This window comes from Phyllobates terribilis, unplaced genomic scaffold (assembly GCF_046119375.1).
Source record: "Phyllobates terribilis strain yellow unplaced genomic scaffold, ASM4611937v1 Scaffold_11__3_contigs__length_659146591, whole genome shotgun sequence".
NCBI lineage: Eukaryota > Metazoa > Chordata > Amphibia > Anura > Dendrobatidae > Phyllobates > Phyllobates terribilis.
Genome location: NW_027362771.1, coordinates 94,138,165 through 94,210,253, shown reverse-complemented (window position 1 = coordinate 94,210,253; position 72,089 = coordinate 94,138,165). Strand labels below are relative to the sequence as shown.

At 44.5% G+C, this 72,089-nt stretch overlaps 1 protein-coding gene across 1 annotated transcript; it reads right to left on the bottom strand.

Moving 5' to 3' along the window:
• Nucleotides 1-31,196: 31,196 nt before the first annotated feature.
• Nucleotides 31,197-48,202, bottom strand: LOC141165619 (sulfate transporter-like). The gene is made up of 3 exons (XM_073651350.1): nt 48,109-48,202; nt 43,387-43,968; nt 31,197-35,850 (listed from the first exon to the last, which is right to left on the bottom strand). Exons 1-3 carry the CDS (start codon nt 48,115-48,117, stop codon nt 34,273-34,275), a joined length of 2,169 nt encoding a protein of 722 aa, XP_073507451.1. The 5' UTR covers nt 48,118-48,202; the 3' UTR covers nt 31,197-34,272.
• Between the last annotated feature and the right edge of the window lie 23,887 nt (nt 48,203-72,089).

Sequence of the window (72,089 nt, the reverse complement as noted above, 5' to 3'; positions counted from 1 at the left end):
CGCTGCAAGGCACAGCGATTTATAAAGTAGCTTGGGTAAAGCAGAATAGACCAAATAGGTACCTAAAACTGTCCCTCAGAACAACAGCGTCCTATCCCTAACTGAATTCACAGCAGAGTGAGCTCAAAATGGCGGCGGCGGCTTTTATAGTGCATCATGACATCATTTCAGCAGCCAATCACAGCCATGCCATTAGTTAAGATGCCTAGATGCCTAACAGGATGTGCCCACACTTCTTAGGATCCTCATTGGCTGAATAAAATGAAACTGGCTCATTGCATTATGGGAACTTCCGATTCCGGTATACGATATTGCAAAAGTATCGGAATTAAGTATCAGAATTCCGATACCGCGAATATCGGCCGATACCCGATATTTCAGTATCGGAATGCTCAACCCTAATGGTAACCCCTATTCCCTATCCTGTTATGCATGGTACCCCATCCCTCATCTCTATCCAGTTATGTATGGTACCCCTCATCCTGGTATGCATGGCACCCCATCCCTCATCCTGGTACACATGGTACCCCTCATCCCTATCCTGGTATGCATGGTACCCCATCCCTCATCCCTATATTGGTATGTATGGTACCCCTCATCCTGGTATGCATGGTACCCTCATCCCTATCTTGGTATGTATGGTACCCCCTCATCTCTATCCTGGTATGCATGGTAACCCCTCATCTCTATCCTGGTATGTATGGCCCCTCATCCATATCCTGGTATGCATGGCCCCTCATCCCTATCATGGTATGCATGGTCCCCTCATCCCCAATCCGGGTATGCATGGCACCCCTCATCCCAGTACTGGTATGCATGGCACCCCATCCCTCATGCTGGTATACATGGCCCCTCATACCCAATCATGATATGCATGGCACCCCTCATTACAAATCTGGTATGCATGGCACCCCTCATATCAATCCTGGTATGCATGGCTCCCTCATCCCCAATCCTAGTATGTATAGTACCCCTCATCCCTATCATGGTATGTATGGTACCCCTTATCCCCAATCCTGGTATGTATGGTATCCCTTATCCCTATCCTGGTATGCATGGCACCCCACCCCTCATACTGGTATGCATGGCTCCCCCATCCCCAATCCTGGTATGTAATGTATGCCCCCCTCAGCCTTATCCTGGTATGCATGGCCCCCTCACCCCCATCCTGGAATCCATGGCACTCCTCATGCCCCAATCCTGGTATGCATGGCACCCCATCCCTCATTCTGGTATGTATGGTACCCCTCATCCCTATTCTGTTATGCATGGCACCCCATCCCTCATCCCTATCCTGGTATGTATGGTACCCCTCATCCTGGTATGCATGGCACCCCATCCCTCATCTTGGTACACATGGTACCCCTCATCCCTATCCTGGTATGCATGGTACCCCATCCCTCCCTCATCCCTATCTTGGTATGTATGGTATCCCTCATCCTGGTATGCATGTGACTAGCCCAGGGGGATGGGGACGACTCGGTGCCCGGGCCTTTGCCTGGTCTTGGGGATGTCGCGGTGGTCGGCTCCCGGGCCCGTACCCTGGGGTCAGCTTTTAAAAGGGGATTATTGGTTAACTCTATGAAAGTTCGTGACGCCACCTTTGGTTTCTGGTGAGAATCACCAGCGCTGCGGCAGTCCACTGAGGCCGGTGATAAGGCAGCTCGATGGTATAACTCCCCACAGGTAGAGCTAGGCCTCAGGGCAGCGTACACAGAGGGCGATGCAGGACAGGCGAGACCCAGCCGGGTCAGAGCAAGAACGTGGACGGACATGGTAGTCACTTCAGTAACGTTTACTGATGGAAATTCAGGCACATCCTGGAGCACTGTAGGGTGAAGGGTGCATATCAGGATCCTCCCCAATGAGCGGGTGTAGGGCCTCCTGTTTCTTGCCTCTGCATAGTAAGTTTCTGACCTTCCTGAAGCTAGGCCTAACTTTATCTCTGTCCTGCACCGGCTGACGTTGTGGTAGGGCCTTCTCTTGGAGTGCACGCTCCCAGCTTACGGGGCCTTTGTGTCTCCTGGCTCTGTTACGTATCAGCTCTCTGGTGAACCTGGGACCTGTAGTTCTCCAGGGATTCCGGTTATGCCTTACTGGGTCATAGAGATCCCGGTAAGCTCGGACCCGGTGTCCGGTTTATGTTTCGGGGTGAGCAGGGTAAGCTCCTCTGCCCCCACTGCTACTCACTTTCCACTCGCCTTCGGCCATGCTCGGGCCCTCACTAGGCTACTCACACTAACGGCACCTTGCCCCTCTTCACCGCTCTTATGGCGTTGGCACACCTAAAGCTCACTATTCTGAGCTACAACTGAGTCTGAACTATGCTCCACTGCAGGCTGACCTCGCTCAGGCTTCTCTACTGCAGGAACTCTCTCAACAGACTAATCTGCCAAGCTCCACCTTCCCTATTTATATCCCTAATGGGCTCCCTCTGCTGGTCTGAGGTGAAAGGTGGAGATGTGTGAATGTTTATGGGGGCCTCTTGTGGAGGATTTCATCAATACACCCTTCTAGGATCTGTGGTACCAAGCGCAGCTGGGCGCCACACATGGTACCCTCATCCCTATCCTGGAATGTATGGCCCCTCATCCCCAATCCTGGTATGTATTGCACCCCTCATCCCCAATCCTGGTATGCTTGGCACCCCTCATCCCCAATCCGGGTATGCATGCACCCCTCTTCCCAGTACTGGTATGCATGGCACCCGATCCATCATCCTGGTATACATGGCCCCTCATCCCCAATCATGGTATGGATGACACCCCTCATCCCAAATCTGGCATGCATGGCACCCCTTATATCAATCCTGGTATGCATGGCTCCCTCATCCCCAATCCTGGTATGTATAGTACCCCTCATCCCTATCATGGTATGTATGGTACCCCTCATCCCCAATCCTGGTATGTATGGTATCCCTTATCCCTATCCTGGTATGCATGGCACCCCACCCCTCATACTGGTATGCATGGCTCCCCCATCCCCAATCCTGGTATGTAATGTATGGCCCCCGCAGCCTTATCCTGGTATGCATAGGCCCCTCACCTCCATCCTGGAATCCATGGCACTCCTCATCCCCCAATCCTGGTATTCATGGCACGCCATCCCTCATTCTGGTATGTATGGTACCCCTCATCCCTTTCCTGTTTAGAGATGAGCGGTGTTCGACTCGTACTGTTCGCCAATCTCAAATTCGAGCTGTTTTGGGCGGTGTTCGAGCCGTTAGGCGAACACAAACGATTTGAAAAAAATTTGGCTGTTCGAGGTTATGTTCCATAACTGTTCGTGCACCAAAATCATAACTGGATTTTTTCTCAGTAATGCTGAAAATTAATGTTAATACGCAGTTTGAGTGTACAGCGGGGGGGGGGGGGGCAGGGGATGGATCTCTGCAGGAATAATGAAGATCTCCTTTTTTTTTTCTCTTTCCCGCATTTACAGTGGGGAGGTGCAATCAGTCAGCCTATCAGCAGCGCACACACGGAGCGAAGTGCTTTTTTTCACACAAGCAAGAGCATGTGTCATTGGCAGTGTATGTCACATGTCCTTGCCCTATAAGACCCAGCCATTTTCCCCGTCGCCACCATTTTCTCACTGCTGCAGCTGCGTGTTAGACGGCACCGCTGTTGCTGTGTGTGCTATACTTTCAGTGTTAATTTCAAGCCAATTTTCGCACAAATCTACAGATAGCTTGGGAGTAGGGAATAGTTGTGATTGCAGTCTTTTTAAGGACTAGGTTACATCATTTCATACGACTTTAATTAGGCAGGACTGTGCTCTTAAATAGATAGGTTGGGAGTAAAGACTAATTGTAATTGCAGTCCTTTTCAGGACTAAGTTACATCATTCCTATCCCTTTTTGCCAGGTAGGTCTGTGCCAGTGCTGTGCAAGTTTTTTTCACAGCATTTGGCTAAATCTAGCAAAGAAAATCCTTTTTGGCCTATTGCATAGTGTGTTAGTCAGTGGAGTAGCCTATCTGTGTTGTAAGCTACACCACCTGTGTATAGAATACAATTTTTTTTACTGCACCTAGTGAAGTAAAACCTTTTGGGCATAGCATCATTCTATTAGTCCATCTATACTAACCTCCACCAGGTTGCAAATTCAATATAATTTTTTTCTGCATCTAGCTCTGAAAAAATATTTAGGCTTGTAGCAGTGTGTGGGACTTGTTCTATTAGTCCATCTATACTAACCTCCATCAGGTTGCAAATTCAATCTAATTTTTTTCTGCATCTAGCACTGAAAAAATATTTCGGCTTCTAGCAGTGTGTGGGACTTGTTCTATTAGTCCATCTTTACTAACCTCCATCAGGTTGCAAATTCAATCTAATTTTTTTCTGCATCTAGCTCTGAAAAAATATTTCAGCTTGTAGCAGTGTGTGGGACTTGTTCTATTAGTCCATCTATACTGAACCTCCATCAGGTTGCAAATTCAATATAATTTTTTTCTGCATCTAGCTCTGAAAAAATATTTAGGCTTCTAGCAGTGTGTGGGACTTGTTCTATTAGTCCATCTATACTGACCTCCATCAGGTTGCAAATTCAATCTAATTTTTTTCTGCATCTAGCTCTGAAAAAATATTTTGGCTTCTAGCAGTGTGCGGGACTTGTTCTATTAGTCCATCTATACTAACCTCCATCAGGTTTCAAATTCAATATAATTTTTTTCTGCATCTAGCTCTGAAAAAATATTTAGGCTTCTAGCAGTGTGTGGGACTTGTTCTATTAGTCCATCTATACTCATCTCCATCAGGTTGCAAATTCAATCTAATTTTTTCCTGCATCTAGCTCTGAAAAAATATTTTGGCTTCTAGCAGTGTGCGGGACTTGTTCTATTAGTCCATCTATACTAACCTCCATCAGGTTGCAAATTCAATATAATTTTTTTCTGCATCTAGCGCTGAAAAAATATTTAGGCTTCTAGCAGTGTGTGGGACTTGTTCTATTAGACCATCTATACTGACCTCCATCAGGTTGCAAATTCAATCTAATTTTTTTCTGCATCTAGCTCTGAAAAAATATTTTGGCTTCTAGCAGTGTGCGGGACTTGTTCTATTAGTCCATCTATACTAACCTCCATCAGGTTTCAAATTCAATATAATTTTTTTCTGCATCTAGCTCTGAAAAAATATTTAGGCTTCTAGCAGTGTGTGGGACTTGTTCTATTAGTCCATCTATACTCATCTCCATCAGGTTGCAAATTCAATCTAATTTTTTCCTGCATCTAGCTCTGAAAAAATATTTTGGCTTCTAGCAGTGTGCGGGACTTGTTCTATTAGTCCATCTATACTAACCTCCATCAGGTTGCAAATTCAATCTAATTTTTTTCTGCATCTAGCTCTGAAAAAATATTTTGGCTTCTAGCAGTGTGCGGGACTTGTTCTATTAGTCCATCTATACTAACCTCCATCAGGTTTCAAATTCAATATAATTTTTTTCTGCATCTAGCTCTGAAAAAATATTTAGGCTTCTAGCAGTGTGTGGGACTTGTTCTATTAGTCCATCTATACTCATCTCCATCAGGTTGCAAATTCAATCTAATTTTTTCCTGCATCTAGCTCTGAAAAAATATTTTGGCTTCTAGCAGTGTGCGGGACTTGTTCTATTAGTCCATCTATACTAACCTCCATCAGGTTGCAAATTCAATATAATTTTTTTCTGCATCTAGCTCTGAAAAAATATTTCGGCTTCTAGCAGTGTGTGCGACTTGTTCTATTAGTCCATCTATACTAACCTCCATCAGGTTGCAAATTCAATCTAATTTTTTTCTGCATCTAGCTCTGAAAAAATATTTCGGCTTTTAGCAGTGTGTGGGACTTGTTCTATTAGTCCATCTATACTGACCTCCATCAGGTTGCAAATTCAATCAAATTTTTTTCTGCATCTAGCTCTGAAAAAATATTTCGGCTTCTAGCAGTGTGTGGGACTTGTTCTATTAGTCCAGCTATACTGACCTCCATCAGGTTGCAAATTCAATATAATTTTTTTCTGCATCTGGCTCTGAAAAAATATTTCGGCTTCTAGCAATGTGTGGTACTTGTTCTATTAGTCCATCTATACTGACCTCCATCAGGTTGCAAATTCAATATAATTTTTATCTGCATCTAACCCAGCCAATACTTTTGGCCTAATACCACAGTTTGGCCACTCAGCTCTGCTCGGTTCCCATCCATTGTTTTTTTGTGCAAACAACTCCAGAGTTGTGAATTAGTTAACCACCAAAATGAGTGGAAAAAGGCCTGCTGCTGGTGGAAAGGGGAATAGGCGTGTTGGGAAGGGGAAAAAAGGTTGTGTCCGTGGGGTAGGTGTTAAAGCAACAGTAACATCTGCAGAAGAAAGACCATCTTCCAGCCAAACTGAAATGTCTACTTCTTTTAGCGGACAATGTGATAAGATCCCTTTCTTACGGCCACGCCAATCGCTACAAATACCAGATGAGGCACAAAAACAGCAGGTGCTTCAACGGATATCAAGTGCTCCTTTAAGTGGGCTATCCTCGTTCCCAAACTGTAACTCCTGTTGGTGGAGACAATGAGGTAGACGATGATGAGACTCAAATACCTGATTGGAGCGACAACTTAAGTTTTTTGTCAGGGCAGGAACAGGTTGGCTCTGAGGACGACGGGTGAGATAACACACAGGGTGATGATGATGAGGTTGGAGATCCCACTTACTGTCAACCCACAGTCAGCCAAGAGATGAGGTCAGCAGAGGGGGTGGAGGAGGATGCTAGTGACGACGAGGTCAGGTTGCGCCTTCCTGGACAGAGATGTAGTACTGGAAGCATGTCAACAACTGCATCCTCAAACACAACTCTGCCTCTGACCACAAGTCGTGGTGGCTCTTCAGGTCGCATGGGTGCTAAGCCTTGCATAGCCTGGGCATTTTTTCCGATCGATAAAGATGACCCAACTTGTGTTATCTGTAACATTTGTCAGCAAAAGCTAAGTAGAGGCCAAAAAATACATAGTTTGAGTACTTCATGCATGAACCGGCACATGGACATGAAGCATAAGTTGCAGTGGGAAGCTCACTGTGCTACAATGCGGCCTAGCGGGCCGGGCCAACCACCGTCTGCCCCATCTTGTGCATCCGCGGCCTCTTCATACTCTGTGACTGGGGGGACAGCAGTCACACCTGTTTTGGGACGTAGACCTGCCACCTCTTTACCCGCAACAGCCAGCGTGATTGGCAGGTCATCATTTTCTTTGGAGGTGGTAACACCAACTGGTGTTGAGCGCTGTCCGACATCGATAGCACCACCTTTGGATCAAGGCAACCTAACATGTCCGCCTGCATCTTCCTCACAGACCGGCAGTTTGCTGGGGAAACCCTTCTCGACCCCGTCTAAGCACAACAGCCAGCCCTCGATCCCTCAGATGTGGACAAGTAAAAGACCATTTCCTCCTAGCCATGAGAAGCTAAGAGGTTGAATTTCACCATCTGCAAGCTCTTGGCTACAGAAATGCTTCCTTTCCGCCTGGTGGACACATAGGATTTTTGAGACCTTATGTCCGTCGCAGTGCCCCAGTACCAGATGCCCAGTAGGCACTACTTCTCAAAGAAAGGTGTGCCTGCGCTCCACCAGCATGTCGCACACAACATCACCGCTTCTTTGAGAAACTCTGTGTGTGACAGGGTGCATTTCACCACAGACACTTGGACGAGTAGGAATGGACATGGGCGTTACATGTCGCTGACTGGGCACTGGGTAACTATGGTGACAGCAGGACAAGGGGCTGCTGTCCAAGTCTTGCCGTCCCCACGAGTTGTGCGTCAGTCCTCTTTATCTCAAAGTTCCTCCACTGCTTCTGCCTCCTCAACCTCCTCTCGGTCCTCCACCTGCACCCAAAGCCTGTCTGGTCATGCCACAAGCTTTCTAACTGCGCAGAAGGGATCCTGCACACCTCCTTACTATGCTGGCAGCAGTGCTCAACGTCATCAGGTGGTTTTTATTTTGAAATGTCTGGGAAATGTGAGTCACACAGCTGAGGAGTTGTGGTCAGCTCTGGAGAACCAGTTTCATGAATGGTTGTCTCCACTGGACCTGAAACCAGGGAAGGCCGTGTGCGACAATGCTGCAAACCTGGGTGTGGCCCTTCACCGGGGTAATGTCACACACGTGCCTTGTATGGCTCACGTGTTGAACCTGGTTGTCCAGCAATTTTTAGCCCACTATCCCGGACTAGATGGCCTTCTGCAGAGGGCACGGTCGCTGTGTGCTCTCTTCCGCCGTTCGTATCCCGCAGCTCAGCGACTTATATCTCTACAGAAGTCGTTGGGCCTGCCACTTCACCGGCTAAAATGCGATGTGCCTACCCGGTGGAATTCAACTCTGCACATGTTGCAGCGACTGTGGCAGCACCGACAAGCCCTGGTGCAATACGTTCTGACGTATAGCCTGGGCCAACGAGATCCAGAGGTGGGGCAAATCATGCTGGAGGAGTGGTCTCAGATCAGGGACCTATGCACCCTTCTGCACAGTTTTGAAATGGCGACGAAGATGTTTAGTGCTGACGATGCCATTATCAGCATGACTATTCCGGTGATTTACATGCTGGAGCACATGTTAAACAGAATTCGAAGTCAGGTGGTGGCACAAGAGGAGGTGGAGGAAGTAGAGGAGGAGGAGTTGTATGCGGAAAGGCTAACATCTGCAAGGTCCAGACGGTCGGCAGCACCAAGGCGGCAGGCATGTGAGGGTGGGGGAGATGGTTTTACCAGGGCGCATGGTAGCAGCCAAACTAGTGAGGAAGGTGCAGGAGCCCAGGAAGAAGTGGAGGACGAACTGATGGAAGACTCATCAGATGAGGGAGACCTTGATCACATTTCTGTTGTGCGAGGTTGGGAGGAGAGGACAGAGGAAGGAAGCATGATTGTTACCTCGCCACCAACACAACAGGGACTTGGTGCTCCTGGATGCGCAAGACACATGAGTGCCTTCTTGCTGCACTACCTGCAACATGACCCTCGAATTGTGAGAATTAGAAATAATCCTGACTACTGGGTTGCCACACTGTTAGATCCCCGGTACAAAAGTAAATTTGCAGAAATTATTCCTGCCATAGAAAGTGATGCACGTATGCAGGAGTATCAGCAGAGACTGTTGCAGAATCTTAAATGTGCTTTTCCACAAAACACCAGTGGTGCACGTCGTGAATCTCACAGTTCCAACTTGCCAATCGTGGGACCGTCGAGTGTTCAGCACTCAAACCGTAACAGAAACACAGTATCTGCTGGTAACATCAATTTTGCGGAATCATTTCACCACTTTTTTAGCCCATCCTTTGCAAGGCCACAGGAGACAAGAAGTCTGACACATAGTCAACGCCTAGAGACGATGGTACAGGAGTATCTCCAAGTAAACATTGAAGCCATGACTGTGTCACTAGACCCTTGCTCTTTTTGGGCTTCCAATCTGGATAAATGGCCGGAGCTCACCACTTACGCCTTTGAGATCTTGTCATGCCCTGCAGCCAGCGTTCTGTCTGAACGTGTGTTCTGCACTGCTGGTGGTGTGCTGACAGATAAGCGCACATGGCTCTCCACTGATAATGTAGACAGACTCACGTTCATAAAGATGAACAAATCATGGATCCGAAATGACTTTTCTACCCCTGTGTCATCCTGGGGAGAGTAAAAGCTTGATGATTTGTTAAAATCACCTCATCAACCATTTTAAGCTTTAAAATTACTAATCATGTTTATCTGTATCTTGGCTGGAAAATAATTTGGGCTTTGTAGCAGTGTGCAGTACTGATTCTATTAGGCCATCTATACTAAGCTCCACCAGATTTAAAATGACTAATCATGTTTATCTGTATCTTGGCTGGAAAATAATTTGGGCTTTGTAGCAGTGTGCTGTACTGATTCTATTAGGCCATCTATACTAAGCTTCCACCAGATTTAAAATTAGTAATAATTTTTATCTGCATCTAGCCCGGAAAATAATTTTGGGGCTCCTAGATGCGCAAGACACATGAGTGCCTTCTTATTGCACTACCTGCAACATGACCCTCAGATTGTCAGAATTCGAAGTAATCCTGACTACTGGGTTGCCACACTCTTAGATCCCCCACACTCTTCGATCAACCTTTTCATTTTAATAAAGAACAAAACAATGGTCATTTTTGAAATTATAAGCATTAGCAGGTTATTAGAAACTGAAATCAAACAGTTTTCAACTCAAAACTTTATTCTAGGTGATGTTACATTTTCACATAGGACCCCTTGTTCGAAAGGAGCTTCTGAACTCTCTCGTCCATTGAATTTGTCAGGTTTTGGATGGTTTCTGCTTCAATTGTTTTGCATGAGGACAGAATACCCTCCCAGAGCTGTTGCTTAGATGTGAACTGCCTCCCGCCATCATAGACACTCCTTTTAATGATGCTCCAAAGGTTCTGAATTGGGTAGAGGTCAGGGGAGCATGGGGGTCACACCATAAGTTTGTCCCCTTTTATGCCCATATCAGCCAGAGATGCAGATGTTTTATGTGCAGCATGAGATGGTGCATTATCATGCAGAAAAATGATCTTGCTGTGAAATACACGGTTCTTCTTCTTGAACCATGGCAGGAAGTGCTGTTTGAGAAAATCCACATACATTATGGAGTTCATCTTTAACGCCTTCAGGGATCCTAAAGGGGCCGACAATCTCTCTCCCCATGATTCCAGCCCAAAACATTACTCCACCTCCTCCTTGTTGGCGCTGTAGCCGTGTTTGCGTGGGGTGTCCATCAACCAGCCATCCTCCACTCCTTCCATCTGGACCATCGAGCGCTGCACGGCACTCATCCGTGAACAAAACAGTTTTGAAATCAGTCTTCATGTAATGTTTGGCCCACTGGAGCCGTTTCTGCTTGTGTGAAGTGGATAGAGGAGGTCGACAGGATGGCGTATGCACAGCTGCAAACCTCTGAAGGACCCTGCATCTTGTTGTTCGGGGGACGTTGGAGGCACAAGCAGCTTCAAAAACTTGTCTGCTGCTATGACAAGGCTTTTTTGCCGCTGCTCTTTCAACCTGACGTAATTGCCTGTAGGAAAGAGTCCTCAATTTGCCCTTATCAGCACGCACACGTGTGTACTGTGAATCAGCTACATACTTCTTGATTGCCAAGACACTTCATCCTGATCATCGCACAATGTTGATTGTAGTCATGCCTTGACCTAAACACTCCACAATTTGTTGCTTCTCAGCAGCCGACACATCCTTTTTCTTTCCCATTTTGGCAGAAAATGTAGGCTGCTTAATAATGTGAGAGAGCCTTCTTAAGTAGTCTTGCCTTTCATTGGACACACCTGCCAAACTAATTAGCACAGGTGTCTGCAATTGCATACAGTGATATAAAGAGCCCTGACACACATCACCATCAATGAGTTTAACTGACAAACAAACAAATTCTTCCCTTATCACTCCTAAACACTTTTTGCATAATAATTTGGAACGCAGTGTACATGTGCTTTTCCACAAAACACCAGTGGTTCACGTAGTGAATCTTACAGTTTTAACTTGCCAACCGTGGTCTGTATGGAATTGTTCAATAAAGGGCCCAAAATTAAGATAACATAGATGGGAGAGGTCTCTATGAATAGGAATTCCTAAGTATTTGATACCCTGTGAGGGCCAGGCAAAGGGAAAGTTGGACTGGATGGAATCCTATATGGATTTGGGGAGGGAGACATCGAGGGCCTCAGACTTCGCTGCATTGATTTTAAAATTTTACCATGTAACAAAGTGATCTATTTCAGCCATAACAGCAGGGATGGATATATGTGATTGAGTGATATAGACTAGGACATCATCAGCAAATGCAGAGCACATGTACTCGGTGCCTCCCACCTCAATCCACCTAATATTGGGGTTATGGCGATTTGATGAGAGCAGGTGCTCCGTCACTAGGATGTATAAGAGAGGGGACAGAGGACATCCCTGCCTTGTCCCATTGGTGATTGTGAAAGGTGATGAAAATGTTCTGACGCACCCCCTGGGCCTTGGGACACCCGGAGCCGGACCCTTTTTGGTGTATGCTGGTGGTTGTAGTCTTCGTGGCGGCGACCCGGTTCCGTGGCTCAGGGCGGTCAAACCAGTGGCGGAACTATTTATGTGGTTTTGATGTTTAAATATCCGACTACGCGACCCGTGGATTGTGGTCAGAGTGAACCGCCGCTGCAGGGCAGACCGCTGAGGCTGGTATTGTGGGTGCAGCAGAGCGTAGTATAACTCCACACGGGAGGAGTATAGCCTCAGGGCAGTGTGTGCGGAGGATGGGGCTGATGGTGCAGGGCAGCAGCAGTAACGACACGGAGTCAGTGATGCAGTCCAGGGCCTTTACTCACAGTTCTTATTATCCAGACCACTTCTGCAGGTAATGGCTGCCCACGTCGTACTGTGCTCACCAGGTGAGGGGCTCAGACAACTCCCAGATAACTTTGGAGCGCTTCACAGGACCCCCTTTGTGTGTCCTTTGTCTGACCTTTTTTTACCAACGCTTCTGTCCGGCTGCCTCGGGCCTCCTCTTGGTAAACTTGGCGCCAGTTTCCCTGACCCTATGTGGTGCCTTCCTAGCGGGTGTAGAGAGGGGCTGAGCCACATAAAATGTCACAGCCTCCGGTTTGTAGCTGAGGGTCGTTTCCTGCCTCCACTAGTTTCGGGGACCGGTCTCCCCCTTTGGCCTGACCCCTCCACGCAGGTGGATTCGGGCGTGCGGTGGCGACTCGCCCGTCCGCACCCCTGGGATCCATTCGTTCCTCGTTCCTGGAGCCTTCTCCGCTCCTCTTCCTTCCTTCTCCCTCTTCCAGGCCTGGGCCTCTGTTACTAGGCCCGCTTCCGGAGCATAGCTCATGCAGAGCCCCTGCTCCCTGTCACTTCTGCTCAGACTTCTCTGCCCTGAACTAAGATGGTGCCCACCTTTTATACTCCCTTCTCAATGCACCCAGGAACTGCTTCCTCACTGCTCCTGCACTACAGGGTTCCCCTTCCTCGGAGTTCCCTCCCCCCACTCCAGCCAGGGACAGGGACTGTCATGCCCATCTCAGGGGCATATTGGTCGCCCTGCCCCACGGCAATGTTGCGTAATGCATGCAGGTGTCGGGGTCCTGATCCACACTCCATCCTTACCTGAGAGTGAGATATCACACCTCTGGGTGAGGTGCAATACCTCTGTAGCAACCGAGCCCTCGGGGTGCTACAGTTCCATTTATCTTCAGCCTAGGTGACGTATTGCGATACAGGGCCGTGATTTTGGCTATAAAAGGGTCCCCTAGACCCCTACCCCAAGCTTTTTAAGAGAATAATATATGGCGTGCCAGAAGACTCTATGGAATGCTTTCTCAGCATCCAACGAGAGTATCTAATTACAAATTTTTAACTGCATCTAGCCCAGGAAATACTTTGTGCCAGTACTGATTCTATTAGGCCATCTATACTAAGCTCCACCAGATTTAAAATGACTAATCATGTTTATCTGTATCTTGGCTGGAAAATAATTTGGGCTTTGTAGCAGTGTGCTGTACTGATTCTATTAGGCCATCTATACTAAGCTTCCACCAGATTTAAAATTAGTAATAATTTTTATCTGCATCTAGCCCGGAAAATAATTTTGGGGCTCCTAGATGCGCAAGACACATGAGTGCCTTCTTATTGCACTACCTGCAACATGACCCTCAGATTGTCAGAATTCGAAGTAGTCCTGACTACTGGGTTGCCACACTCTTAGATCCCCCACACTCTTCGATCAACCTTTTCATTTTAATAAAGAACAAAACAATGGTCGTTTTTGAAATTATAAGCATTAGCAGGTTATTAGAAACTGAAATCAAACAGTTTTCAACTCAAAACTTTATTCTAGGTGATGTTACATTTGCACATAGGACCCCTTGTTCGAAAGGAGCTTCTGAACTGTCTTGTCCATTGAATTTGTCAGGTTTTGGATGGTTTCTGCTTCAATTGTTTTGCATGAGGACAGAATACCTTCCCAGAGCTGTTGCTTAGATGTGAACTGCCTCCCGCCATCATAGACACTCCTTTTGATGATGCTCCAGAAGTTCTCAATGGGGTTGAGGTCAGGGGAGCATGGGGGTCACACCATAAGTTTGTCCCCTTTTATGCCCATAGCAGCCAGAGATGCAGATGTGTTATGTGCAGCATGAGACGGTGCATTATCATGCATGAAAATGATCTTGCTGTGGAATACACAGTTCTTTTTCTTGAACCATGGCAGGAAGTGCTGTTTGAGAAACTCCACATACATTACGGAGTTCATCTTTACCCCTTCAGGGATCCTAAAGGGGCCGACAATCTCTCTCCCCATGATTCCAGCCCAAACCATTACTCCACCTCCTCCTTGTTGGCTCCATAGCCGTGTTTGCGTGGGGTGTCAATCAACCAGCCATCCTCCACTCCATCCATCTGGACCATCGAGCGTCGCACGGCACTCATCGGTGAACAAGACAGTTTTGAAGTCAGTCTTCATGTATTGTTTGGCCCACTGGAGCCGTTTCTGCTTGTGTGCAGTGGATAGAGGAGGTCGACAGGATGGCTTACGCACAGCTGCAAACCTCTGAAGGACTCTGCATCTTGTTGTTCTGGGGACGTTGGAGGCACCAGCAGCTTCAAAAACTTGTCTGCTGCTATGACAAGGCTTTTTTGCCGCTGCTCTTTTAACCTGACGTAATTGCCTGTAGGAAAGAGTCCTTAATTTTACCTTATCAGCACGCACAAGTGTGTACTGTGAATCAGCTACATACTTCTTGATTGTGCGATGATCCGGATGAAGTGTCTTGGCAATGTTGATTGTAGTCATGCCTTGACCTAAACACTCCACAATTTGTTGCTTCTCAGCAGCCGACACATCCTTTTTCTTTCCCATTTTGGCAGAAAATGTAGGCTGCTTAATAATGTGGGACAGCCTTCTTAAGTAGTCTTGCCTTTCATTGGACACACCTGCCAAATTAATTAGCACAGCTGTCTGCAATTGCTTACAGTGATATAAAGAGCCCTGACACACATCACCATCAATGAGTTTGACTGACAAACAAACAAATTCTTCCCTTATCACTCCTAAACACTTTTTGCATAATAATTTGAAACACAGTGTACATGTGCTTTTCCACAAAACACCAGTGGTTCACGTAGTGAATCTTACAGTTCTAACTTGCCAACCGTGGTCTGTATGGAGTTGTTCAATAAAGGGCCCAAAATTAAGATAACATAGACGGGAGAGGTGTCTATGAATACGAGTATTTGATACCCTGTGAGGGCCAGGCAAAGGGAAAGTTGCACTGGATGGAATCCTGCATGGATTTGGGGAGGGAGACATCGAGGGCCTCAGACTTCGCTGCATTGATTTTAAAATTTGACCATGTAACAAAGTGATCTATTTCAGCCATAACAGCAGGGATGGATATATGTGATTGAGTGATATAGACTAGGACAACATCAGCAAATGCAGAGCACATGTACTCGGTGCCTCCCACCTCAATCCACCTAATATTGGGGTTATGGCGATTTGATGAGAGCAGGTGCTCCGTCACTAGGATGTATAAGAGAGGGGACAGAGGACATCCCTGCCTTGTCCCATTGGTGATTATGAAAGGTGATGAAAATGTTCTGACGCGCCCCCTGGGCCTTGGGACACCCGGAGCCGGACCCTTTTTGGTGGATGTTGGTGGTTGTAGTCTTCGTGGCGGCGACCCGGTTCCGTGGCTCAGGGCGGTCAAACCAGTGGCGGAACTATTTATGTGGTTTTGATGTTTAAATATCCGACTATGCGACCCGTGGATTGTGGTCAGAGTGAACCGCCGCTGCAGGGCAGACCGCTGAGGCTGGTATTGTGGGTGCAGCAGAGCGTAGTATAACTCCACACGGGAGGAGTATAGCCTCAGGGCAGTGCTACTAGGCAGAAGTGACAGGGAGCAGGGGCTCTGCATGAGCTCTGCTCCGGAGGCGGGCCTAGTAACAGAGGCCCAGGCCTGGAAGAGGGAGAAGGAAGGAAGAGGAGCGGAGAAGGCTCCAGGAACGAGGAATGAAGGGATCCCAGGGGTGCGGACGGGCGAGTCGCCACCGCACGCCCGAATCCACCTGCGTGGAGGGGTCAGGCCAAAGGGGGAGACCGGTCCCCGAACTAGTGGAGGCAGGAAACGACCCTCAGCTAGAAACCGGAGGCTCTGACATTTTATGTGGCGCAGCCCCTCGCTACACCCGCTAGGAAGGCACCACATAGGGTCAGGGAAACTGGCGCCAAGTTTACCAAGAGGAGGCCCGAGGCAGCCGGACAGAAGTGTTGGTAAGAAAGGCCAGACAAAGGACACACAAAGAGGGTCCTGTGAAGTGCTCCAAAGTTATCTGGGAGTTGTCTGAGCCCCTCACCTGGTGAGCACAGTACGACGTGGGCAGCCGTTACCTGCAGACGTGGTCTGGATAATAAGAACTGTGAGTAAAGGCCCTGGACTGCATCACTGACTCCGTGTCATTACTGCTGCTGCCCTGCACCATCACCCCCATCCTCCGCATACACTGCCCTGAGGCTATACTCCTCCCGTGGGGAGTTATGCTACGCTCTGCTGCACCCACAACACCAGCCTCAGCGGTCTGCCCTGTAGCGGCGGTTCACTCTGACCGCAATCCACGGGTGGCGTAGTCAGACATTTAAACATCAAAACCACATAAATAGTTCCGCCACTGGTTTGACCGCCCTGAGCCACGGAACCGGGTCGCCGCCACGAAGACTACAACCACCAGCATACACCAAAAAGGGTCCGGCTCCGGGTGTCCCAAGGCCCAGGGGGTGCGTCAGAACATTTTCATCACCTTTCACAATCACCAATGGGACAAGGCAGGGATGTCCTCTGTCCCCTCTCTTATACATCCTAGTGACGGAGCACCTGCTCTCATCAATTCGCCATAACCCCAATATTAGGTGGATTGAGGTGGGAGGCACCGAGTACAAGTGCTCTCTATTTGCTGATGATGTCCTAATATATATCACTCAATCACATATATCCATCCCTGCTGTTATGGCTGAAATAGATCACTTTGTTACATGGTAAAATTTTAAAATCAATGCAGCGAAGTCTGAGGCCCTCGATGTCTCCCTCCCCAAATCCATATAGGATTCCATCCAGTCCAACTTTCCCTTTGCCTGGCCCTCACAGGGTATCAAATACTTAGGAATTCCTATTCATAGAGACCTCTCCCATCTATGTTATCTTAATTTTGGGCCCTTTATTGAACAATTCCATACAGACCACGGTAGGCAAGTTAGAACTGTAAGATTCACTACGTGAACCACTGGTGTTTTGTGGAAAAGCACATGTACACTGCATTCCAAATTATTATGCAAAAAGTGTTTAGGAGTGATAAGGGAAGAATTTGTTTGTTTGTCAGTTAAACTCATTGATGGTGATGTGTGTCAGGGCTCTTTATATCACTGTAAGCAATTGCAGACACCTGTGCTAATTAGTTTGGCAGGTGTGTCCAATGAAAGGCAAGACTACTTAAGAAGGCTCTCTCACATTATTAAGCAGCCTACATTTTCTGCCAAAATGGGAAAGAAAAAGGATGTGTCGGCTGCTGAGAAGCAACAAATTGTGGAGTGTTTAGGTCAAGGCATGACTACAATCAACATTGTGCGATGATCAGGATGAAGTGTCTTGGCAATCAAGAAGTATGTAGCTGATTCACAGTACACACGTGTGCGTGCTGATAAGGGCAAATTGAGGACTCTTTCCTACAGGCAATTATGTCAGGTTGAAAGAGCAGCGGCAAAAAAGCCTTGTCATAGCAGCAGACAAGTTTTTGAAGCTGCTTGTGCCTCCAACGTCCCCCGAACAACAAGATGCAGGGTCCTTCAGAGGTTTGCAGCTGTGCATACGCCATCCTGTCGACCTCCTCTATCCACTTCACACAAGCAGAAACGGCTCCAGTGGGCCAAACATTACATGAAGACTGATTTCAAAACTGTTTTGTTCACGGATGAGTGCCGTGCAGCGCTCGATGGTCCAGATGGATGGAGTGGAGGATGGCTGGTTGATGGACACCCCATGCAAACACGGCTACAGCGCCAACAAGGAGGAGGTGGAGTAATGTTTTGGGCTGGAATCATGGGGAGAGAGATTGTCGGCCCCTTTAGGATCCCTGAAGGCGCTAAAGATGAACTCCATAATGTATGTGGATTTTCTCAAACAGCACTTCCTGCCATGGTTCAAGAAGAAGAACCGTGTATTTCACAGCAAGATCATTTTTCTGCATGATAATGCACCATCTCATGCTGCACATAAAACATCTGCATCTCTGGCTGATATGGGCATAAAAGGGGACAAACTTATGGTGTGACCCCCATGCTCCCCTGACCTCTACCCCATTCAGAACCTTTGGAGCATCATTAAAAGGAGTGTCTATGATGGCGGGAGGCAGTTCACATCTAAGCAACAGCTCTGGGAGGGTATTCTGTCCTCATGCAAAACAATTGAAGCAGAAACCATCCAAAACCTGACAAATTCAATGGACGAGAGAGTTCAGAAGCTCCTTTCGAACAAGGGGTCCTATGTGAAAATGTAACATCACCTAGAATAAAGTTTTGAGTTGAAAACTGTTTGATTTCAGTTTCTAACAACCTGCTAATGCTTATAATTTCAAAAATGACCATTTTTTTGGTCTTTATTAAAATGAAAAGGTTGATCGAAAAGTTTGGGGGATCTAAGAGTGCGGCAACCCAGTAGTCATGATTACTTCGAATTCTGACAATATGAGGGTCATGCTGCAGGTAGTGCAGCAAGAAGGCACTTATGTGTCTTGCGCATCTCGGAGCCCCAAAATTATTTTCCGGGCTAGATGCAGCTAAAAATTATTTTTAATTTTAAATCTGGTGGAGCTTATTATAGATGGCCTAATAGGATCAGTGCTGCACACTGCTACAAAGCCCAAATTATTTTCCAGTCAAGATACAGATAAACATGATTAGTAATTTGAAAGCTTAAAACGGTTGGTAGGGTGATTTTAACCAATCATCAAGCTTTTACTCTCCCCAGGATGACACAGGGGTAGAAAAGTCGTTTCGGATCCATGATTTGTTCATCTTTATGAACGTGAGTCTGTCTACATTATCAGTGGAGAGCCGCGTGCGCTTATCTGTCAGCACACCACCAGCAGCGCTGAACACACGTTCAGACAGAACGCTGGCTGCGGGGCATGACAAGATCTCCAAGGCGTAAGTGGCTAGCTCCAGCCATTTATCCAGATTGGAAGCCCAAAAAGAGCAAGGGTCCAGTGACACAGTCGTGGCTTCAATGTTTACTTGGAGATACTCCTGTACCATCGTCTCTAGGCGTTGACTATGTGTCAGACTTCTTGTCTCCTGTGGCCTTGCAAAGGATGGGCTAAAAAAGTGGTGAAATGATTCCGCAAAATTGATGTTACCAGCAGATACTGTGGTTCTGTTACGGTTTGAGTGCTGAACACTTGACGGTCCCACGGTTGGCAAGTTGGAACTGTGAGATTCACTACGTGCACCACTGGTGTTTTGTGGAAAAGCACATGTAAGATTCTGCAACAGTCTCTGCTGATACTCCTGCATACGTGCATCCCTTTCTATGGCAGGAATAATTTCGGCGAATTTACTTTTGTACCGGGGATCTAACAGTGTGGCAACCCAGTAGTCAGGATTATTTCTAATTCTCACAATTCGAGGGTCATGTTGCAGGTAGTGCAGCAAGAAGGCACTCATGTGTGTTGCGCATCCAGGAGCACCAAGTCCCTGTTGTGTTGGTGGCGAGGTAACAATCATGCTTCCTTCCTCTGTCCTCTCCCCCCAACCTCGCACAACAGAAATGTGATCAAGGTCTCCCTCATCTGATGAGTCTTCCATAAGTTCGTCCTCCACTTCTTCCTGGGCTCCTGCACCTTCCTCACTAGTTTGGCTGCTACCATGCGCCCTGGTAAAACCATCTCCCCCACCCTCACATGCCTGCCGCCTTGGTGCTGCCGACCGTCTGGACCTTGCAGATGTTAGCCCTTCCGCATACAACTCCTCCTCCTCTACTTCCTCCACCTCCTCTTGTGCCACCACCTGACTCCGAATTCTGTTTAACATGTGCTCCAGCATGTAAATCACCGGAATAGTCATGCTGATAATGGCATCATCAGCACTAAACATCTTCGTCGCCATTTCAAAACTGTGCAGAAGGGTGCATAGGTCCCTGATCTGAGATCACTCCTCCAGCGTGATTTGCCCCACCTCTGGATCTCGTTGGCCCAGGCTATACGTCAGAACGTATTGCACCAGGGCTTGTCGGTGCTGCCACAGTCGCTGCAACATGTGCAGAGTTGAATTCCACCGGGTAGGCACATCGCATTTTAGCCGGTGAAGTGGCAGGCCCAACGACTTCTGTAGAGATGTAAGTCGCTGAGCTGAGACAGCCATTCATGAAATTGGTTCTCCAGAGCTGACCACAACTCCTGAGCTGTGTGACTCACATTTCCGAGACATTTCAAAGTAAAAACCGCCTGATGACGTTGAGCCCTACTGCCAGCATAGTAAGGAGGTGTGCAGGATCCCTTCTGCGCAGTTAGAAAGCTTGTGGCATGACCAGACAGGCTTTGGGTGCAGGTGGAAGACCGAGAGGAGGTTGAGGAGGCAGAAGCAGTGGAGGAACTTTGACATAAAGAGGATTGACGCACAACTCGTGGGGACGGCAAGACTTGGACAGCAGCCCCTTGTCCTGCTGTCACCATAGTTACCCAGTGCCCAGTCAGCGACATGTAACGCCCCTGTCCATGCCTACTCATCCAATTGTCTGTGGTGAAATGCACCCTGTCACACACAGAGTTTCTCAAAGAAGCGGTGATGTTGTGTGCGACATGCTGGTGGAGCTCAGGCACACCTTTCTTTGAGAAGTAGTGCCGACTGGGCATCTGGTACTGGGGCACTGCGACGGACATAAGGTCTCGAAAATCCTCTGTGTCCACCAGGCGGAAAGGCAGCATTTCTGTAGCCAAGAGCTTGCAGATGGTGAAATTCAACCTCTTAGCTTTCTCATGGCTAGGAGGAAATGGTCTTTTACTTGTCCACATCTGAGGGACCGAGGGCTGGCTATTGTGCTTAGACGGGGTTGATAAGGGTGTCCCCGGCAAACTGCCGGTCTGTGAGGAAGATGCAGGCGGACATGTTAGGTTGCCTTGATCCAAAGGTGGTGCTATCGATGTCGGACAGCGCTCAACACCAGCTGGTGTTACCACCTCCAAAGAAAATGATGACCTGCCAATCACGCTGGCTGTTGCGGGTAAAGAGGTGGCAGGTCTGCGCCCCAAAACAGGTGTGACTGCTGTCCCCCCAGTCACAGAGGATGAAGAGGCCGCGGATGCACAAGATATGGCAGACGGTGGTTGGCCCGGCCGGCTAGGCCGCATTGTAGCACACTGAGCTTCCCACTGCAACTTATGCTTCATGTCCATGTGCCGGTTCATGCATGAAGTACTCAAACTATGTATTTTTTGGCCTCTACTTAGCTTTTGCTGACAAATGTTACAGATAACACGAGTTGGGTCATCTTTATCGATCTGAAAAAATGCCCAGGCTATGCAAGGCTTAGCACCCATGCGACCTGAAGAGCCACCACGACTTGTGGTGAGAGGCAGAGTTGTGTTTGAGGATGCAGTTGTTGACGTGCTTCCAGTACTACGTCTCTGTCCAGGAAGGCGCAACCTGACCTCGTCGTCACTAGCATCTTCCTCCACCTCCTCTGCTGACCTCATCTCTTGGCTGACTGTGGGTTGACAGTAAGTGGGATCTCCAACCTCATCATCATCACCCTGTGTGTTATCACACCCGTCGTCCTCAGAGCCAACCTGTTCCTGCCCTGACAAAAAACTAAAGTTGTCGCTCCAATCAGGTATTTGAGTCTTATCATCGTCTTCCTCATTGTCTCCACCAACAGGAGTTACAGTTTGGGTATGAGGGTCTACATTATGGTCAGAACCTTCTGCGTCTGGTCCTGGATCCGACTCATAAAGATTCTGGGCATCAGTGCAGATCATTTCCTCGTCTGGATTCACAGAAGCGCTGGAGTCGACCTCTGATTCCCAGGCTATAGTATGAGTAAACAGCTCTGCAGACTCAACCATCTGTTCTACCTCATACTCAGACGGGCAGCTGGAGATTTGGGAGCTGTGAGGAAGCAAGTGCGATTTGGGTGACACCTTTGAGGACTGGAGTATTTGTGATGTTGAAGTTGATGTGGAGGAGAGCCCACTTAAAGGAGCAATTGATATCCGTTGAAGCACCTGCTGTTTTTGTGCCTCATCTGGAATTTGTAGCGATTGGCGTGGCCGTAAGAAAGGGATCTTATCACATTGTCCACTAAAAGAAGTAGACATTTTAGTTTGGCTGGAAGATGGTCTTTCTTCTGCAGATGTTACTGTTGCTTTAACACCTACCCCACGGACACAACCTTTTTTCCCCTTCCCAACACGCCTATTCCCCTTTCCACCAGCAGCAGGCCTTTTTCCACTCATTTTGGTGGTTAACTAATTCACAACTCTGGAGTTGTTTGCACAAAAAAACAATGGATGGTAACCGAGCAGAGCTGAGTGGCCAAACTGTGGTATTAGGCCAAAACTATTGGCTGGGTTAGATGCAGAAAAAAATTATATTCATTTTGCAACCTGATGGAGGTCAGTATAGATGGACTAATACAACAAGTCCCACACACAGCTAGAAGCCCAATATTTTTTCAGAGGTAGATGCAGAAAAAAATATATTCAGTTTGCAACCTGATGGAGGTCTGTATAGATGGATTAATAGAACAAGACCCACACACAGCTAGAAGCCCAATATTTTTTCAGAGGTAGATGCAGAAAAAAATATATTCAGTTTGCAACCTGATGGAGGTCAGTATAGATGGACTAATACAACAAGTCCCACACACAGCTAGAAGCCCAAATATTTTTTCAGAGGTACTGTAGATGCAGATAAAAATTATTTTTAATTTGCAACCTGATGGAGGTCAGTATAGATGGACTAACAGAGAAAGTCCCACACACTGCTAGAAGGCCAAATATTTTTTCAGAGCTAGATGCATACAAAAAATTATTTTGAATTTGCAACCTGATGGAGGTCAGTATAGGTGGACTAATAGAACAAGTCCCACACACTGCTAGAAGGCCAAATATTTTTTCAGAGCTAGATGCAGAAAAAAATTATATTCAGTTTGCAACCTGATGGAGGTCTGTATAGATGGATTAATAGAACAAGACCCACACACAGCTAGAAGCCCAATATTTTTTCAGAGGTAGATGCAGAAAAAATATATTCAGTTTGCAACCTGATGGAGGTCAGTATAGATGGACTAACAGAGAAAGTCCCACACACTACTAGAAGGCCAAATATTTTTTCAGAGCTAGATGCAGAAAAAAATTATATTCAGTTTGCAACCTGATGGAGGTCTGTATAGATGGATTAATAGAACAAGACCCACACACAGCTAGAAGCCCAATATTTTTTCAGAGGTAGATGCAGAAAAAAATATATTCAGTTTGCAACCTGATGGAGGTCAGTATAGATGGACTAATACAAGAAGTCCCACACACAGCTAGAAGCCCAATATTTTTTCAGAGGTAGATGCAGAAAAAAATATATTCAGTTTGCAACCTGATGGAGGTCAGTATAGATGGACTAATACAACAAGTCCCACACACAGCTAGAAGCCCAATATTTTTTCAGAGGTAGATGCAGAAAAAAATATATTCAGTTTGCAACCTGATGGAGGTCTGTATAGATGGATTAATAGAACAAGTCCCACACACAGCTAGAAGCCCAATATTTTTTCAGAGGTAGATGCAGAAAAAAATATATTCAGTTTGCAACCTGATGGAGGTCAGTATAGATGGACTAATACAACAAGTCCCACAGACAGCTAGAAGCCCAATATTTTTTCAGAGGTAGATGCAGAAAAAAATTATATTCAGTTTGCAACCTGATGGAGGTCTGTATAGATGGATTAATAGAACAAGACCCACACACAGCTAGAAGCCCAATATTTTTTCAGAGGTAGATGCAGAAAAAAATATATTCAGTTTGCAACCTGATGGAGGTCAGTATAGATGGACTAATACAACAAGTCCCACACACAGCTAGAAGCCCAAATATTTTTTCAGAGGTACTGTAGATGCATATAAAAATTATTTTTAATTTGCAACCTGATGGAGGTCAGTATAGATGGACTAACAGAGAAAGTCCCACACACTGCTAGAAGGCCAAATATTTTTTCAGCGCTAGATGCATACAAAAAATTATTTTGAATTTGCAACCTGATGGAGGTCAGTATAGGTGGACTAATAGAAAAAGTCCCACACACTGCTAGAAGGCCAAATATTTTTTCAGAGCTAGATGCAGAAAAAAATTATATTCAGTTTGCAACCTGATGGAGGTCTGTATAGATGGTTTAATAGAACAAGACCCACACACAGCTAGAAGCCCAATATTTTTTCAGAGGTAGATGCAGAAAAAAATATATTCAGTTTGCAACCTGATGGAGGTCAGTATAGATGGACTAATACAACAAGTCCCACACACAGCTAGAAGCCCAATATTTTTTCAGAGGTAGATGCAGAAAAAAATATATTCAGTTTGCAACCTGATGGAGGTCAGTATAGGTGGACTAATAGAACAAGTCCCACACACTGCTAGAAGGCCAAATATTTTTTCAGAGCTAGATGCAGAAAAAAATTAGATTCAGTTTGCAACCTGATGGAGGTCAGTATAGATGGACTAATAGAATGATGCTATGCCCAAAAGATTTTACTTCACTAGGTGCAGTAATAAAATTGGTATTCTATACACAGGTGGTATATCTTGCAACACAGATAGGCTACTCCACTGACTAACACACTCTGCAATAGGCCAAAAAGGATTAGCTTTGCTAGATTCAGCCAAATACTGTGAAAAAAACTTGCACAGCACTGGCACAGACCTGCCTGGCAAAAACTGATAGGAACTGATGTAACCTAGTCCTGAAAAGGACTCCAATTGCAATTAGTCTTTACTCCCACAACCTATCTATTTAAGAGCACAGACCTGCCTGATAAAAGTCGTAGGAAATGCTGTAACCTAGTCCTTAAAAGGACTGCAATCACAACTATTCCCTACTCCCAAGCTCTCTGTATATTTGTGCGAAAATTGGCTTGAAATTAACAAGGTATAGCGCACACAGCAACAGCGGTGCCGTGTAACACGCAGCTGCAGCAGTGAGAAAATGGTGGCGACGGGGAAAATGGCTTGGTCTTATAGGGCAAGGACATGTGACATACACTGCCAATGACACATGCCCTTGCTTGTGTGAAAAAAAGCACTTCGCTCCGTGTGTGCGCTGCTGATAGGCTGACAGATTGCACCTCCCCACTGTAAATGCGGGAAAGAGAAAAAAAAATGGAGATCTTCATTGTTCCTGCAGAGATCCATCCCCTGCCCCTCCCCCCACCCCGCTGTACACTCAAACTGCGTATTAACATTAATTTTCATCATTACTGAGAAAAAATCCAGTTATGATTTTGGTGCACGAACAGTTATCGAACATAACCTCGAACAGCCGAATTTTTCTCAAATTGTTCGTGTTCGCTGAACGGCTCGAACACCGCCCAAAACAGCTCGAATTTGAGATTGGCGAACAGTTCGAGTAGAACAACGCTCATCTCTACTAGTCAGCGGATTATCCCAGCTGTTAAGCAAGGTACACCACCTGTAGTTTGGACACTTAATTTTTTCAAAGGAAATGTTTCGGGACCCCGGGATACTCAGTGAAGAGCATCAGGAGGCACCCCAAGGCATAGTGGCTGGGACTGGCGGTAGGACGCCTTGCGGTGGACCGCCAAGCTCGATCCTTGTAAAAGCTTTTTAACTGCAGCAGCTTTAGTGGACGCTACTGGAGCTGGAATTACGCGGCTGCTGGCATGAGACTTGCCCTCCAATCGATCCTTGTAAAAGGATTTAAAGTGTATTCATTCAAATTAGAGAGACAATTTAAATTAAAAAGATTAGACCTGCCTCCACCACAGGGGGGCTCACTCGACCCACCAGCGGACAGGCACCAGTATTGGGAGAGGGGGGCTGGCCGTCAGGGTCCACAGCGGCTCTGGCACAAACCCGGCGACACGGAGGTCGCACGGGCAGGAACGGACTGGCCGTGTCGACTTTGCACTTTTTTGGTTTTAGAAGGGCATGACATGCCTATATCTGTGTCTCCCCCTCCTTTTACTCCTCCACCTCTTTTCTTTTCGCATGACTATATGTACTTGTCACTTTTCCATGTGTCAGTTGTGTCTTCTGAGCAGTTTGTCAGCTTTTGGACACCTTTGAAGGTGTTTTCTATGTGTTTTTATTTGCCTGCCATTGGTTTTAACGGTGTTCGAAGGTGTTCGACGAACAGTTCGGCGAACATACGGGTGTTCAAAGAACCGAACCGAACTCGAACACTATGGGGGTGGCTCAACACTAATCCTGTTATGCATGGTACCCCATCCCTCATCCCTATCCTGGTATGTATGGTACCCCTCATCATGGTATGCATGGCACCCCATCCCTTATCCTGGTACACATAGTACCCCTCATCCCTATCCTGGTATGCATAGTACCCCATCCCTCATCCCTATCTTGGTATGTATGGCACCCCTCATCATGGTATGCATGGTACCCTCATCCCTATCTTGGTATGTATGGTACCCCTTCATCTCTATCCTCGTATGCATGGTACCCCCTCACCTCTATCCTGGTATGTATGACCCCTCATCCGTATCCTGGTATGCATGGTCCTTCATCCCTATCTTGGTATGCATGGTACCCCTTCATGCCTATCCTTGCACGCATGGTACCCCCTCATCTGTATCCCGGTATGCATGGTGCCCCCTCATCCCTATCCTGGTTTGTATGGTGCCCCCTCATCCCTCTCCTGGTTTTCATGGTACCCCCTCATCCCCAATCCTGGTATGCATGGTACCCTCTCATCACCAATCCTTGTATGTATTGCACCCCTCATCCCCAATACTGGTATGCTGGGCACCCCTCATCCCCAATCCTGGTATGCATGGTCCCCTCATCCCCAATCCTGATATGCATGGCACCCCTCATCCCAGACTGGTTTGCATTTCACCCCATCCCTCATCCTGGTATGCATAGCAGCCTCATCCCCAATCATGGTATGCATGGCACCCCTCATCCCAAATTTGGTATGCATGGCACCCCTCATATCAATCTTGGTATGCATGGCTCCCTCATCCCCAATCCTAGTATGTATGGTATCCGTTATCCCTATCTGGTATGCATGGCACCCTATCCCTCATCCTGGTATGCATGGCTCCCTCATCCCCAATCCTGGTCTGTATGGCCCCCTCAGCCTTATCCTGGTATGCATGGGCCCCTCACCCCCATCCTGGAATCCATGGCACTCCTCATCCCCCTATCCTGGTATGCATGCACCCCATCGCTCATTCTGGTTTGTATGGTACCCCTCATCCCTCTCCTGTTATGCATGGTACCCCATCCCTCATCCCTATCCTGGTATGTATGGTACCCCTCATCCTGGTATGCATGGCACCCCATCCCTCATCCTGGTACACATGGTACCCCTCATCCCTATCCTGGTATGCATGGTACCCCATCCCTCCCTCATCCCTATCTTGGTATGTATGGTATCCCTCATCCTGGTATGCATGGTACCCTCATCCCTATCTTGGTATGTATGGTATCCCTTCATCTCTATCCTCGTATGCATGCTACCCCCTCAACTCTATCCTGGTATGTATGGCCCCTCATCCATATCCTGGTATGCATGGTCCCTCATCCCTATCTTGGTATGCATGGTACCCCTTCATGCCTATCCTGGCATGCATGGTACCCCCTCATCTGTATCCCGGTATGCATGGTGCCCCCTCATCCCTATCCTGGTTTGCATGGTGCCCCCTCATCCCTATCCTGGTTTGCGTGGTACCCCCTCATCCCCAATCCTGGTATGCATGGTACCCCCTCATCCCCAATCCTGGTATGTATTGCACCCCTCATCCCCAATCCTGGTATGCTTGGCACCCCTCATCCCCAATCCTGGTATGCATGGTCCCCTCATCCCCAATGCTGGTATGCATGGCTCCCCTCATCCCAGTACTGGTATGCATGGCACCCCATCCATCATCCTGGTATGCATGGCCTCTCATCCCCAATCATGGTATGCATGGCACCCCTCATCCCAAATTTGGTATGCAAGGCACCCCTCATATCAATCTTGTTATGCATGGCTCCCTCATCCCTAATCCTGGTATGTATGGTACCCCTCATCCCTATCATGGTATGTATGGTACCCCTCATCCCCAATCCTGGTATATATGGTATCCGTTATCCCTATCTGGTATGCATGGCACCCCATACCTCAACCAGGTATGCATGGCTCCCTCATCCCCAATCCTGGCTTTTATGGCCCCCTCAGCCTTATCCTGGTATGCATGGGCCCCTCACCCCCATCCTGGAATCCATGGAACTCCTCATCTCCCAATCCTGGTATGCATGGCATCCCATCCCTCATTCTGGTATATATGGTACTCCTTATCCCTATCCTGTTATGCATGGTACCACATCCCTCATCCCTATCCTGGTAGGTATGGTACCCCTCATCCTGGTATGCATGGCACACCATCCCTCATCCTGGTACACATGGTACCCCTCATCCCTATCCTGGTATGCATGGTACCCCATCCCTCATCCCTATCTGGGTATGTATGGTACCCCTCATCCTGTTATGCATGGTACCCTCATCCCTATCATGGTATGCATGGTACCCCTTCATGCCTATCCTGGCATACATGGTACCCCCTCATCCGTATCCCGGTATGCATGGTGCCCCCTCAGCCCTATTCTGGGATGCATGGTACCCCCTCATCCGTATCCCGGTATGCATGGTGCCCCCTCAGCCCTATCCTGGTATGCATGGTACCCCCTCATCCCCAATCCTGGTATGCATGGTACCCCTTCATCCCCAATCCTGGTATGTATTACACCCCTCATCCCCAATCCTAGTATGCTTGGCACCCCTCATCCCAGTACTGGTATGCAAGACACCCCATCCCTCATCCAGATATGCATGGCCCCTCATCCCCAATCATGGTATGCATGGCACCCCACATCCCTAATCTGGTATGCATTGCACCCCTCATATCAATCCTGGCATGCATGGTTCCCTCATCCCCAATCCTGGTATGTATGGTACCACTCATCCCTATCATGGTATGCATGGTACCCCTCATCCCCAATCCTGGTATGTATGGTATCCCTTATCCCTATCCTGGTATGTATGGTACCCCTCATCCCTAATCCTGGTATGCATGGCACCCCTAATCCCTATCCTGGTATGCATAGTACCCCCTCATCCATATCCTGGTATGCATGGCCCCTCATCCCTATCCTGGTATGCATGGTACCCCTCATCCCTATCCTGGCATGTATGGTACCCCTCATTCCTATCCTGGTTTACATGGTATCCCCAATCCTGGTATAGTTGGTACCCCCTCATCCCTATCCTGGTGTAGGAAGAACGAGAAAACTTGAAGGTCTCCTGGTGAAGGAGAAAAGCCTTTCATGTAATCAGTGTGCGATGTATGTAATAAGGAGGAAGAGCGCCATCTGGTGAGCATTTCAAGTTTGGACGCTGGACCTGGTCAGGTGACCTCCAGCAGAAAATTTCAAAATTTAACTGTCGAGCGCACAGTGCCTGAGGTGATTTTGGCACCAGACACAGGAACAGACGTGACGCAGGCCGGATGCGCTGAAGGAACTAGCGAGAGAGACCGGAGTGAGAGACCCGTAAGGCAAGACGGGTGGCTGCCGGTAAATGAGTGCGGGATTCAGCGTAGCGATCCCTCGGGTGTCACGGCTATGGAAGCAGACCGGGACTTGGATACGACATTTAGGAAATGTACAAGACCCTCCTACCCACGACGTGGTAAACCACCCCGACTGACAGAACAAAGAGAGGATAGAAACGAGTCGTGCCGGAGAGATCACGTCAGCAAAAGCCGACGAGTGTCATCACTGAACAGGGCTGTCACTTCAACCACTCCCTCACGGTACTGGGAACAATCGGGATTAGGGTATCAGGTTGGGAGGGGAACGGGTGAGGTGGAACAAGCCAAACGGGATCTAATTGACTTTGTCAGAAAAAAGACTTAAAGGCCTAGCGGGAATAACCGGAGACCCCCGCTAGGGCAATTTGCAGAACCGATGGACTTCAGTGATTAATCCCATATTTGGGGTAGATATAATATTTTAGAGAAGGATTTTATTGCTATTGCTATTGCTATTGTGATGTATTGTTATTGCTATTGTTATTGCTATTGTAATGTTGTTCTCATTACTAACCCCTGTTGCAATCCCTGTCAGCTTTGTTTAATATATATACATATATAAATTATTTATAGCTATTTGACTGCCCTCATTTTGTGATTCTGCGCATTGCATTCTGACACCTGCATTACATTGGTATGCATGGTACCCCATCCCTCATCCTGGTATGCATGTCACCCCCTCATCCCTATCCTGTTATGCATGGTACCCCATCCCTATCACGCTGCACACACAAAAAAATAAACACTTATACTCACTTTTCTTCGCACTGCACATGAACTATTTTCCTAGTGCCTGGTGACCCAGATGTTATCATGATGACATCGGGTCACCATGGCAACGATCGGGACCCCGCGATGACGTCGCGGGGTCTCTGATCCAAGAGTAGTTGCTTTTGTCCCTCTGCTCACTCGCTAAATGATGCAATCCACCGATCGCAGCATTTAGGGGTTAAAGTGCCGGGAGCGATGTGGACACAGCTCCTGTCACTGAATGCCGGTGTCAGCTGTCAGAATCAGCTGACACCCAGTGGCGATCGCACAGAGGCTGTGTGGGCGCGATCGGGTAGACATATCTATACATACCTGGTCATTAAGGCACGGGGCATATAGATATGTCTCACGTCAGAAAGGGGTTAAACAAGAGCCCACAGGGTACAACAAACACACATTTAAGGAGTCAGCTAGAAACCAGTGTCTATAGCTAGAAGCAACTCCATATAGCTATACACTGTAAAAAGGAGGATGTTTGGAGCCTAAAGGTGTTTCAAATATAACAATCTTTAATAAGTACAAATATTAAAAAACATATATGATGCACAGTTAACATTTAAAATGCATGACAGACAAAAAATTGAGCTAATGACTGCATCTGGTGCCAGAGCAATTACAATAGCATAACTCTTGCTGCATAGAAAAATAGGCATGAACATGATGGTCATCCCACTATGGGTGCGATTACAGCGATACCAAATTTATATCGGGTTTTTATGTTTGGCTGTTATCACACACTAAAAGATGTTTTTTTTTTGCAAAAACTAGTTTTTGCATCCCCATATTTTGAGAGCTATAATTTTCCATATTTTGGCCGACATAGTCATGTAAGCACTTTTTTTTTGAAGGATAAGTTGACGTTTTTATTGGTACCATTTTCGGGCACGTTACATATTTTGATCGCTTTCTATTCTGATTTTTGGGAGGCAGAATGAACAAAGCTCACCTATTCAGGAAATGTTTTTTTCATTTTTTTTGTATGCCGTTCCACGTGTGGTAAAGTTTTTAAGCAAGCTTTTTTCTTTTGGTTTATGTTTTGGCGCTTTGATACAATAAAAACTATTTTATAGAAAAAATAATTATTTTTGTATAGCTGTATTGTGAGAGCTATAACTTTTTTACTTTTGTGTTGATAGAGCAAAATGGCAGTTTGCTTTTTGCCGGACAAGATGACGTTTTTAGTGATTCCCTTTTTATTTACATTTGTCTTTTTGATCACGTTTCATCCCACTTTTTGTTTGGAGGAATGATGAAAAAAGCAGAGTGTTTTTTTTACCTGTTTTTATTTTTTTACAGTGTTCACTGAAGGGGTTAACTATTATGACAGTTTTATGGGGCGGGTCGTTCCAGACGCAGCAATACCAAATATGTGTATTTTTTTTCCCCATAAAATTACAAATTTATCAGTACAATACATATATTTTTTATTATTATTTTAAGATTTTTTTTAAAAAATATTTTTACAATTTTTGTTAAACTTTTTTAAACTTTTTTATTGAGTTCCACTATGTGACTTTTTACTTTTACCAGTCTGATTGCAGTTATAAAGCATAGTAACACAGGCGCATTGCTATACTTTGTAACTGTCAGGTCTGCACTGACACAAGTTAGTTAGATCATGCACTGCACATGATCTAACTAACTTTCTAGAGCCTGGTGACCCAAATGTCGCCGATTGGAGAGCAGAGGACGCTTCCTTCCTCTGCATGCCTGCTAAATGCTGCGATCGCTAGGAGATTAGGGGGTTAGAGTGCTGGGAGTGGTGTGGGCACTGCTCTTGGCTTTGAGTGCTGGGTGTCAGTTGTTAGAATCAGCTGATATCCATCAGCAATCGCGCACGCACAGCCTATGTGGGCGCAAAATCGCCTGGACATACTCAGTACATCCAAGGTTGGGAAGCACTTCCCAACCAGGACGTACTGAGTATGTCTAATGTTGTGAAGGGGTTAATGGATTATCTGGTGAGGAATATGTTTATTTATTATTTTTTATTTTACAGTAATAAATGGGTAAAAGAAGGTGCAGAGTTTTTATTTCAAATAAAACAGTGTGTGTTTATTTCAATTAAAGGACTTTTTCAGTGTGTGTCTTTATTTAGTTTTCACTATGAGGTTACTAATGGGGGCATCTTATAGATGCCTCTCCATTACTAACCTGTGGGTTTGCTGTCAGTTGACATTGACATTGCAAAGCTGACATCAACCCCACAACTATTATCCCACTTGCCACTGCACCAGGGCAAATGGGAAGAGCGAGGATAAGCGTCAGAATTGGCACATCTAAAGGATGCACCATTTCTGGTGCGGCTGAGGACTGATGTTTCTAGTCTGGGAGGAGCCCTTTTCTAGGCTATTAATATCAGTCTGTTTAGCCTTTTTCTGTTTATAGGGGGACCCCACATATGTTTATAGGGGGACCCCACATAATTTTTTGGGGGAGGGTCTCCCCTATAATAACCAGTAAAGGCTAAGCAAACAGCTGTTATATGATATTAAATAAATATTAACATGGAAAACAGAAACATAAAAAATGTTTAATTTGTTTAACATAAATAGCAGTATGAAACCGAGTCTGGCTACTGTTCTCGCAGAATGTAGGTTTTACTCTGAAACGGTGTGATGTTTAAGAAAAAAATTACTTTGAAAATACATGGATTTATTGTCTCAACTGACTTGTCCAAGAATTCTCCCAGCCCAAAGCCCAAATCCCTGCCTGACATGTCTCTCCCGGTGTGATGTTTAAGAAAAAAATTACTTTGAAAATACATGGATTTATTGTCTCAACTGACTTGTCCAAGAATTCTCCCAGCCCAAAGCCCAAATCCCTGCCTGACATGTCTCTCCCGATAGACACACAAAGGGAAAGACCTGTCCATCTACGAGAGCACAGCAGAATGAAGATAGTTAAAATCCTGCACTAGTCAATTGAGACAAAGAGTCCCCAGCCTGCTTTTCATAGTATATTTTCTATGAAATCCCGCAGCTGTAGTCTTATTCATGCTGCCTGTTGTTTGAGCAGCATGAACAAAAATTCACGATCTCTTTAGTTAAAGCAATAGGTCATTTTCTGATGATACATTCCATGTAATGAGGTTTTATCATCATGAGCATCTATGATGTGTTCTTCCTTGCCAATAGTTCTTATGTTTTGAAGGACTGTCCCATTAACCAGACTACAAAACGGCAGGATTTTGCTAATCTTTCACAGATTGGCAATTCTACTAGCTCAGCAGCATTCCCAGGCAATAAAGGGATGAGATTTACAACTGTCTCGTAATTTTAACAAATACATCATCAAGCAGTAAAAAATAAAAAAAATACAGATTGTCAGGGTGTGGAAGCTCTGACTTTAGGTTAAGAACCAGTCAATTCTGATAAAATATCATCCTGTTTTATCAGAGAAGTACTCATGCATGTGCATTTATATATAGAAATATAAGAGTGATCTCATGAAGCTAACATATCAGAAAAGAACCCTTCAATGTTTTCATCTTTATCTTGAGTCTTCTTCTCTGCAGTACTATATTTACTTTATTAGCAAATACTTTAATGTTTCCATTAAAAAAGCATTGTAATTAATATCTCACTTTTACAAAAATTATTCTACTATTTGATGCCTTCATTGCCTCATTCGACAGTTGTTGAGAAGAAATTTGCATTATTTATTTCATTTAACCTTGTTCTCTTTTGGAATTTCCTCTCAGCGAATGTGACTGCATCATGAACACTGTGAAATACCTGGACCCCAGCACTGTTATGTGCACCACTAAAGAATTCACCCCTGTGAAGTAAGCGGCGGACTGAGGGATTACAGTTGGCAAGAAACACCCACACACCTATCTCCTCATAGTCATTGCGAACCTCTTTAAACACACTGAGACCTACACTATCTACGAATTGCATGGCACCACAGTCAATTATAAGTGAATGCATATTGATTGCTGGGGTGGATGTCTCGGTAGATTTTTGAGGTTTACATACTGTTTTAATTGCATTTAGCTTTGAAAAAAACATGTGTTTTGCTTGAGCATTGGCTTCACCCTCTTCTTTTTTTAACTTTCTTTTTAATGCCAACACTATCGATGGGTTAACACCAGTTTTTCTATACAAAGACAATTTAAAATAATCCTTGTTAGCATAGTACAGAGAACCATAAAATCGATATATCTTAATATTTGGCACATTATCCAGCTCTTTGTATTTAAACCGGTCTTCATAAATCTCTGTCCCACTGACTTGGCCCAAGAGAGTAGCCCTTGGCCTCTGTGTACGGAAAATCACACAGAGCATAGAAAAGCAGACACCAACCAACAGTCCAATTTCAGTTGTTATCAAGGCAGAAGCCAACATGCTGACCCACCAGACCACGGTGTCTATTTTGCTAATCCTCCACATTTGTGGTGTGTCTCCAAACTTCATAATAGCACCTTTAAGGCTAATAATTGTGATAACTGCTAAAATACAATTTTGTAGTGCATAGAAGAGTGGAGCAATAGCTAAAAGCACAAGTAATAATAATATTGATGTTACAATACCATTGAGTTGTGTGTTGGCACCAGTAGACTCCTTAAGTAGAGTTTTGGCTAGAGCAGCACAACTTGCAAAAGATTGAAAGAAAGATGGGATCACATTACACATGCCAATAGCTATCATCTCCTGGTTAGTACTGATAGTATAACCATATTTTTTAGCAAAAATTTCAGCCAAGGATACTGTCATTGCAAACCCAATTATAGCAATGGGGATTGCATCAGTTGCGATTCTTGGAATCAATTCCCAATGTGGTGCTCTTGGGGGCATAAATCCAGTAGGAATTGTTCCGCAAATGGAGGATTTATACTTGACATTAAAGTTGAAATAATAGGAAACCAAAGTGGCCACAATAATAACAAATAGCTCTACTGGAACTGGAACTTTCAACTTACTCTTAAATTTGTCATTGAGGAATTTGATTGGTAGCATAACAGCTATTGAAACAGTACTTGTTAACAAGTCACAAATGTTAGTGGTTGGTAAGTTTGAGAAAACATCAATCCAAGTCATAATAAGGGACCCTGCACCGTCACGACGAGGAATCTTCAAGCCTAAAAGATATTTCATCTGGGAGGTTACGATGGTAAGTGAAGACCCAGTAACAAAGCCGCTCAGTAAAGGCTCAGATAAATACATGGAGATAAAACCTAGGTGAAAGAGTCCCAAAAGTATCTGAAAAAAAAGAAATCAAGGCTTCAGAAAAAAAATAAGCACAAGTACATCTTAGTTTTCTCTAAAAAAAATAATAAACATTATTGTACACACATTTTTTACATGCTTATATAAGTGCTGTTAATTTTTACAGTCATCATCACTGACCCACTGGAGTTCACCATTTAAATGCCCTATTAGTATATCTCTGGAGTGTGAGAGGAAACCAGAGGACCCAGAGGACCACTACACAAACACGGAGAGAACAAATTCCTTGCAAATGTTGTCCTTGGTGGGATTTGAGGCCAGGACTTCAGTGCTGAAAAGCAACAGCGCTAACCACAGAGCCACCAAGCCACCAAGCCACCCCCTAATTGTAGGTGTAAAACACTAATAATGTTGCATTAACATGTAAAAACGGTTTTTTTTCTGATAGCATATGTAAAACTGCAACACTATTTCATTGTGGATAGGGCTTTCTCAGATATTTTGTATAATATAGGGCTGTCAGTGAGTACCTGATCCAATCTGAATTGTATATACTTTTTTATTGCTTTCTATCTGACTTGACCTCATTAGCCAGGTGTTGTAGTAGAAAAGAGCCCTCACCATTACAGGGAATCTGTCACTAGGTTTTTGCTACCCTGAGAGCATTATGATGTAGGGGGAAAACCCTGATTTCAGTGATGTGTCACTGATTGGGCTTCGTGTTGTATGTATTTTTTTTTTTTTTTTTAACAAAATCACTGTTTTATCTGATGCAGATCTACCAATTCACTCAATGCTGAACATTTTTTTTCCCCAACCACACCACTGATTGACACCATATTGTGTACACTTTGCATAGGGTGGGGCTTTACAGAGCTCAGAAATATGTAAGACAACATGGCAGCAGGTTTACTAGTCCTCTAGTGATTAGTATTGAGGGAATTTGTTCGGCATTTAACATCTGCGTGACAGCGTGGCAAATCAGGAATGTTCGTGGGCTTAGCCGATTTTTTTGCGCGAGCAAGTCGGAACCACGAACATGAACCCGAATTTGAAATGCCGAACAAATTCGCTCAACACTATTAATGATAATCTCCTGCTGATAAAACTATGATTTTATCAAAACTACAATAGACAATCTAATAAGTGACACATTTTCAGAACCAGGGTCTTTGCCTCTGTATTATGCTGCTCTAATATGGGGTAGCAAACACCTGCTGACAAATTCCCTTTAAAGTTAAAATATGGAAATCGAAGAGTCTTGCTCACAGAAACAACCAATTGTTTAATTTAAAGCAAATGTGCAAATCAATTAATCACCATGGGTCTTCCAACGATCACCAAATATTGCAAGGAGGAAGCAGCAACCAGTCGCACAATTAATAGCATCACATGCTGACAATATTAAACAACAGTAAACCATGTAGTAAATCAATGGTCTCGGTCTTTTATCGTGAGAGCTTTGTTATTTTCACAAGTCTCCAGCCAACAAAGAAGATATTAAATGCTGCACCCCTCCTATAAAATCTATATTCCCATACACAACATATGCAATCAAGTAATCCCTATTTAAAATCACCTAAGAAAACAAAAACAAAAAGTCAAATTAAAGGTGTTCTCATTAACTTTTATGTATTGAAGCATTAACTGCATAATGGTTTTGGTCGGATACTGCACTTCTACCCTTATTAATTAGAATGTGTAGTACCCCTCTGCGGCCCCCATACAGTTGATGGAGCTGTGTAGTACCGCTAAACAACTGAGCATATCTAACCACCAGTTTTTTTTATAAAAAATTATAGAAATTCTGTAAGTATATATATATATATATATATATATATATATACTGTATATACTGATGAGCAAAATGGTAACAATGTTTTCAACTTTTGACTTTCAGGCTCTACATCTCACCATCCACTACTGCTTCGAACGTGAAACTACCATCATTTTAAAGACAAATATCTTGGCAATCTCATACATAAATTTGACTTACAACTATTTATCATATGATTAGTTATGCAGATTCTTGTCATGTCACTGCATTGTTACTGTTTTGCTTTTAAAAATCTAAATTAAAATTTTTATTATTTTGTCAATATTTTGTAAATCCACCTTTGGCTTTTAACACTACCTGGATTCTTCTGGCATGTTCTCAATCAGAATCAAACATGTCTCAACCGAAATCTGATCCCAGGTCTCTTCTGCATGTTCCCAAAGTTTAGGCATACTGGTCGACTCACTTGGGTATGTTTACAGTTTTTTCTTCAACTCTACCCACAAGTGTTCGATTGGGTTGAGGTCTTGGGACTGTGGGCCAATCCAGCACCTCTACTTCATTGTCACTGAACGATTTCTTCATTAATCTCGACGTATCTCGACGTATGCTTTGGGTCATTGTCCTACTGGAACACTGTCATCCTTTTTATACCCATAGTACTCGAGTGTACGAAGTAACTCGTCTTGTAGGATACTCACATATAGTTCAGCATTGAGACCACCATCGATCCTGGTCAAGTATCCAATGCCTTTGGCTGTGAAACAACCCCATATCATCAGGCTTCCTCCAGCAAACTTGACAGTTCCTTAAATTTTTCTATCCGTTTGCCCCTTTTTCCCTTGTTTCTTCCAGACCCATTTGCACTCAGAGCGTAGTGTATTGACTTTTGTCTCATCGCTCTAAATCACCTGTTTCCAATCTTCTGCTGTCCACTTTTTGTACTTTTTTGCAAATTTAAGCCGATGCTTCTTATGATGATATTGAAGTCGAGGCTTCTTCACCCTTTTTCAAGCCACCATTCCAGACTTTTGTAACAAGCGTCGCACTGTGCTTGCATGGACGTCTGTGATCTCACTATTGCTAAGCATATTAGCCACCTCCACTGCTGTGTTTGTTGCATCAGACCTTATAGACCTTGTGATGAGCGGACTTGTGATGAAACATGTTGGTGGCAGTGTCCATATGTGGGGCTACGTGGGTGCTCCTGGTGTTGGGGAGCTACAGTTCATTGATGGTATCATGACTTCACAGATGTCATCACTCCTTGCCCTTGATAGATGTGCACTTTTCCAACATGAGAATGATCCAAAACACAAATATAACGCCTCTGTTGCATTTTTGAAGAAGAACGAGCTAAAAGTAATTCAGCAGTGAAGTATGTCTTCTGATCTGAACCCAATCCAACACTTATGAGGAATTCTGAAGAGATAAGTTGAGCAGCACTGTCCATCCAACATTTGGGCTGAAAAAGATGTAATTCTTAAAAAATGTAAAAAGATGACACAATATTTTGCCAACTTGTTCATTCCATGCCTAACAAACTTAATGTTGTCTTTAAAAATCCCTGACGTCATACAAAATACTATAAGTAGTAGTTTTTGATGTTGGGTGCATTCATTTTTGCTTCAACTAATTACAGCAAAACTGATACAAAAATGTAACATTAAAGATGAAACTGCAACCATCTCAGAGATGTCCAGGCCGACCATGGAAGTTAAAGGGGTATTCCCATCTCCAAGATCCTATCCCAATATGTAGTAGAAAGCCAAACCAGGGTGAGTGTTTACCATGACACAACACAGTGTACACTGCAGAGGGATGGCATGCATGGATGCCGTCCACGAAGGAAGCCTCTCCTAAAGCCCATGATAAAAAAAAGCTTGCCTACAATTTGCCAGGAACCATGCTGAAAAATATGAAAACTACTGGGCTCCTATTCTCTGCAGCAATAAGACCAAGACAAATATTTTTGAAACTGGTGACTTCAAAACTCTATGGCGTTTTAAAGGTGAGGGGTGCAAAGAAAAATGCATGTCCCTACAGTAAAATATAGTGCTGGCAGTGTTCTTATTTGGGGCTGCATGAGTGCTGCTGATGTCAGGAAGCTACATTTCATTGATGGTATCATGAATTCACAGATGTTCTGCTTTATATTGAAAGAGAAGATGCTACCATCATTTCGTACCCTTGGCAGACATTCACTTTTCAACATGACAATACAAAACACACACCAAAAGCCACTGTTGCATTTTTGAAGTAGAACGGGGTAAGAGTGATTCAGTGGCCAAGTATGTCTTCTGATCAGTACCCAACCGAACACCTATAGGAAATTTTGAAAAAACAAGTTGAGCATCACTCTCCATCTAAATGTCATTATTGAACAATGGAAAAAGATAGATGTTGCAATATGTCTTTATCTTGTTTATTCCATGCCTAGAAAACTTCGGTGCTTCCGCTGAAAATTATGGTGGTATTCGAAAATGCTAGATGTAATAGTTTTTGATGTGGGGTGTATTCATTTTATCATCAACTAATTTCAGTAGAACTGAAGAATGAAATTAAAGTTATATTATTAAACTTACTTTGATGTTAGGGGTTTAAAAATATTCTGTGAAACTCAGTCGTCAAAATTTTGGAAATAGTACTTGTGTTCATTGTGAAATTGATTAAAATTTTACTTTACAAAGGGGCATTCTTATTTATTCTGAGCACTGCATATATTAGTAATCATTTAATTAAGTAATACGTTTCCTATTGTACTGACCTGAAAAATCATATTGCCAGATCACTTTTACTTCATAATGAACATCATAAAAACACAATTTAAAAAAAAAACAATGACGGAATTGTGTTTTTTCAACATTTCACCTACTTTTAATTTTTCCCTATTTTCCAGTCAATAATATGGTAAAATTATTATTTTTTGTTTGTTTGTTTCTTTTTCAAAACAACAACTCATCTTGCAAAAACAAGGACTCACACAGCTATATTGGAAGGGCCAGTGTCAGCACCCGGCACACCCGGGCAAGTGCCGAGGCCCTGAGCAGGTGGAGGGGCTCAATCACTGTCAGGCACCCCAGCGCGCTATGAGACCCATGAGCGGTACGGTGCCGGTGTCAGCACCCGCTCCCCCCTCAGGGCCCCAGCACAATACTTACCTCTCCCCGTGCCTCTGCAGCAGCTCCGGTCTCTTCCGCGGCTGCTGCACAGTAACGTCTCATGTCAGAGGACGCGGTGATGTCTTTATGCCACGCTCTCTCCTGAGCCGTCACAGGCAGCACTGAGCGGGAAGACGCCAGCACGGGTGAGGGGTCTGCAGCAGCGGCAGCAGGTGAGAAGTGAGGTGACTATTTGATTTTTTTTTATATATGTATGGAGGCATGGGGCATTATATGGTTGGGGGGAGGAACAAGTGACATCCTGCATGGGGCATTATATGGGGGGGGGAGAGGTGATATCCTCCATGGGGCATTAGATGGGGGGAGGGGTGACATCCTGCATGGGGCATTATATGGGGGGGCAAAGTGACATCCTGAATGGGGCATTTTATGGGGGGAGAGGTGACATCCTGCATGGGGCATTATATGGGGGAGCTGACATCCTGCATGGGGCATTATATGGGGGGAGGTGACATCCAGCATGGGGCATTATATGAGGGAAGAGGTGACATCCTGCATGGGGCATTATATGGGGGGGAGAGGTGACATCCTGCATGGGTCATTATATGGGGGAGGGAGAGGTGACATCCTGCATGGGGCATTATATGATGGGAGAGGTGACCTCCTGCATGAAGCAATATGTGGGGGGAGAGGTGACCTCCTGCATGGGGCATTATATGGGGAGGAGAGGTGACATCCTGTATGGGGCATTATATGGGGGGAAGTGATATCCTGCATTGGGTATTATATGGGGGGGAGAAGTGACATCCTGCATGGGACATTATAAGAGGGGTGACATCCTGCATGGGGCATTATATGGGGGGAGAGGTGACATCCTGCATGGGGCATTATATAGAGGGGTGACATCCTGCTTGGGGCATTATATTGGGGTGGAGGTGACATCCTGCATGGGGCATTATATGGGGGGGAGGGGTGACATCCTGCATGGGGCATTATATGGGGGTTAACATCCTGCATGGGGCATTATATGGGGGGGCAGGGTGACATCCTGCATGGGGCATTTTATGGGAGGAGAGGTGACATCCTGCATGGGGCATTATATGGGGGGGTTGACATCCTGCATGGGGCATTATATGGGGGGGGAGAGGTGACATCCTGCATGGGGCATTATATGGGGGGGTGGGGTGATATCCTGCATGGGGCATTTTATTGGGGGAGAGGTGACGTCCTGCATTGGGCATTATATGGGGGGGTTGACATCCTGCATGGGACATTATAAGGGGGGGAGAGGTGACATCCTGCATGGGGCATTATATGGGGGGTGACCTCCTGCATGGGGCATTATATGGGGGGAGAGGTGACATCCTGCTTGGGGCATTATATGGGGGGAAGAGGTGACATTCTGCATGCTGCATTATATGGGGGGAGAGGTGACATCCTGCATGGGGCATTTTAAGGTGGGGGGTGACATCCTGCATAGGGCATTATGAGGGGCCAGTATTCTGTATGTAGCGTTATAAGGGGGCCAGTATCCTGTATGGAGCATTATATGGGGACCAGTATCCTGTATGGAGCGTTATATGGGGACCAGTATCCTGTATGGAGCGTTACATGGGGACCCCTATCCTGTATGGAGCATTATATGGGGACCAGTATCCTGTATGGAGTGTTATATGGGACCAGTATTCTGCATGGAGCAATATATGGGGCCCATAATACTGTATGGAGGACTATACTGTCCGGTCTGCACTGTGCATTGAGAGAATTTGACGGTTTCTGAGCTATTGTAAAATTTACAATAGATATTGCTCATATAAAGTAAAATCTTCGGCATTGTACTATATATATATATTTCTCTGCGGTATCTGTGCATCATGAATCGTGGTATGTGTTAAAGGGGCCCACTGAGACTCTTTCGCCCAGGGCCCACAAAAACCTGGAGCTGGCCCTGTATGTTGGTATAAAAATAAAAAAAAGTTATGGCTCTCGGAGGAGGAAAAAATGGCAAAATGACTCTGGTAGGATGGGGTTAAGGCTCAAAATATAGAGGTCAATAAAAGCTTAGGTTAAGTGAGGCATCTTTATGCACAACCAATATAAAAAGCTTGCATTATTCTATATGTTACAAGATGCCTCCTGACATCTCTAACATTACTTAGAATATTGTGATTACTTTTAGCTGCAAATTATGTTTTTTTTATGGTAATTTGTATCCTGTGTTATCAATTAGAATGACGTATACTATATTTCCATGACAGTTATAGCCAAAGAGAATGACGAAAGAGAATCCAAAGACATTTGAAGAGGTAATCTTGTTCTCTATATCCTTAGCAGGGAATGGAGAGGTGATTTGAAAGTTATCTTTTTGTCTCATTTGGAGTCATCTGAACAAAGTTTCTAGTAGTTTGATCATTTGAAACAGCAAAGAGACATTATTACCTGAAAATGACCAGTCATTATTAGGCACATGTATTATTGTGACAATATGATTACTTGCTGCAAAGTACAAGCACATTTCTTATAATGTAAGAACAGCTTACAAAGTGATAGTACATGGCCTTTTTTGCCCACATACTAAACTTCTTACCATGTTGGAATCAAAATTTTGTAGTCCACTCAGCTAAAATTTGAAGATAAGAAAGTATGGCATAATGGGAATCTCCAACTTACCTGGTAAACTCCAGCCATGAAAGTTAAAGCTGTGGCCACTTTAATTGCATAACAGCCTCGACCACAAACTGTTCCATTATCAGCAATCGTTGAATTTAATATGATGTCCCCCTCCTCTGGAAAACCTGCAGCTCGGAGCTGCTTGTTCACAGACTGGCCTACCATCAGACACAATACCCCAAATGTACCAACACAATTGTGACGAGATGAAGCCATAAGAAAATAGATGATACAGCAAAAAAAATTAGTGTATAGGCCATAAATAGGATCTTGGCTTGCCAACAGAGAATACGCAATGGCCTGAGGAATGGTCACAATGCCAACTATGATGCCAGACACAATGTCACCTGGTAAATATTCCTTAACTTTGTAGCGAGGAAGCCAGGTAAGCACGGGGAATAGTTCAAAGAGAAATCTGCCTAATTTTCCTGGGCTATTTATACAACATTTTTTAGTTTTCTCCCAAATGACTACTTTGGGATCGAGTGCTGGCTTGATTTGCTCTTCAAGTTCCACTGATTTATAAGTAAGTGACATCTGGTCAGTGAATTCATTCTTGATAGGATAATCAGAATCCATACACTAGAATAAAAAAAAATATTATATTTAATCAGTGTTACAACTGCCTGTAGTAGTAATAATAATGATGCATTCAAATTGACAGTAGGTCATCAATTTTTTGACAATTATTTTCTGACTGCTTTACAAAAAACACCAAAATATTTAAGACAGAGCCATGCAATTTTTTAATACATTTTTACTGAAACAGTTAAGAGTCTTAGTAAACATGTGCAAAATTGTCAGGCCTAGATCACAGCCTCTTAACATGTTTGGAACCGGAGATGTATATTTAATAGTAATTCATGTTTTTCTTAAATGTAAATGAGCTGGTCCAGGCTATGGACTGGACACTGATCTATATAAGAATGTGTCTCCAGAGATTATTTTTAACAAAAGGGGTCGTTATTAGTGTGAAACATGTAACTAACACAGAACAGTAGAACTGAATTTTGTCTCCTTACAAACATAATTGCTGCATTTTTCACAGCTTTGTCACAGCTAATGCAGGGATTGCCTAACAAATAGGTAATCCATGCATGTGTTGCGGCTGTCAAAAAGCCGCGAGACATGCAGCTGCAGCTACTCAAACCTATTTTTTGAGCGCGCTAAAGGTGCTCGGTTAGCACGCCAAAGGTGCTCGGTTTGCACCTGAGCGTGCTCAGATAACCCCTTATCCAAGCACATTCATGCATCACTAGTAATAATGTAAAAACCAACAAAATAAATGTAAAAAGAAAATTGTGGAAAAATGTTTCACCACTAAAAACAGAGGTTGTATGTAAAAACAAAAATGAATAAAATAAAGTAAATATAATTCACATCTGCAATGAGACAAACTATAAAACTGTCACTTTATTTATCTCATATGGTAAACATTGCAAAAAAATAAATAAATATTGAAAACCATACTGACACAGAAAAAAACAATAAAAAACGATCAAAAAGTTGTATGTAAAATTAAATGGTATCAATGAAAATTAAATCTTGTCATGAAAAAAAAACAAGCCCTCATATGGCTTTGTTGTTAGAAATATAAAGTTGTGGGTGTCAGAATATGGTAAAATAAAAATAAAATATTTTTTGTAAAAAAAGTGTGTAAAAGCTGCAAAACATAAAACATAAAAGTGCAATATATATATCTCATGTCATCATTCATAATGACCTAAACAACATATCGACCTAAACAACAAAACTGTCTCATCATTTGTACTGTGCAGTGAACAGTGTAAAAAATAAAAACAATTACTGATTTGTTGGTTTTTGTTTATTCATCCTCTGGAAAATCTGAATAAAAAATGACCAAAAAGTGCTGTGTACCGCAAAATGCTACCAATACAATCTTCAACTCATCCCACAAAAAGCAAGAGCTTGTAAATGGAAAAAAATAAGTCATGTTTCATGTTGCTGGTAGCTCAAAGACTTTGGAAAAGTGACATGGCTTTCCCCCCAAAAAAATCCAGCAAAATCTGCACTCCTAAATCCAAATCAAATCCCATCGTTCTGAGATGCACAATGTGCCTAAATAAACTTTAGTTAGCGCCCACGTGTATGGCAATGGCGAAGTAAGAACACATTTAACAATTTACAAGGTGCATTTCTCGAAAAGCACAAGCTGGGTACAATGTATTGGACACTAAACTGGCATCTTTTCAATTTTCACACTGCATTATATATTCTGTGTTTTTTTCTAGAAAACATTTGTGGGAACAAAATAGTCACTGTACTTAAATTCACAAAGCTGTGTAATTTGCAAAATGGGTTCTCTTTGGGGGATTTTCTAATGTTCTAGCACACTGGGGCTCTGCAAATAAACTATTACAACAAAATCTGCATTCTAAAAGTCAATAACTATCTGTGTATATTATAAACTATCATTAGTCAGATATACCAAGTGACTACTTTTATGTATAAAACAATACTTTATTGAAAATTTAATTTAGAACATATAGTAAATCCAGGTAACTCAATGTGAAAGGGCATAAGAGCAAATATATTAACAAACTGTAAGGACTCAGCTCCTATACATATGTCAATGCTGTTTAATGATTCTCTGATTCATGTCATGCTTATCCTAATATCAATAGCAGTGGAGAGATGCCAGCCATATAAATAAATCATAATACCTACATCATAGTATGCCGAGCTGCTCATGGACGTCCTGTCACAATGCCATCTTATGTCCTACTACCCTGACGCACGTTTCAAGCCTCTTCTTCAGGGGGCCCCCTGAAGATGAGGGGCCCCCCTGAAGCTGTATACATTTTATACATAAAAGTAGTCACTTGGTATATATGACTAATGTTAGTCTATGATATACACAGATAATTATTTACAGAGGGAGTGACACTGTCCAATATAGTGATTATTGAGGCTGGAACCTTGTTGCTGATTTATGATTCTAAAAGTCAAGTAGTGCTCCTTACTTCTAAACCTTCTTGGACGACCAAACAGTAGTTTCTGATCACATATTAGGTATCCCTATGTAACAAATTGCGTAACAATTTGTGGGGTTCATTTTCACCTATTATCCCTCGTAAAAAAAGCATTTGCAGCTAATATAGCATTTTAGTGACATTAATGTAATTTTTTATTTCTATGAGCCCAATGTTATAAATTTGTACACTTTTTATTTTTTTCATTTCACTTTGGATTAATTGATGTGAAGCACTTGAAAGGTTCACTAACTTGTGGACAGCAATTTTAAATAATTTGAGGTCTTCAGTTTTTATAAAAGTATCACTTTTTTGGTTTTTACCCTAAATAGGCCCCTCAAAGTCACTTCAATCCTGAATAGGTAAGTAAAAAATATAGATTTTGTAATTTTCCTTGAAAAAATATAAAATCACTACGAACATTTTTGCCCATCTACTATCTTAAAGGGGTATTCCAATCTCCAAGATCCTATCCCAATATGTAGTAGGTGTAATAATAATAATATTAGCAAATATCTCCAATTAGAAATGTAGTATACTATTTTTGATTCACTTTACCACTTATCTCATGTGCAGGCATTGCAGGACCTTAGGTATCTATGGTTACAACCACTAGCAGCTAGCTAACTAACTGTCACTTTATCAGTGGACGTAACCATGGATACCTAAGGTGCTGCAATGCCTGCACATGAGGAAAGAGACATAGCGAATCAAAAATACTATACTACATTTCTAATTGGAGGAATTTGCTAATATTATTATTATTACACCTACTACATATTGGGATAGGATCTTGGAAAAGGGAATACCCCTTTAACTAAATAAAATGACATTTGAAAAATTATGTTGGCATAAAGTATGGTAAATGTAATGTCTTAGCTATTTTTAATGGCATGACCATGTGGAATAATAGCATAAACATTCAAAGTTTGAGAGTTGATATTTTTCCTAATTATTGTTACATTTTTAGCTATTTTCATAAAAATAAACACAAGAGATATTGACCTAAATTTACCACTAAGATAAAGTACAATTTGTAACAGAAATAACCTCCAAATTATTGGGTTATTTTGAAGCATTGCAAAGTTTTTATCACATTTTGGAATTGAAAAACAGAAGTTAGTTATGAAGGCCAAAATTGGCTTGATCCGTAACTGATTAAATCTTCTTTAGCTCTCCTATATCCTTTTTCCACGTGAAGCATAAAAGTAAATCACATATTTGCAATGTGGTCTTACAATAGATACGTAGATGGGTAATATTTCATTTGTATCCTGAATTGTTTTTATCTCTCTTTAATACGTCCAAAATTGTAAGTGCTTTTGCAACTGCTGCTTGACATTGAGCACTGCTTCTTAGCTTACTTATAACTAGTACATTCAAGTCCATAAATTGTACTATTATTAAAAGAACAAATAAGAAATTGATAATATTCATTACCTAGAACAAGCATACCACTGCTGGTATATGTACAACAGACATTTCATTGTGATAAATAATATAATTGATATGTCTTTTCTCATAACCTATATCTCCAGATATATCACCAAACAATGTTCTTATTTGAAATAAAAACTTTTGCATTTGAGGCCATAAATAAATCTCAATAAATCTCAATAGACAACTAGTAATGTAAATTTTGTGTTTGTAGTATTTTTAAAAAACATCCACAGAAAGAAAAACATTATTCTACAGAATAGTCAAATTACATGCCAACAAAATGTCAAACCTGAGCCATCGTTGGTCAACTTGCTAAAATTTGGTTACTCTCAGCTGATCTCCTATCGCAGTCAACAGTCTCATTTATATAACTTGACACACATATATATATATATATATATCCTGGATGATATGGTAGATGGGAAATTATCACTTCAGTGAAAACAAATATAGAGTTCTCTGTAATTTTCCAAAACAGCTTGTGAAATAAAAAGTAAAAACAAAAGGTGCACGTGTGTTATCCTCAAGGTATTAGCATAACATATGCCAAGAAATTTTTATTGCTTGATTACAGGTGGCATAATACTGAATTTCATATGTTTTGTTGTGTTTGAACACAGCATAATTACTATCTCTTTGTAATTGGTATTAAGTTTGTATGCGAACAGCATCATCACACTACATCAGATGGGCCAGTAATTCCTGCGACATTTATTTGTATGTTATCAAATATATGATTATTGTAAGACTTCTAAGAGAATAAAGGCAGCGCTCTCTGTCCAAATAAAACATATTTTATTACAAAATCATTAAAAAATGGAATCAGGAGAATACAGGTGCAAGAGAGGGACGACGGACGTTTCGCACACAATGGTGCTTCAACGGGTTCAAACTTAAACTGACATGGGGGAACCTCCTCTTTATAAGGAACACACCCCATTCATATTCAATGGTGTGAAAATCACATATAATAATAATAACGCAAAATTAAAAAAAAAAACATTTAATACTATGAAAATACCGACATATCAATTTTGTCATTAAAACCCAGTGGTCCTAGTGATTTTGTTTTATAATCCATTTGGCTTGCCTTCTAAGAATAGTTTATTATGGTTACCTCCCTGATCCGAAAGGTTAACCCTCCCTATCCCTGAAAATCTTAAAACTTCAGGATTGGACTGATGATATTCACATACAGTATATGCTGTATGAGTCTTGTGTAGTGATGGGCAAGCACTAAAATGCTCGGGTGCTCGATGCTCAGGTTGAGCACATTGGAATACTCAGGTGCTCAACCCGAGCAATGAGCCCAATGTAAGTCTATGGGAAACTCGAGCATTTTTCAGGTGGCTCCCCCCGGCGGTCTGCAGAGGGCCTAAAAATTGCCCAAATCGATGGGAACAGTGCTCAAATGACATGGGAACAGCATGGGGAAGACCCCTGGAAGCATTTCTGACTCCCAAGTCACTTCTGTCCACAACATTGTCAGAGGTATTACGCCACTTTTACGGACTCACAATTAAACATACAAAAACTAAACCAAAATGGATTTTCCTGGGAAATATGTTAAGGAACATCCTTTCCAGGGTAATGAATTGTATATAAAGCAAAATAAATACCCAAAACAAAAAATGCTCCTCCACACCTTTGGCTATGTTCACATGTAGCATTTTTGATGCGTTTTTGCATTGCTTTCAACCAAGACAAATGCATTCACCAGGAAATGTCATTTTAACATTTTACAACCTTATCTGGCCATGTGGTGTGTGAGATATTATCAGACACATTGTGTTTCATTTATGAAGGAGGGACTCTGAAAGTCACAAAGCCTATTTTTATAGGGCCATCAGGCGGCCTTTACTATTCTTAAAGGGCCAGCAGTCGGCCCTCACTATTCTTAGAGAGCCATCAGCCGGCAATGTTTTATTGTTCCGATTACTAAAGAGTGGGTCTCCTATACTGTTATTGCATATGCAGTGAGTGGCAGGGCTGCCCAAAATTTGGATGCACCCCAATACCACTTTGAAGAGACTTAGAGGAGGGCCTCTTGAAAACAATGTTCCCATTATTAGGAAGTAGGTCTCCCATTGTGTTTGCCTATGCAGTGAATGCAGGGGTTGTCAAAAATTTGGAGGCACTCCAATGCCCCTTGGAAGAGACGTGGAGGTCAGAAGGCCTCCTGAAAACAATGTTCCCATTATTAGGAAGTATGTCTCCCATTGTGTTTGCCTATTCAGTGAATGCAAGAATTGCCAAAAATTTGGAGGTACTCCAATGCCCCTTGGAAGAGACGTAGAGGAGGGCCTCATAAAAAATGTTCCCATTAGAAAGGAACAAGTCTCCTATACTTGTAATGCCCATGACCTAAGTGTATGGGCTGACAAACATTTAACCCTGGGGGGTATACATGAACATACTGTATAAAAAATTTTTTTTTACAGGCGTCATAAACACCCTTTAAAAAAATGATGTGGGTGTTGCATCACGGACCACGGTCACCCTAGTGATATGGTGGTGGAGGATGAGGATGAGGAGAAGGAGGAGGACAAGAGCAAATAGCCAAAATCAGGAAGCGTATACCCATGTGTGGGTGTGAAGAGGTGCATAGAAACACACCTCCATAAAAAAGACACTGGATTTGAGTTTATGTCACGCTGCTATCATTCGGTGGTGTTGAGAAGTCTGGCCCAATCCAGCCCTTGTTCATTTTTATAACAGTCAGCCTGTCAGCATTTTCAGTTGACAGGCGGATGCGCTTATCAGTTATAATTCCACCAGCGGCACTAAAAACCCACTCTGATAAAACGCTGGCGGCATAGCAGGCAAGGACCTCCAAGGCATAGAGAGTGTTACGGATCCGGGTGGTGGAACCTCTGTGCTGCAGTGCAAGGAGGGACCAGAGGGGCATAACTACGTATCAACTCGGACTGACCAAGGTCGCACGGCGGCTCAATCAACTCCATAAACCAGGGAAGGACCTAGCAGAGGGACCATGTGCTACTCTGGACCAGTCCTTTTATGAGAGCAGGTGACTCCCATGGGTCAGAAGGCAGGGACTGACCGGTACAGCAGATGAGCACGGCAGGTTGGCTGACGGCTGATCTGGAAGACGGACTGGCATACACCACGGGTAACTGGCAGGAGCCTCCAGGTAGGCTGGCTGGTAGGCACGGCAGGTAACTGGTACGTTCTCCAGGTAGGCAGGCAAGCCTGGCCCATAGACAGACTGGCGGGTTGGACTGGTAGTCAGGCTGGCGGACAGGACTGGTAGTCAGGCTGGCGGACTGGACTAGTAGTCAGGCTGGCGGACCAGACTGGTAGTCAGGCTGGCCGACCGGACTGGTAGTCAGGCTGGCGGACCGGACTGGTAGTCAGGCTGGCGGACTGGACTGGTAGTCAGGCTGGCAGACTGGACTGGTAGTCAGACTAGCAGCGGGACCTGAAGGCTAAAGCAGAGTTTAGAACACAGAGTTACAACCTTGCATGGGCACCTCCATTTTGGAGGAGGTGCCTTTTATATGAGAGGTCCTCCGGCCATTGGCCGGGGACTCCTTAGGACGGCACCAGGAGGGCCGGAAGACGCCGGGCCCGGAGCGCGGTTGTAAGGAGGACGGCATCTCTGCCTGTCAGGGAGCAGAGACGCCGATGCTACAGTACCCCCCCTTTAGGCCCCCCTCTTCTTTAGGTCCGAAAAACATTTTTTAAGAAGAAGCAGGGCGTGGATGTTCTCCCTGGGTTCCCAAGTTCTCTCCTCTGGGCCATACCCCTTCCAATCCACCAGAAAAGAGGTTTTTCCTCTTACCCTCTTGGTGGCCAGAATGTTCTCTACCTCATAGATGTCCTCAGTGGAGATAGATGTCCTCAGTGGAGACCAGAGCTGGGGAAGTACCTGGATTGTCGGAAAAAGAATTAAGAACAACCGGTTTGAGGAGAGATACGTGGAAGGAGTTGGGAATCTGTAAGGTGGCCGGGAGTTTTAACTTGTAGGCCACTGGATTGATTTGCTTGAGGACTTCAAATGGACCGATGAACCGTGGACCCAACCTATAGGAGGGTATTTTGAGACGAACATGTTTGGAGGAGAGCCAAACCTTGTCTCCCGGACAGAATTGAGGTGGATTCAGACGTCTCTTAGCATGTCTTTTCATGCGCTCAGAGGATTGAAGAAGTGCGGATCTAGTGTCCTCCCAAATGGTGGAAAATTCGCTGACCAGAGACTCCTCAGCTAGAATTGTCCACTGAAGCCGAGACGGGAAACGGAATGCGGGGGTGTTGACCGTAGACCACAAAGAACGGGGACTTGTAAGAAGATTCGCTCACATGGTTATTATAGGAGAACTTGGCCGATGGTAGGAGCTCTACCCAATTGGTATGGTGAGCCTTGACGAAGTGCCAGAGGAAGTTGGTAAGGATCTGGTTGATACGTTTCACTTGGCCATTGGACTGAGGATGATAAGCAGAGGAGAAATCCAGAGAGACATCCAGCAGCTTACACGTAGCTCTCCAGAAGCGCGAAGTGAACTGGACCCCTCGATCAGACACAATGTGGAGGGGTAGGCCGTGGAGACGAAAGATGTGATGGATGAAGTCCTTAGCCAGCACAGATGCAGAAGGGAGACCAGGCAGAGGGATAAAGTGGGCCATTTTAGAAAAGCAGTCAGCGACCACCCAAATGACAGTACAACCGGCAGAAACAGGGAGATCAGTAATAAAGTCCATAGCAATGTGTTTAAACGGGGCAGCAGGTATGGGAAGAGGCAGGAGACGGCCGGCTGGAAGATGTGTGGGAACCTTGCTGCGGGCACAGGATGAAAAGGCCGTGACAAAGTCTACAACATCCTTGCGCAGGGAAGGCCACCAGTAATGCCGGGTAATGAGGAGGAAGGTCCTTCGCTGGTCAGCATGGCCGGCTGATTTAGATGAATGACCCCAGTGAAGAGCCTTCTTACGATCCGGAACCGCTACAAATGTCTTACCGGGTGGGAGATGAGACAGGTCAAAGGGAGCCACATTCATCGCTTTTGGAGGGATCGATGACATGCATAGGCTCCTCCCCTTGATCCGAAGACAGGAAGGATCGGGACAAAGCGTCGGCTTTAACGTTCTTGTCCCCAGGGCAGTAATGAAGGGTAAAGTTGAAACGGGCGAAGAACAAAGACCACTGAGCCTGATGTGGATTGAGTCTTTGGGCATTTTGTAGATATGCCAGGTTTTTGTGGTCAGTATAGATGACCACCGGGTGCAGAGCCCCCTCTAGCAGGTAACGCCACTCCTCCAGCGCCAATTTTATGGCTAGCAGTTCTCAGTCTCCTATGGAATAGTTGCGCTCGGACGAGGAGAAGAGCTTGGAGAAGAAGCCACAGGTTACCATTCTCCCGGACGGAGATTTCAGGGTGAGCACCGCTCCGGCTCCGGAAAAGAAAGCATCAACCTCCAGAAAGAACTGTTTGTTGCAATCCGGATGGTGCAGCACCGGGGCAGAAGAGAAGGCTTGTTTTAAGGAGTGGAAGGCCTCCTCCGTTTCGGACGTCCATTCCCTAGGATTAGCACCCTTACGGGTGAGCGCAGAGATGGGTGCCGTCCGGGAAGAGAAATGTGGGATGAAGAGACGGTAATAGTTAGCGAAGCCCAGGAATCGCTGAATCGCCTTCAACCACTCCGGTCGGGGCCACTTTAGGACGGCAGAGACCTTCTCGGGGTCCATCCGTAGACCAGTCTTAGAGATAATATAGCCCAGGAACGGAAGAGAAGTCTGCTGGAAGAGGCATTTCTCAAATTTTGTGCATAGGTGATTCTGCCTGAGCCTCTCTGGATCTACCCTCCGGTGTGTGGGTAGATCCAGAGAGAAGACCAAGATGTCGCCAAGGTACACCACCACGCATGAATATAAGAGGTCACGGAAGATGTCATTAACTAGTTCTTGGAAGACAGCTGGAGCATTACAGAGACTGAAGGGCATCACACGGTATTCATAGAGGCCGTCCCGGGTATTGAATGCCGTCTTCCACTAGTCTCCTTGGCGGATCCGGACCAAGTTATACGCCCCACGAAGATCGAGCTTGGAGAAAAGCTCTGAGATGAATGGCAGGGGGTATTTATTTTTGATAGTAATTTGGTTTAGTCCCCTATAATCGATACAGGGGCGTAGTGAGCCGTCTTTCTTTTTTCCGAAGAAGAATCCAGCTCCAGCCGGGGAGGTAGATTTCTGGATGAATCCCCTAGCCAGATTTTCTTCGATGTACTCCGACATGGCCCGGGTTTCGGCCAGCGACAAGAGGTAGATACGCCCAAGCGGTGGAGTGGCACCGGGTACTAGGTCAATAGGGCAATCATATGGCCTATGGGGTGGCAGTGTCTCTGCCTCCTTCTTGTCAAAGACATCTGCATAGGACCAGTAAGGTGCCGGTAGACCAGGTAAATTAGCCAGAGTAGACGGAGGTCGCACCGGGCGAACCGGAACCAGGCATGTCTCATGGCAATCCAGCCCCCAACGGAGCACCTCACCGGATCGCCAATTCAGAGCGGGATCATGTCTCTGTAGCCAGGGTAGACCTAGCAATAGGTAGTGAAGGAGTTCGGACAGCACATGGAAGGAGATGCTCTCCGAGTACAACATTCCCACCTGAAGGGTTACAGGCTCTGTGACGAGCAAGATGGTCACCGGAAGGAGTCTTCCATCCACGGAAGCGACTGCCAATGGTTCAGCCAGAGGTTTGGTGGTAATCTGATACTTCTCTACAAGGGACTGAGAAATGAGATTCCCGGCGGCTCCGGAATCCAGGTGGGCGGTTTCAAAGAAGCGGTTCTCTCCACAAAAAATAGAAATGGATAGAGTCAAGAACAGAGAGGATTTACTCTTGCCTAGGACGACCTCTCCAAGTGGTCCTAGACACTGGAGTTTCCCGGCTTCTCCAGGCAGGAACGGATCAGATGCTCCTTACTATAACAGTAGAAACTGCTCCCCTCGGCACGGTGTATTTCTTGGCAACACTTGACCATCTTGGTCTGGTCGATCTGCATGGGTTCGGGCGAGCGTGCCCGGGGAGTTGCAGGTTGAGAGGCAGGTTTCTGGAAAACAGGAGCAAGATGAGGAAATCTTCTCTCCCGGGTAGTCTCCTTAGCTCGTTCCAGGAAACGGATGTCAATCCGGGCAGCTAGTGACACCAGGTCATCCAGGGTGGTAGGAATGTCCCGGCCGGCTAGCTTGTCCTTGATCCGGCCGGAAAGACCCTCCCAGAAGGTGGTCACCAGGGCCTTGTTGTTCCAGGCAAGCTCAGAAGCGAGGGTACGGAACTGTATGGCATACTGGCCCATGGTGAGACTCCCTTGGTGGAGTCGGAGCAATGAGGAGGCAGTAGAAGTCCTTCGTCCGGGCTCATCGAAGACCCTCACGAAGGCAGTGAGGAAAGCCAGAAGATCGGCCTCCAGGGGATCCCCTCTCTCCCATAGAGGGTTTAGCCATGCCAATGCTTCCACAGTGAGGTGAGACATGATGAACGCCACCTTGGTCCGGTCGGAGGGAAACTGATGTGCCAGTAGTTCAAAGTACAGCGTGCACTGGTTCAGAAAACCCCGACATAAGACGGGGTCACCCCCAAAATGAGGAGGCACAGAGAGCCGGGGTCCTGAGCTGGATGCCATGGCACTGGTAGGCGGAGGCGCCGCCGGAGCGGGTGTCGCTCGGCTCGAGGCGGACACTGGTGGGACGGGCATCGTGTCCAGGCGAGAGTTGACAGATCACAGGTAAGTTAGGATGGTTTCCTGTTGAGATCTCTGACGAGAAAACTCCTGGTAAAGGTCAGCAAGCGAAGGAGCCTGGGGCCCACCGGATTCCATGGCCCGTGCAAACTGTTATGGATCCGGGTGGTGGAACCTCTGTGCTGCAGTGCAAGGAGGGACCAGAGGGGCGTAACTAGGTATCAACTTGGACTGACCAAGGTCGCACGGCGGCTCAATCGACTCCGTGAACCAGGGAAGGACCTAGCAGAGGGATCAGGTGCTACTCTGGACCAGTCCTTGTATGAGAGCAGGTGACTCCCATGGGTCAGAAGGCAGGGACTGACCGGTACAGCAGATGAGCATTGCAGGCAGGCTGACGGGTGATCCAGGAAGACGGACTGGCAGACACCACGGGTAACTGGCAGGAGCCTCCAGGTAGGCTGGCTGGTAGGCACGGCAGGTAACTGGTACGTTCAAGCCTGGCCCATAGACAGACTGGCGGGTTGGACTGGTAGTCAGGCTGGCAGACAGGACTGGTAGTCAGGCTGGTAGACTGGACTGGTAGTCAGGCTGGCGGACCAGACTGGTAGTCAGGCTGGCGGACCGGACTGGTAGTCAGGCTGGCGGACTGGACTGGTAGTCAGGCTGGCGGACTGGACTGGTAGTCAGGCTAGCAGCGGGACCTGAGGGCTGAAGCAGAGTTTAGAACACAGAGATACAACCTTGCATGGGCACCTCCATTTTAGAGGAGGTGTCTTTTATATGAGAGGTCCTCCGGCCATTGGCCGGAGACTCCTTAGGATGGCACGCGTGGCCCCTTTAAGAGGGAGGGAGCGCGCGGCAGCAGCAGGAGGGCCGGAAGACGCCGGGCCCGGAGCGCAGCGGTAAGGGGGACGGAGTCTCTGACTGTCAGGGGGCAGAGACGCCGATGCTACAGAGAGCCAGTTCAGTCCAAGTACACAGCTTGGATACCCAATAATTATAAGGCACAGAGGAATGATGGAGGACGTTGGTATGGTCGGCAAGATACTCCCTCAGCATCTCCCAAACTTTGCACTCCTTGGGAGAGTACCCCGTGCCTCTGGACTTGTGCGATGGGAGGGGCTGAGAAAATTCTCCCAGAACTTTGACAGTGTTCCCCTGCCTATGCTGGATTGCATTTGTGTCTCTCACGCCTGTACTCCTTGGTTGTCCAATGAACTGTGACCTCTACCGCCAGCATTTTCAGATGGGAATTTTTTTAATAGTTCCGCAACAAGGGCCTTCTGGTACTGCCCCATTTTTGTAGACCTGTCCACCTCAGGAATAAAAGATATAAAGTTCTCCTTGTAGCGTGGGTGTAAAAGTGTCACCAACCAGTAATGACTGTCACCAAAATTTTGATAACCCGAAGGTCATGGGAAAAGCAGCGTAATATAAACTCAGCCATGCATGCCAGACTGCTAACAGGCAAGACTTCTGTGTCCTCACCAAGAGGATGACTGACCATGCTTTCCTCCTCCTCCTCTCTGTCCTTTGGCCATCCACGCTGAACAGACGGTATGACACCCTGTATGGTTCCTTGGTCCATCTCATCGTGCTCTGCCTGCAATGCATCCTCTTTGATTGTGAGCAGAGAGCATTTCAGAAGACAGAGAAGCGGGATGGTGATGCTAATTATGGCGTCATCGTCGCTCACCATCTTGGTGGAGTCCTCAAAGTTTTGGAGGATGGTACATACGTCTGACATCCATGTCCACTCTTGAGATGCTATGTGTGGAGTCTGAACTGAATACTGACAGCCTTGTTGATGCTGGTACTCATCAACTGCTTTTCTTCTCACAAATCCTTCCCAACATCAGCAGTGTAGAGTTCCAACACATGGGGACATCACACACCAGTCTGTGAGCCGGAAGCTGCAAACGCTGCTGAAACACGGCAAGGGCGGCGGAATCTGTAGGTGACTTTCTAAAATGGGCACACAGGCAGAGTACTTTAACAAGCAGACCCAGCAGCTCCGGGTAGGATTTGAGAAACTGCTGAACCACGAGGTTAAGCACATGGGCCAGGCATGGTATGTGTGTGAGCTCGCTTCGCCTCAGAACCGCCACCAGGTTCCGGCCATTTTCACACGACCATGCCTGGCGGTATGTTCAGTGGTGTGAGCCACAGATCTGCCTGCCCTTTCAGAGCTGTCCACAACTCTTCAGCATTGTGCGGTTTGTCACTTAAGCATATTAGCTTCAGCACAGCCTGTTGCCGCTTGGCCGAGGCAGTGCTGCAGTGCTTCCAGCTTGTGACTGATTTGGTCATTTCAAAGATGGAGGCTGAAGAGGAGGTGGAGGCTGATGAGGATGAGGTGCAGGAGCTATAGACTGTGGGGGCCCCCCTGATTGACCTAGCATCCGCAATGCTTGACGTCCCAAGGTCCGACTGGGTCCCAGCTTCCACTATGTTAACCGAGTGTGCCGTCAGTGAGATGTACCATCCCTGCCCACAAGCACTTGTCCACGTGTCCGTGGTTAGGTGGACTTTCCCGGTAACTGAGTTGTTGAGGGCACAGCTAATGTTTTGGGACATGTGCTTGTGTAATGCGGGGACGGCACATCGGGAGAAATAGTGGTGGCTGGGGACCAAGTACCGAGGGACGACCGCCGCCACAGGTTGCAGAATGCTTCCGTCTCCACAAGCCTAAAAGGAAACATTTCGAGTGCAAGCAGTCGTGAGATGTGGGAATTTACTAGTGTGTCCTGTGGGGCGTTGGCTACGTATTTGCGCTTGCGTTCCAAGGACTGGGGCATGGACAACTGAGCGGTGAGCTGGGACAAGGACGTGTTCATGCTTCCTGATGCTGCTACTTGAGAGTGTGCAATGACTGGTGCAGGGCAGGAGGCATCTTCGCATGCACCATGGACAGGGATTGGCTTGCATGCACAACAGTGCAAGAAGCAATGGTGCCACCCGCAGACACTTTTCCTGGACCTGGGGTTCGGCCCACAAAGTCTTGTGCTTTGCTGCCATGTTCCTGATCATGCTGGTGGTGGTCAGGCTGCTAGTTTTGCCACCCCTGCTGATGCTGGCCTGGCAGGTGGTGCAAATGGCCTTTTTGGGGTTATCGGCAGGGTCTTTAAAAAACAACCAGACTCGAGAAGACCTAACAGTTGTACTGGCAACTTCCTTTGTGTTGGTGTTACGGGGAATGGTTGCCTTTCTTATGTCTGCGGCCACCACACTGCTTCTTCCTGCCTGTTGGAGTGCTCTGTCTCCCTCCCCCTGTGTGCTGCTGTCCTCGCTCTACATGTCCTCCTGCCAGGTTGGGTTAGTTACTATATCATCCATCACCTCGTCTTCCACTTCCGCACTCTGGTCCTCCTCCTGACTTTCTGGCAATTGTGTCTCATCATCGTCCACCTCTTGTGACACTTTCCCACCTTTGCCTTCGTGTGACCGTGGCTGCTCATATATTTGGGCATCGCTACATGCGAACTCCTCTTGCCCCGCTTCAAGTGGACCGTGCAAGAGGCCTGAATCTATAAATGGAAAAGTGAACAGCTCTTCAGATTGTACAAGTGTGGGATCAGTTGTCTCCAGGCACTTGGCATGGTGGGAGGAAGGAGGATCAGGGTGAGGAATATGCAGTCCAGACTCACGGCTACAGAGACTTGACCATGTGGAAGACAGCATGGTGGTGGTGGCTAAGTAACTGGAAGCATTATCTGCTTCCAACCAATAACCTTTTGACACTGTTCTGTGTTCAATAGTGGTGTTCTGCGGTCCCCTATTAATTGGGACAGGAAAGTCGAGCGAGAAGATGTTGGTGTTTGTTGTGGCACAATTTCAGCTTGCCCATGGCATCGGCCGCCTCTGGATGCACCATCACGTCCAGTTCCCCATCACTTGCCACGTGCCTTGCCCATTTTAAATGGAGGACAATATCTTCCACGCTCACTACAAATGGCTGAATTTGGAGCAAAGTTATATATGATCCGTGTGACGGACAAACCACAGTTTTAAATACCTGGCCTGTAGGTAACTATTTTGAACAGCAAACCGGTGTCGAAAACTTTGCTGACACACTGAAAAAAAATTTGAATGGAGGCCAAAAATGGCAGTATTTTCAGTGCAATTATATGTGATCCATGTGACGGACAAACCACAGTTTTAAATAGCTGGATTTTTAGCGCTGTATTATGGAAAGGACCTGGCTGTATTCTGCAGTGCCAACAAGCAAATGGCGCAGAAAAATAGTGTTCTCTGGATTGCTTTTTAAGCAAATAATGAGGACTAAGATCCAAAAAAAATGATTCCTGGCCCCTGAGACCTGGGCGTTTGTCTAGAAATATCTAACAGCAGCAGAAGGCAGAACTGGAATGGAGCCTCTTGTGCTATATGCACTGCAGTCTGCTACATGCACTGCCTGCCTGCCTATATACACTGCCTGCCTGATATCTCTACAGATGTATTAGTCCTCAGAAGGACTGTTTGTTGAGATGGATATGTGTAATGTACTTGTTTTCTCCCTACAATACCTAATACACAACCAAATCTCTCTCTAGCTCAGCAGCACCTCTCTCTACACTGCCTGATTGCAGAGTAGACTGATGAGCACAGCGGCGCCAGGTCTGATATAGACCTGATGACGCTGTGCGACCAGCCAATCACTGTAATGCCACAAGCAACATGGCTGTGGCATTACGCTGACTGGCAGGGAATCCCTGCATGTTGATTGGCGCTCTAAAGAGCGCCAAACATGCAGGGAGGGGACCCAAGCTCCCGCCCGAGCATCTCGCAAGTACTCGGTGAGCTCCGAGCATCTCTAGTACTGAGATGCTCGGGCGAGTACCGAGTACTTGCGAGTATGCTCGCTCATCACTAGTCTTGTGGAATCCTTTCCAGACATGAATGTTTTGAAATGTTCTCTGAACCTAACGTATATTGGTCTGATAGTTTTCCAATCTAAAAGAAACCACAGGGACAGTAGACCACATAAACCACAAACTGAGTTTTGCATGAGATAAAATCAGAGACACAATGTATGACAGATCCCATTCTCATCAGGTTAGATGTCACATGGTACTTACAAAAGGGACAGCATTTAAAATTGCCAGATATTCTGGAATTAGTTAATCAATTATTTGACTCCAATTTTAAACGATTATGGACCAAAATATCTTTTAAATTCAAATATCTCCTGTATGTTATCATTGGGTTTTTTTGATGCAAGCTCTGACAAATCCTTGACAGAGCTCAATAAATGCCAATTTTTATAAATGGCTGAACGGATGATGTTATCCAACGGGCCAAAACTGATGTTGAAAATGAACCTTTTTACATTTTTCATTTTTCTTTTCCCAATCAGCACTTTTTAGAAGGTCCCTCTGACTTTTGGTTCCGACTCTGTCCAGTGACTTTTCCAAAAGTGGGGTAGGATAACCCCTGGCCGCAAGCCTGTGTTTTAATTTGTTTGCTTGCTGTTGAATACATACCTCATTGCTGTTTAACTTTTTTAAGTGGAGGAATTGACTATAGGGGAGTGATTTTTTTAGTGTAACGGTGTGGGCACAATTATAATGCAACACTGAATTTGTTATGTTGGTTTTCTAAAAGTCTAAAAGTCTGTACACAAATTCCCCTTAGTACCATGGATTTTAACATCAAGAAATTCTAATTCAAGTAAAATGCACATTCATCCCATTGGTCACATTTAAATAATTGACGAAGGAAACAAATTGTTCTTTTGAGCCTCCGAGTCCTCAAATAATAAAAATGTCGTCCACATAGCAGAGAAATAATTTCATGTACTTGATGAAAAGATTGTTATATCAGCACTCAATTTCTACTCCAAGACGGCCAAAAATAGATTGGCGAAAACACAAGCTGTGGGAGTACCAATAGCGGTACATGTTCGCTGCAGGTAACACTTTTCAAGAAATTTGAACACGTGTTTTAAAATAAACTCGAAATTAATATACTCTGGACTTTTGTCAGTGTGCATTAAAATGCTTCTGATAACCTCAACCAACTGTTCATGTGGTATTCTAGTATACAGACTTTCTACATCAATTGATGCTAGAAAAAAATCTTTCTGCCATTCAAAACCCTGAAGGGCCCTTAAAAAATCCGCCTTGTCTTTTATGTAGAATGGTACATCAGTCAGGAGGAGTCGGAGGAGCCAATCAACATAACGTGATAAAGGCTCCGTTAAAGATCCCACCCCTGACACTATTAGGCGACCCCAGCAGGGCAGAAAGCGAATTGTGTATTTTTGGTATACAATACCAGTAAGGTTTATTTGGAAAGTCCGGAAGCAATTTTTCAGCCTTTCCCTTAGATAACATCTCCAAATCTGCTTGTTTTCTTAATAAAGTCCGCAATAAATTCTTATTTTTGGTTGTGGGGTCATGTGTTAGTGGGGCATAGATGGTTTTATCTGACAGTTGTCTCTGGGCCTTTTTTATGCAATAATCCTTTGTTAATAAACCCACCTTTTTCTGCTTCTATTATCACCACGTCATCCCACTTTATTACATTCCTTAAGGCATTATGTTCCCCCTCACTCAGATTATCTGGCATTTCAGGGTAAATAATCGCTTTAATATCCATGTCCATGCATGGACCCCAAACAAGGACTACTCCTGGAAGTCCTTGTTACTGTTCGGGTTCGGCAGCCAATCAACAAGCTTTTCCTGTGTGGGTACTTCCAGCCCCATCACAACCATGTCAAGTTTTGACATGGCTGTGATTGGCCGGCAAACCATGTAAAAAAAAAAAAATTAGAGCTGTAGTCATCAGCCGACTTCTGACAGGCGTTAACATTTTCACCGCCGGCGGTAATGACAGTAAGGTTACGGCCGATCAGAGACGGTGTTTCCCGCGCTGTCACTCAGATGCCAGTGTGAGAACCATAGGATATTTGAGCCCCCCATTTACTTGAATATGGTCTGGGTTCAGGATCAAGCTAGGGAACTGTTCCGGTTTTTTATAAAGTTCGGCAGAAACCGAACATACACAAGTCCACCCATCCCTAGTTGCTATAACAGCAGGGGGTCTGTGTCCGGGCTTGTATATAGCACCATCGATCAGACAATCGCAGCTTCAAGTCCCCCAAGGTGACTAACAATGCAAATTTAAAAAAATGTTTTAAAAATATGAAAAAATTGAAAAAGCATAAAAGTATAAATCACCTTTTTCCCCCATTAAAAATAATGATAATAAAACATACACATATGTGGTATTGCCACTTTAAGAAAAGTCTTATCTAGCAAAATATAAAAATAATTAACCCGATTGGAAAACAAAGTAAATGAAAAAATTTCATAACGCCAAAATGAAGTATTTTTGATTGCTGCAAAACTCAAAAAATGCTGTTATAAGCAATCAAAACATCATATCTATTGCAAAATTGTATCAATAAAAAAGTCGTCTCGCCCCACAACAAATAAGCTATCACACAGCTCCATCGACCAAAAAATGAAAATGTTACTGGTCGCAGAAAATGGTGACACAATCCCTAAAACATTTTTTTTAAACTTCGTATTTTTTTTCATCACTAAAACAATAAAAAAAACTGGACATGTTTGGTATCGCCGTAATCGTACCAATGAGGACAATCATATTACTAGGTCACTTTTTACCACAAAATGTAAACCGTAAAAACAATTCCCAAAAAACAGAATTACATTTTTCTTCTTAATTTCTCCTCAATTGGAATTTGTTTCCCGTTTTCCAGTATATTATGTGATAAAATGAATGGTGTCATTCAAAAGTACATCTCCTGCAAAAAAACAAGCCCTCATAGGTCTCATATGTCTATGTGGACATAAAGAAAAATGTTATGGCTTTAGAAAGAAGGTAAGGAAAAAAGGAAAACTCAAAAACGGAAATTAGCAGCATCATGAAGGGGTTAACAATAATAAATTAGACTTTTTGCATTTCTCTAGGTTATTAAGGGATGGGGTTGAAGATATTTTGCCAAATCCTTATCCATAAGAAGTACCAACCAATGTTTGGATATAGCCATATTGATTTTGTTCCAAATAGAATTAAAGGTTGTAATTAGTGATGGGCGAGCATGCTCGCCACTGCTTGGTACTCGCCCGAGCATCTCAGTACTCGAGATGCTCGGAGCTCGCCGAGTACTTGCGCGATACTCGAGCGGGAGCTCGGGTCCCCTCCCTACATGTTTGGCTCTATTTAGAGCACCAATTATGCAGGGATTGTCTGCCACTCACTGTAATGTCACAGCCATGGTGGTTGTGGCATTACAGTGATTGCCCAAATCAATGGGAACAGTGCTCACAGTGAAACATGAAAAGCCGGCAATTCAGCAGCGGCATACACCGGTACCTGACAATTTAGAACAGAAAGAATAGAGCATCACACATAGATTACATAGATAGAAACATGTCAGTCACATATATAATAAGTACATTGAAAGTGTTGGTTACTGTACTTGTTATTTAGTGTTAAAATAAAGGATTTATTAAAAAAAAAATAATAGTGTGTTAGTGTTTTTGTCTCTTTAAAAAAGCGGGCCGGCAATTCATCAGTGGCATACATCGGTACCCGACAATTTTGAACAGAAAGAATAGAGCATCACACATAGATTAGATAGATAGAAACATGTCAGTCACATACATAATAAGTACAGTGACAGTGTAGGTTACTGTACTTGTCATTTAGTGCTAAAATAAAGGATTTATTAAAAAAAAAATTGGCGTGGTGTTCCCCATAAATTTAGTCTCTAGCGGAGGTTAAGCAGACGGCTGGGGCAGATGTTTGAAGCCTGGGAAGGGGGTAATACCCACGGAGCTTCCCAGGCTACTAATATCAGCCCCCAGCTGAATACCTAGCCTTTACTAGCTATTAAAATGGGGGACCCCCCAAAAAAATGACGTGGGGTCCCCCCTATTTTAATAGCTAGCAACGGCTAGGCAGATAGCTGGGGGCTGATATTAATAGCTCAGGAAGGGTGTCATGAATATTGGCCCCCTCCCAGGCTAGAAACACCAGCCGTTAGCCGCCCCAGAAATGGCGCATCCATAGGATGCGCCAATTCTGGCACTTAGCCTCGCTCTTCCCACTACCCTTTAGCAGTGGCAGTGGGGTAATAGGGTTGGGGTTGATGTCAGCTTATAATGCCAGCTGACATCAAGCCCAGGTTAGTAATGGAGAGGCGTCTATAAGACACCCCCATTACTAACCCCATAGTGAAAGTTAAAAAAAACACAAACACCCAGAATAAAGTCCTTTAATTGAAATAAAGACACAATTCTTTAATGTTCTAAATTAAACTCTACTTACCGTCACGCCCATTCCAGCTGAAGCCAATGTCTGCTGCGCTAAAAGTAAAATAATAAACCAACCTCATCCTTACCTTTCCATGGTTCCCAGGACGGCTTCAGCTCTGCTACATTGACATGACACGCTGGATCGCAGCAGAACGCTGCCATCCAGCTTGCCATGCCGCAGACACTGAGAAGTTCCTCAGTGAAGCTCCTCAGTGTCTGGCTGTGACAGCATCCAGATGAGCAGAGTTCATGTTCAATGAATTCAGCACACCTCATGCATGTCACTGACAGCGTGGGAGAATTCTCCTTCTCAAGCGGTGCTGGCAAATGATGTCACCACTTGAGCAGGAGAATTCTCCCATGCTGGGACTGCATTGAGATGGCAGGCTGGATGGTAGCAGAACGCTGTCATCCAGCTTGTCATCTTTCAGAGACACTGCAGAGCGCAAGCATGCCTGCTCTCCTCAGTATCTCTGAAGAATGACAAGCTGGATGGCAGCATTCTGCTACCATCCAGCCTGCCATCTCAATGCAGTCTCAGCGTGGGAGAATTCTCCTGCTCAAGCGGTGACGTCATTTGACGGCACCGCATGCGCAGGAGAATTCTCCCACGCTGTCAGTGACGTGCATGAGGTGAGCTGAATTCATTGGACATTAACTCAGCTCATCTGGATGCCGTCACAGCCAGACACTGAGGAGCTTCTCAGTGTCTGTGGCATGGCAAGCTGGATGGCAGCGTTCTGCTATGATCCAGCCTGTCATGTCAATGTAGCAGAGCTGAAGCCGTCCTGGGAACCATGGAAAGGTAAGGATGAGGTAGGTTTATTATTTTACTTTTATTGCAGGAGATCGTTGGCTTCAGCTGGAATGAGCTTTATGGTAAGTAGAGTTTAATTTAGAAATTAAAGAATTGTGTCTTTATTTCAATTAAAGGACTGTTTTTTTTTAACTTTCACTATGGGGTTAGAAATGGGGGTGTCTTATTGACGCCTCTCCATTACTAACCTGGGCTTGATGTCAGCTGGCATTATAAGCTGACATCAACCCCAACACTATTACCCCACTGCCACCGCTACAGGGCAGTGGGAAGAGCGAGGCTAAGTGCCAGAATTGGCGCATCCTATGGATCTGCCATTTCTGGGGTGGCTGATGGCTGGTGTTTCTAGCCTGGGAGGGGGCCAATATTCATGGCACCCTTCCTGGGCTATTAATATCAGCCCCCAGCTGTCTGCCTAGCCGTTGCTAGCTATTAAAATAGGGGGCACCCCACGTCATTTTTTTGGAGGGTCCCCCATTTTAATAGCTAGTAAAGGCTAGGTATTCAGCTGGGGGCTGATATTAGTAGCCTGGGAAGCTCTGTGGGTATTACCCCCTTCCCAGGCTTCAAACATCTGCCCCAGCCGTCTGCTTAACCTCCGCTAGAGACTAAAATTATGGGGAACCCCACGCCAATTTTTTTTTAAATAAATCCTTTATTTTAACTCTAAATGACAAGTACAGCAACCAACACTGTCACTGTACTTATTATATATGTTACTGACATGTTTCTATCTATATAATCTATGTGTGATGCTCTATTCTTTCTGTTTTAAATTGTCGGGTACCGGTGTATGCCACTGATGAATTGCCAACCGGCTTTTTTAAAGAGACGGGTGCATGAAAATTGGAGGGCACTAGTGTGTTCCAAGTGCCCTGCTATGTTTTTCATGCACCCTCCTATATACCCTGCCTGCCTGTCAGCCTATATATTCTGCCTGCCTGACATTTAATTGAGCACTGTTCCCATCAATTTGGGCAATTTTTGACCTTCTGCAGACCGCTGGGGGGAGCCGCCAGAAAAATGCTCGAGTTTCCCAAAAACTTACATTGGGCTCGTTGCTCAGGTCGAGCGCCCGAGTACTCCAATGTGCTCAATCCGAGCTTCGAGCACCCTAGCATTTTAGTGCTCGCTCATCACTAGTTGTAATGAATCTAGGTGGACTAAAATCTCATTTGATATCAGGTTTACTCACCAAAAAAGCTTCCTGATTTGTTGATTTTGCTCTCAAGTATCAGTTCTGAATTGTATCATTACTACAGTCCTGCTCATTGTTATTGGCACCCATGAAGTTTAAGTACATAATGTAGAATATCTCCTGAAAAAAATGAATCAAGTGAAACAATTTTTTTGTATAGAGCACTCATGTTAAATACAAAAGAGCAAATGATAAACAATAATTAAAAACAAAAAGCATTAGGAGGGAAAAATAGAAAAATCTAAAGCTTGCTGTGACCCTGGTATTGGCACCCTTTACATTAATTTAGTATGAAAACACATTTTGACTTGCCTGTGGTAAATCACAAAAGAGATTCACCTGTTATTAATTATCAGTGCCCATGTGACATGAATTTGTCAATGAATGATGACTTCAGTGTTTTAAAAAGCCACATGGTCACATGGTAGTGTCACGGGTGTGTCAGAAGTTTCAGACAGTCGCCCTGCAGTTGGTTGCAGAAGATCTCTTCGTTTGGCATTACAGACACCTTCTTAACTGTCTCACTCTAGGACCCAGTGGCTACCTCCCTCCGGCTAATTGACACCCAGGCTGGGTGTTTAAATACTGGCTGTTGCTAGAAGGAGGTGTCGGTGATATTCACATGATCCCCCTGTGAAGGCTTGGAGCAAGTGCAGTTCTTACTTCCTCTCTGGTGCTAAGAGGAGGTGTGTGCCATCTCTCTGAAGTTGACTCAAGCTAAGCTACTTCCCCTGTGTCTGTCTCCCCTTACTGTCTTTAGTTGTCAGTGGGGATCGACTAGCACTCATTCCCCCCTTCCCTATCCAGGGTCAGGTGCTAGGGAAATACAGGGATAGGTTCCTGTGTGGCAATTGGTGAGGAACCAATATAGTGATGGTAGGGGAGCCAGGGTGGTTGCAGATCAGCCTAGAAGGTCTCCACTTGCCCCTTTCCCTAGTGTCTGAGAACCCTTCCCCTCATTCCTTTGTGTCGCACTTTGTCTTTCCTACACAATAGTGAAGACAAAGGACCTGTCTGAGGACATCAGAATTGCTATTATTAGCAAATAAAAGACTTCCAAAGGGTAGAATGCCATCTACAAAGACCTTGGTATCTCAGTTTCAACAGTGAGCAATGTTATTAAGAAGTTTGTCAAGCATGGAACCGTCAAGAACCTCTCTGGACGTGGGGGAAAGAGGAAAATTGACAAGAGATGTCTTCGAAGGTTGGTGCAAATGGTGAAAAAAACACCACGTCAAACATCCAAAGACCTGAAGGGCAACCTGGAACAGTCTGGGTCATGGTTTCAACAAGTACCATACGCCGCACACTAAACCAAGCAGAGCTTTATGGGCTAATGCCAAGGAAGAAACCATTGCTGAAGATCTGTGTACAGATGAAACAAAAATAGAGCTTTTGGCAACGCAAAGCAACAATTTGTTTACAGATGGCGCAATGAAGCTTATAAGGAAAAGAACACCTTACAGTTAAGCATGGTGGAGGATCCATAATGCTGTTGGGTTGCTTTGCTTCATCTGGTACTGGAGACCTTGACCATATCACAGGAATCATGAAATAAGAGAATTATCAAGAGATTTTAGAGTGAAATGTCCTACCCAGTGTAAGAAAACACGATTTGAATCGAATATCATTGGTCCTCTAGCAAGACAATGACCCAAAGCACACATCCAAAAATACACAGGAATGGTTGAAAAAGAAAAAATTGACTTTTTTAAAATTGCTACCAGTGAGTCCTGATCTCAATCCCATTGAAAATCTTTGAGGTGAGCTGAAATCTGCAATTGGGAAAAAGAACCCTGCAAACATTCAAGAGCTTGAACAAACTGGAAAGGAAGAGTGGGAGAAAATTCCAGATGAGAAGTGCAAGAAGCTTATAGATGGCTGCAAGAAACATTTGGAGGCTGTCAGCAATGCCAAAGGGTGTGCAACCAAGTATTAATTAGGTGTGCCTTTATTGCTGCACGTGCACTTTATTCTTTCTTTATTGAAATTGCAACATGGAAGTTGAAAAACAATGTTTTAATGTTGAATTACTTTGGACCACTAATTAAAAAATCCTGAGGATATAACTTTTGTACATTTCCATTTATTTCTGAAGATATTGTACAGTCTATGAAAAAAATGAAGGGGTGCCAATAATGGTGAGCAGCACTGTATATCCTCTTTCACAAAGTTTGCTTGATAAATCGTTTGGCATCACTAGAACAGATTCTTAACTGTCTCAAAATTGTCCAACGGATATTGCCTTCTTTACCTTAGGAAAATGGAAAGAAGAAGCATGTAACAATGAATTAGTTGCCATTGACTTCCTAAACACATCAGTAGTCAAGAAACCATGTGTGTCCTTTTAAATCAAAGCAACAAGAAACTCGATCATGACTATAAAACCAGGAGAGTTTAATATATTGGTATTTAGTCTCTGTAGGAACTGTGTCAAGTGTGACATCAAATCCTGCCAGATAAACAAAATATCGCCTATGTATCTAGACCACATGAGGACCGAGAGATAACAAAATGAACAAGGTCTGGGTCCAGATCTCTAATCTGCAAAAAAAAAAGCCAATTATGTTTGTTTAAGAGCTATAATTACTGTTTTTAAAAAGTTATGCTATGTTTGTATTTATTTATAATGTCATTTTATTTAATTTAGTACATTTATTTATTTTAGTGAACATTTATTTCATTAATTACATAGATTGAATCAAAAGTATACACCTTGTAGGTAATTTATCATTGCTGTGCTACATTTAGATAGCATAAAACTAGAAAATACAGGTAAAAAGTGCACAAAGACGCCTTTTTCTTTCATCACCTGTTGACTGGCTTTTTTTGTGACAATATTTAGAAGTAAAATAATAGTACACACCATTATTAAGTCTGGCACATTTTGTGATTCCTTCAAGCTATGACCCATATTCTAGACATTTTTGAAAAGTGGTTCTACTGGAGTGTAAAAATTGTCTAAAATGCATGTTGCAAACGGCAATTTGCACTTATATTACAAACGGAAGTTTTTTAACTAAAAGTTATTGTAACCACTAATTTTTGACTACTAAACAGAGACTAGGTTCTAGCAGTGCAGCCCAATAGAGTTAATTTATTTCTATTTCTTTTATTTCAAGGGGACAATATTTCCTGATATAGAAGATTACAGTATATTTGTATATCAATTCTGAGATTTCATTGCATTAATCTTTCAGGTTTTGGAGGAATGTGAGTGAACACTTTTCAACTCCAGCTACAATTTCAGAACAAGGTCTTGACTCTTTGGCTGTAAGCTATTCCTGTTTGGGATTACTATCTGCTGAAAAATTATTTTGGAAAATAATAAATTTGTCTGGTGTCTGATCAGCAGGCAGTATGTTATGGAACTAAAGGAGCTGTGACGATTGATACATCATTTTTGGGGAAAAAAAATAAGTGATTTGCTGTGTATTTAATTACATTCCTGCTTTTTATAGGTTTAAAAGCTGGCTGGCTGGTTTTATTTAGTGATTGACTGCCTTCTCTGTATGAGTTTGATTGTAGACATAGCTGTCAAGCGCTCAGTAGGACTGGATACTAGCCTCAAAATCTAGTAAAGAGCAGGAATTTTAGTAATTAAAACCTTCTTACTGAGTGTTTTTCCACCAAACTATAACAATAGCCATCACTTATTCACAGCCAAAAAAAATGATGAAAATGCAGTGATGAATTGGGCCCACAATTTATACAGAAGAATAAGCAAAGCTGTAGGGAATGTCTGACTTCACTTTAAAGGTTAAATGGAACCTGTCAGGTCCCCCGTGCCCTCCAACCCAGCAGTATTCACTTGCATTCACTTCACAGCTTCAGATGCGCACTGCACATGATCAAAAGTACAGAAGACGGCTCACCTACATTTGCTGCATTTTCAGTCATGCGCAGTGCACCTGTGAAGCTAGGAAGCATACACCCAGCTTCAAAGGCGCAATGACGTTGCCGAATAAAGCCTTTGTAGGGAGCTGACAATGACCCTGAAACTTGCAAATCATGTTATCATTAGTGATGAGTGAGCACTAAAATGCTCGGTTACTCATTGCTCGGGTCGAGCAAATTGGAATGCTTGAATGATCAGGCGGAGCAACGAGCCCCATGTAAGTCTAAGGGAAACTCAAGCATTTTTCTGGTGGCTCCCCCTAGCAGTCTGCAGAGGGCCTAAAAATTGCCCAAATTGATGGGAACAGTGATCAAATTACATGGGAACAGCATGGGGAAGACCCCTGGAAGCATTTCTGACTCCCAGGTCACTGCTGTGAACAATGTTATCAGAGTATTACGCCACTTTTATGGACTCACAATAAAACATACAAAAACGAAACCAAAATGGATTTTCCTGGAAAAAATGTTAAAGAACATCCTTTCCGGGTAATGACTTGTATATAAGGCAAAATAAATATTCAACAACAAAAATGCTCCTTCACACCTTAGGCTATGTTCACACGTAGCATTTTGATGAACTTTTGCACTTTTGCATTGCTTTCAACAATGAAAAATTCATTCACCGGTAAATGTCATTTCAACATTTTACTACCTTATCTTGCCATGTGATGTGTGAGACATCATCAGACACATCCTGTTTCATTTATAAAGGAGGGACTCAGAAAGTCACAAACACTATTTTTATAGGGCCATCAGGCGGCCCTTACTATTCTTAAAGGGCCACCAGTCAGCTCTGCTTTGTTGTTCCCATTCTTAAAGAGTGGGTCTCCTATACTGTTATTGCGTATGCAGTGACTGCAAGGGCTGCCAAAAAAAAAAAAAAATACCAATTTAAAGACACATAGAGGTGGGCCACAGTAACGACATGTTTCCATTAGAAATGAGAGGGTCTGCTATCCAGTTATAAGTTATGCAGTGAGTACAATGGCTGCCAAAATTAAGAAAAAACCCCATTAACAATTTAAAGACACATAGAGCTGGGCCTCAGTAACAACATGTTTCTAGAAAGGAGCGGTTTTGCTATCCAGTTATAGGGTATACAGTGAGTCCAACGGCTGCCAAAATTTAGGAAAAACCCCAATAACAATTTAAAGACACATAGAGGTGGGCCTCAGTAACGACATGTTCCCATTAGAAGGGAGCGGGTCTGCTATAAAGTTATAGGGTATGCAATGATCCCAATGGCTGCAAAAATGTAGGAAAAACCCCAATAACAATTTAAAGATACATAAAGCTGGGCCACTGTAAGGACATGTTCCCATTAGAAAGGAGCGGGTATGGTATACAGTTATAGGGTATGCAGTGAG

Bases quoted from the DNA above. Each gene is read 5' to 3' on its own strand.
- LOC141165619 (XM_073651350.1), bottom strand. The intron at 35,851-43,386 runs GTAAGTTGGAGA...CTTTTTTTTCAG, and splicing joins TCATGGCTGGAGTTTACCAG to ATACTTTTGGGACTCTTTCA.